General features: G+C 48.6%; 1 protein-coding gene across 1 annotated transcript; it reads right to left on the bottom strand.

Annotated features, from left to right (window-relative positions):
• Positions 1-56,751: 56,751 nt before the first annotated feature.
• On the bottom strand, positions 56,752-57,195 carry LOC141021969 (uncharacterized). The gene has a single exon (XM_073497838.1). It carries the CDS (start codon positions 57,193-57,195, stop codon positions 56,752-56,754), a length of 444 nt encoding a protein of 147 aa, XP_073353939.1.
• Between the last annotated feature and the right edge of the window lie 14,894 nt (positions 57,196-72,089).

The following is a 72,089-nucleotide window of genomic DNA, read 5'->3' as shown; positions in this document are numbered from 1 at the left end:
TCAGCCAGAGAGAGGCGTGAAGGCGGCCCGGCTTTTCCTAGTCGGCGAGGGGTATAGCCGGCCTCCAGAAGCCGGCTACTCCCTTCCTCGAAGCAGGAGCCCCATTAAGGAGACAAGACGAGGTGAGGCTACAGTGATAGCCCCCAAGGCGGCCCACTGTAGCCACGCTCACCTCGACAAAGCCCTCATCATGAGAGGCGCGGCTATAGTAAGCAGCCGCCGACAAGACCCTAGGCGGTGGGACCGGCCTGTCGACCAAGTAGCCGGCAGCCGGCGGGACCCAGCAGCCGGCGGGGAAGCCGGCGAGCGTAGACACTGACGGCTGGGACCAGTTCCCAGTCGGATTACCATTGTACCCCCCGGGGGTAGGCCTATATAAACCCCCCGGAGCACCCATGCAAAGGGTTCGCTTCTGGTTTCGGCCTTGGAGCATAGTTCGCTTCTGGTTTCGGCCTTGGAGCATAGTTGGCTTCTGGATTGACCTTGGAGCATAGTTGGCTTCTAGGTTAACACCCACGCATAGCACACACACCATAGATAGAGAGAAGCAAGAGCTAGCCTTGTTCTTCTTCTCCCTTGATCCCAACAGCTCTAGGAGCGATTGTAGCTACCCCTTATCGACCTAGTGATCATGCGGAGACCCCGCAGAGCAGGACTAGGGGTGTTATCTCCTCGGAGAGCCCCGAACCTGGGTAAGATTCGCCGGCGTGCATGTCTTCGCCTCATCCCGTTTCCAGGCACCGGCGACGTTTTATTGGCTCCCACAATGATAAGCCATCCCTTGGCATATGTCGCACCAACCACCCGACATTTGGCGCCCACCGTGGGGCCAGGTGCACCGTCGTCCGGAGACCTGTTCTGGACGGGAACCCTCTTGCTTCCCCGCGAGCGCAGCCAGCCTGCTGCGCCCGATGGCGCTTGCCTCGACGCGCTGCAAGGCGTCGACGACGCCTGCGCAGCGAGCCGCCTCGCCGATCTGCTCGGCGAAACTCGCATCTCCGACGAGCCTGCGTCCGACGCAGGCACCGACTACCCCGAGAGCCGCCTCGTCAGCCTCCTCGACCAACTTCACGTCTCCAGCGAGCCCGCTGCGGACATGGAGTCGGTCGGCTCCACCGACCCGATGAAGCCAAGCCAATTAAGAAGCTGAACGGGCCGACTGCCGTGACATTCATCAACGACATCACTACTCGGTACGGCGTGCCACACAGCATCATCACCGACAACGGCACGAACTTCACCAAAGGCGCACTGGCACGTTTCTGCGCGACACAGGGCATCCAACTGGACTTAGCGTCCGTTGCCCACCCGCAGTCAAACGGCCAGGTCGAGCGAGCAAATGGACTTATCCTCTCCGGCATCAAGCCCCGACTGGTTGTACCACTGGAGCGATCGGCCGGCTGCTGGCTCGAAGAGCTGCCGGCTGTCCTCTGGAGTCTGCGCACTACACCCAACAAGTCAACCGGCTTCACTCCATTCTTCCTTGTGTACGGTGCCGAGGCTGTCATCCCAACAGACATCGAGTTCGACTCGCCTCGGATCACCATGTACACGGAGGAGGAAGCCAAAGAAGCAAGAGAAGACGGCGTCGACCTACTGGAAGAAGGCCGGCTGTTAGCCCTCAGCCGGTCCGCCATCTACCAGCAAGGCCTGCGCCGCTACTACAACCGCAAGGTCAAGCCAAGATCCTTCCAAGAGGGCGACCTTGTGCTCCGGCTGATCCAGCGAACAGCCGGCCAGCACAAGCTCTCGGCCCCTTGGGAAGGCCCCTTCGTCGTCAGCAAGGCAACGACTCCTACTACTTGATCGACGCGCAAAAGCCAAGAGCACGCAAGAGAGACGACTCCGGCAAGGAGTCGGAGCGACCATGGAACGCAAACCTCCTAAGACGATTTTACAGCTGAAAAGTAGTATGTATCACGCTACCCCTTTTGTATTAAGTTACAAACCAACAGGCCCCCCGAACAGTACTCGGGGACTGCCTTTTATTTATCTATGAATGACGAGTGTCATATCCATGAATGTATTACTACATTTTGAATTCTTGTCCGGCACTGGGTCCGACTAGTCGGCCCGGGGACTGGCCGCCTTGAGCTATATTCTAAGTTCTTCCCGAAGTCAGCAAAGTAGTGCGCCGGCTCCCAAGTCCTCTCTTGTTGAAAGTCGCAGCTCAAAGAACTGACTGTCCGACTAGCAAGAGAGAAGACAGAAAGGACGCCCACACGAAAAACGGCTAAGGAACAACTAACCTATATGGCAAAAAGACGGCCTCCATATATGCCTGCCGGCTGTCACAGCAGCCGGCTGGCCGGCTTCCTAAAAAACTTAGCTTAAGTCCGGCAGAGCTAAAAGTACTTCCCCCTCCCCAATCGGCCAGGCACCCCCCGGCTACAGATTGCAGAGCAACTGTTTGACTGGGGAGGCGGCAACCAAGGGAGGGCGGCAAAGGAAAAAAGCAGAAGGACAAAAAGCGAAAGTGCAAGGAAAGACCGATTGCATAACTTATATACATAAAGCCGCCCACAGGCCGGCAACAGACTTAAGTTTGAATACACCCAGTGGGTGGAATTGTGCAGACTTAACCAAACATTGTTCAAAAGTAACAAGACAGGAAAATAAAAGAAAGAAGACTAAGGCGCGACTTGGAGGTCGAGCTGGTCGGTGAAGGCAGCTCGCCGGCTGAAGGAGTGGCCGCCTAGCTGGTCCCGGCTTGACCACCTCCCGCGGCTGGAGACGCACTCGCACGCGACGTAGTGCTGGAGGCGCGGTCAGGCTGGCCGGCTACTCCACCAGCCGGCTCGGCGTCTTCACCCTCCTCCTCCTCCTCTTCGCCCTCGTCGCTGGAGTCGATCTCCTCCGTCGAGTCCTCGCCGTACGCCGGGTCCAGCCCGAACCAATCTTCCGGCTGGGCGACTCCATTGTCGTCCACCTCGGGGGCGAAGACGTTGGTGTCGGTGTAGTCGGCGATCGCTAAAGCCCGCCGAATGATGGCCGGCCGCGCCGGCTCCAGCTCCGTGTCGGCTTGCTGCCACCAGGTCGCCAGCTGGTCCAGGTTCAGGCCGGGATACCAGGCCTTGACGAACTCCAGCGCCCGCCTGGCGCCGGAGCGAGCCGCTGACGCCTTCCAAGCCTCGAAGCGGCCGACTGCCACCTCCAGCCAGTCGGCGGTCCGACTGGGGGTGCGAGGGACCACTTGGCCGGGCCAGAGGGCGGCCAAGACCTGCGATCCCGCGCGCTGAAGCCGGCGGAGCAGCCTGTGAGCCGGCTGGATGCGAGCCTGGATCGCCAGGAGCTGTTCCTCCAGCGAGCGGCTGGCGGTTGGCGGGATCTCGAAGCCGGCTTGCCTCTTCGCCTGGCGACGGGCTTCGATGGCCTGGTTGGCGGCAGTAGAATAGCCGGGGAAGTACTCTGCGCGAAGAAGAAAAGAAAAGAAGAACACCAAAATCAGAAAAACAAGCCAAAGTGGCAGATGGCAAGAAAGGATGAAGGGATAGACGATTTACCGTCAACCAGATCCTCGATCTGGCCATAGCCGGAGACCAGAGTCTGCTTGGCCTCTGCCCAGCCGGCCGCCTCCGTCTCAAACTCGGCCTGGAGGGTGGCTTCGCGATCCTGCGCAGCCTTCAGCGCCGCCTGGTGGCCTTCCTCCTGGTCGGCCAACTTCTTGACCAGGCGGTCGCGCTCCTGCACCAAGGCGGCGAGCTCCGCGTCCTTGGCACGAAGAGCAGTCTGGGACTCCCCCAGCTGTGCCCTCAGACTGGCGTTGGCCGCTGCAGAGATAGAAGAAGAAGAGGAACAATGAGAAATCATCAAGGAAGATCCGAGTCGACTGCTCAGCAGTCGGCCCGAATCTCGGGGACTACACCCAGTGGGTGCGCTGACGCGCCCCCACATGAGATAAAGATCAAGTCACATACCTCGGCTTTCAGTGAGATCGGCGGTCTTCTGAGTCAGCTCCCGAGCCTGGGAGTTGAAGGCGGCCGCTCGGAGGTTGTGGTAGTCCTGCAAGACAGACAGAAGACCGACGTGAGAACAAAAGCAGCAAAAACAAAATCTCCAAGAAGTTCCAAGCCGCCTGCTCAGCAGCCGACTCGGAACTCGGGGACTACACCCAGTGGGTGCGCTGACGCGCCCCCACGAGAGAAATCAAGATCAAGAAAGAGCAAGATGAGAATACTAATCTGGATGGCTGCCCGCGTGGCGAGGAATTCGTCGGTGAACTGCCTCAGCACCGCAGCTTGGCCTTGCAGCCGGGTCCGGACGTCCTGTGCAGCGATGTTCACCACGGCTGACCCTCCGCCCGGCGTCCACCCCGAGGTAGCGCTGGCCGCCTCCGCGTCTTGGGCCGACGAGCTGGAGCCCACGGCCGGCTGTGGCTCCGACGCAGCCTTCTACGGCTCAGACGCGGCCCTCCCTGCACGCCGGCTTGGCGGAACCCGGACCGCCACCTCAGCCCCCGCGGCCGGCTCGCCCTCCGCCGACTGTGCGGGCGCAGGCTCAGGCTGGCGGCCTTGGGTCGCCCTAGTCGGAGGAGTCGGCCCCGGCGCCTCCCCCAAGATGACGACGTCGTTGCCGCTTCCTCCCAGCCCCGGCTGGGAACCGCTGGCTCCCCCTGGCGAGGGATCCACGTCCACGGGCGCCATGGTGCGCAGGGGGGTGACCATCAAAGCCTCCCCTGCCGCCGCTTCGGCCTCGGCCTCTGCCTGGGCCTTGGCTGCGGCCTCGGCGAGCGCCTTCGTCGCCTCCTCCTCCCGAGCTGCCTGGGTGGCGGCTGCCCTCCGTGCCTCCGCCTCCCGCGCTTCCTGCTCCTCCCGCGCCTCCCGCGCATTCCTTTCCGTCGCCTCCAGGAGGGCGGCGCGGGGATCTACGCGGCGGGTGGTGCTCCTAGAGCCCCCTGGCGACTCGACGACGGAGCCAGCGGCCGCCCGCTCAAGTGACAGCGGAGCTCTGACCATTGAAAAAGAAGACGAAGATTCAAGAACCACCAAAGGAAAGAAAGGAGGACAGTACTTAGAAAGAGAGAACTTACGCCGACACAGTCTGCGGCTGCTTCACCACTTTGCGGAAGCGAGCCGCCTTCACGGCCGCCTCTTCCTGCCTGGTGGCTGCCGCCCCACCCCTGGGCTTCTTCGTCCGGCTACCGAACATGCCCTGGGTGGCGCGACGTTTCTGGCCTCTACCCCGAGCAGGCTGCGCGCCGGAGGAGCCCACGCCGCGTCCGGAGGCCGGCTGGCGGGGCGGGACGGCTTCGGCTTCGTCCTCGTCCGGCCAGTCGTCGAAGGTCGCGGTGAACCCGGAGCCGCCTGCTTCGCCGCCGGCTTGGCCGTCGGCCGGCTCGACGGCGTCCTCCATATGGACCGCCCCCAGGTCAGGGTCCTCCTGGTCGTGTTCGGTCCGGTCGGGGACGAAGCGGCGCTCCACGTCTGCCCCACCGGCCGGCCGAAGCAGAGGACTCTGTCAAAAGAACAAGCCGATTGAGTTAGAGTCGGCCCAGAGGAACTCGGCGACAAAGCTGAGAGAGAGAAAGAAAAAGAGACGAGGGGAGCGTACCATAGGCGGAGGATTGGCGCGGCTGTATGGCTCCTTGCCGAATTGCCAGTCTTCGGAAAGTTGGCAGTTGGCGAGGTAATTCACCATGTCGGCGGCGTCGGGCTGCGGCATCTCCTTGGTGCACATCCGGCTCGGATCGAGCTGGCCGCTCATCTGACAGATCAGATGGGGCCGGCTCTGGAGTGGAAGGACCCGACGCGTGACAAACGCGGCCAGGAGGTCGGGCCCCGTCAGGCCCTCCGACTGGACCATCACCCGCAGGCGGGCGATGGCGGCGTTTCCTCCCTGCGACAGCGTCACCGCCCGGAAGGACCACTGGGGCAGCCTCCCTGCCGGGGGGCCGGCTACGTAAGCCGGCAGGTTGATGTAGTCGCCCCGTGGAGCGATGTTCCACACGTAGAAGTACGACTTCTGCCACTTCTTCACCGATTGGATCAGCGTGATGACGGGGAAGGGGTTGTCGGCGCCCGATCTCCGCGACGCGATGAAGGCGCTAGTATGAGCCGGCACGCCTTTACTGCGCGTGCCCAGCTTCGACTGGAAGAACTCCCCCCAGAGCTCAAGGGTGGGGAGGACGCCGAGATAGCCCTCGCACAGGGTGACGAAGGCCGACAGCAGCATCACCGCGTTGGGGGTGAGGTGGTGCGGCTGGAGCTGATAGAATTCCAGCCAGGAGCGGAAGAAGGCGCTCACTGGCAGGCCGAAGCCGCGCAGGAAGTGCGAGCGGAAGACCACCCGCTCGCCATCCCGCGGCGCCGGCCTGATTTCTTCTCCGGTGCGAGGCGGACCTCCACTTTGTCCGCGCTGGGCAGACGCCGGGTGTCGCGGAGGAAGTCGATGTAGTCGTTATGGACGATGGAGCCGTCCCAATCCCCGCCAAGCTGCTCCACGTGGGGACGCAGGGCGGAAGCTAGCACGGCGGCGGAGGAGCGTGCGGAGGAAGAGCGTGGCGGCGAGGCGCTGTCGCGAGAACGAGCAAGGAAAGAAGACGGAGGAAGTAGGAGGAGCGTGCGAGGGCCTGCCGCCCTCCACCTCCCCCTACTTATAGCATCACGCGACCGAAGAGGCCGGACGTGGGGGGAGACGTGGGATTAACTGCGCCCACTCCCCCCACGTCTCGCGTTTATTACGCATAAGTGCGAGCCGAAACTGCCGCACGGAACGTGCGTGCGGTTTCGGGATACAAAGGATCCGCGCCTGGGCCGGGGCGCGGACGTGGCGGGCCCCCTCCCCGCGGCGACGTCCCGTCACGCGCGTGGGCTGGCAGGCTTTCCGGCCACGTGGCACGCCAACGGCCCGAGGCCGGCCCGCGGCCCGGTGCACGTACCTGCGGGTTCCCGCCCCCCGACTCCAGAAGAATTCGACTAAGGCGGCGCGCCTGACCAAGGCCGGCTCCCAGCTGCCGGCTCGTCACGATAGGAAGCTGATCGAGCTTCTCGAACCCTACTCCACCTCGAAGCCCAATCAGCTTCAGGGACTACTGTCGGAGGTAATGGCCATGGGTAGCCTAACCGACTATCCCTGGCTCTTCAGAAAATTTATCAGGCCTTTGGGCCTTCAAGCACTCCAGGCATTTGGGCCGCCTTCCCCGGCCGGCTACCACTAAAGCCGACTCCCGGAAGGCGACCCAGCCTCACCGACTCCTCCCTAGGATGACTGGGGGGTGGCCGACTCCAAGCAGCCGGCCAAGACCACAACCACTCCTACATAACGGCGACGTGACGGGGTGTGGCCACAGTGCGGCCCACGACCCCCGAAGCTCGAGGCGGGCATGGCTACAGGAGGCCGTACGGGAGGGACGTCTCCCGTGCGGCTCGGAACTGTAGCCACGCTAGCCTCGACGTCATCCACGACTCACTCCTGTATGGCCCAAGGGTTGCGGGCCCCTTCAGCCAGAGAGAGGCGTGAAGGCGGCCCAGCTTTTCCTAGTCGGCCAGGGGTATAGCCGGCCTCCAGAAGCCGGCTACTCCCTTCCTCGAAGCAGGAGCCCCATTAAGGAGACAAGACGAGGTGAGGCTATAGTGATAGCCCCCAAGGCGGCCCACTGTAGCCACGCTCACCTCGACAAAGCCCTCATCATCAGAGGCGCGACTACAGTAAGCAGCCGCCGACAAGACCCTAGGCGGTGGGACCGGCCTGTCGACCAAGTAGCCGGCAGCCGGCGGGACCCAGCAGTCGGCGGAGAAGCCGGCGAGCGTAGACACTGACGGCTGGGACCAGTTCCCAGTCGGATTACCATTGTACCCCCGGGGGGTAGGCCTATATAAACCCCCCGGAGCACCCATGCAAAGGGTTCGCTTCTGGTTTCGGCCTTGGAGCATAGTTCGCTTCTGGTTTCGACCTTGGAGCATAGTTGGCTTCTGGATTGACCTTGGAGCATAGTTGGCTTCTAGGTTAACACCCACGCATAGCACACACACCATAGATAGAGAGAAGAAAGAGCTAGCCTTGTTCTTCTTCTCCCTTGATCCCAACAGCTCTAGGAGCGATTGTAGCTACCCCTTATCGACCTAGTGATCATGCGGAGACCCCGCAGAGCAGGACTAGGGGTGTTATCTCCTCGGAGAGCCCCGAACCTGGGTAAGATTCGCCGACGTGCATGTCTTCGCCTCATCCCGTTTCCAGGCACCGGCGACGTTTTATTGGCTCCCACAATGATAAGCCATCCCTTGGCATATGTCGCACCAACCACCCGACACAAATCCCAGTCTCGATTCGTGCCAACCCAACAGACACTTTCGGAGATACCTGTAGTGCACCTTTATAGCCACCCAGTTACGTTGTGACGTTTGGTACACCCAAAGCATTCCTACGGTATCCGGGAGTTGCACAATCTCATGGTCTAAGGAAATGATACTTGACATTAGAAAAGCTCTAAGCAAACGAACTACACGATCTTGTGCTAGGCTTAGGATTGGGTCTTGTCCATCACATCATTCTCCTAATGATGTGATCCCGTTATCAACGACATCCAATGTCCATGGTCAGGAAACCGTAACCATCTATTGATCAACTAGCTAGTCAACTAGAGGCTTACTAGGGACATGGTGTTGTCTATGTATCCACACATGTATCTGAGTTTCCTATCAATACAATTCTAGCATGGATAATAAACGATTATCATGAACAAGGAAATATAATAATAACCTATTTATTATTGCCTCTAGGGCATATTTCCAACAGTCTCCCACTTGCACTAGAGTCAATAATTGAGTCCACATCACCATGTGATTAACACTCATAGGTCACATCACCATGTGACCAACATCCAAAGAGTTTACTAGAGTCAACAATCTAGTTCACATCTCTATGTGATTAACACTCAATGAGTTCTGGTTTGATCATGTTATGCTTGTGAGAGAGGTTATTTAGTCAACGGGTCTGAACCTTTCAGATCCGTGTGTGCTTTACGAATATCTATGTCATCTTGTGGATGCTACCACGCGCTATTTGGAGCCATTTCAAATAATTGCTCTACTATACGAATCCGGTTTACTACTCAGAGTCATCCGGATTAGTGTCAAAGTTCGCATCGACGTAACCCTTTACGACGAACTCCTTTTCACCTCCATAACCGAGAAAATTCCTTAGTCCACTAGATACTAAGGACAAGTTCGACCGCTGTCATGTGATCCTTTCCCGGATCACTATTGTACCCCTTGACCAACTCATGGCAAGGCACACTTCATGTGCGGTACACAGCATAGCATACCGTAGAGCCTACGTCTAAAGCATAGGGGACGACCTTCGTCCTTTCTCTCTCTTCTGCTGTGGTCAGGTCTTGAGTCTTACTCAATACTCACATCTTGTAACACAGCCAAGAACTCCTTCTTTGCTGATCTATTTTCAACTCTTTCAAAATCATGTCAAGGTGTGCGTTCTTTGAAAGTATCATCAGGCGTCTATAGATCTTGAAGCCCAATATGTAAGCAGCTTTATCCAGGTCTTCCTTTGAAAAAACTCCTTTCAAACAACCCTTTATGCTTTTCAGAAATTTTACATCATTTCGGATCAACAATATGTCATTCACATATACTTATCAGAAATGTTGTAGCGCTCCCACTCACTTTATTGTAAATACAAGTTTCTAACAAACTTTGTATAAACCCAAAAACTTTGATCACTCTATCAAAGCGTATATTCTGACTCCGAGATGCTTGCTCTAATCCATGGAAGGAACGCTGGAGGTAGCTTACCTTTTAGCATCCTTAGGATCGACAAAACCTTTCTGATTGTATCACATACAACCTTTCCTTACGAAAACTGGTAAGGAAACTTGTTTTGACATCCATCTGCCAGATTTCATAAATGCAGCTAATGCTAACATGATTCCGACGGACTTAAGCATCGCTACAGATGGGAAAATCTCATCGTAGTCAACTCCTTGAACTTGTGGAAATACTCTTTGCCACAAGTCGAGCTTCATGGACGGTAACATTACCGTCCACGTCCGTCTTCTTCTCAAAGTTCCATTTATCTAGGATTTCATGGCTTCTAACCATTTGTCGGAATATGGGCCCACCATCGCTTCTCCATAGCTCGTAGGTTCAGTATTGTCCAACAACATGATATCTCAGACAGGATCACATACCACTCTGAAGTAGCACGCATCCTCGTCGTCCTACGAGGTTTGGTAGTGACTTGATCCGAAGTTTCATGATCACTATCATAAGCTTCCACTTCAATTGGTGTAGGTGCCACAGGAACAACTTCCTGTGCCCTGCTACACACCAGTTGAAGTGACGGTTCAATGACCTTATCAAGTCTCCACCATCCTCCCACTTAATTCTTTCGAGAGAAACTTTTCCTCGAGAAAGGACCTGTTTCTAGAAGCAATTACTTTTGCTTCCAGATAGGAGGTATACCCAACTGTTTTTGGGTATTCTATGAAGACGCATTTATCCGCTTTGGGTTCGAGCTTATCAGCCTGAAACTTTTTCACATAAGCATCGCAGCCCCAAACTTTTAAGAAACGACAACTCAGGTTTCTCTAAACGGTGTCGTCTCAACGGAATTGCGTGGTGCCCCTTTTAAAGTGAATGCGGTTGTCTCTAATGCCTAACCCATAAACGATAGTGGTAATTCGATAAGAGACATCATGGCATGCACCATATCCAATAGGGTGCAGTTATGATGTTCGGACACACCATCACACTATGGTGTTCCAGGCGGTATTAATTGTGAAACACTTTCCACAATGTCTTAATTGTGTGCCAAACTCGTAACCCAGATACTCATCTCTATGATCATATCACAGACATTTTATCCTCTTGTCACGACGATCTTCAACTTCACTCTGAAATTACTTGAACCTTTCAATAATTCAGACTTGTGTTTCATCAAGTAAATACACTCAGCATCTACTCAAATCATCTGTGAAGTAAGAACATAACGATATCCACTGCATGCCTCAGCACTCATTGGACTGGATACATCAAAATGTATTACTTCCAATAAGTTGCTCTTCTTGTTCCATCTTACTGAAAACGAGGCCTTTCAGTCATCTTGCCCATGTGGTATGATTTGCATGTCTCAAGTGATTCAAAATCAAGTGAGTCCAAACGATCCATCTGCATGGAGTTTCTTCATGCATATATACCAATAGACATGGTACGCATGTCTCAATCTTTTCAAAAACGACTGAGTCCAAAGATCCATCTACATGGAGCTTCTTCATGCGTTCTATACAAATATGACTCAAATGGCAGTGCCACAAGTATGTGGAACTATCATTACTATTTTATATCTTTTGGCACGAACATGTGTATCACTACGATCGAGATTCATTTTAGGTGCAAGACCATTGAAGGTATTATTCAAATAAACAGAGTAACCATTATTCTCTTCAAATGAATAACTGTATTGCGATAGACATAATCCAATCATGCTCAACGCAAACACCAAATCTCGATGGTAGAGGGAGCATGCGATGCTTGATCACATCAACCTTGGAAACACTTCCAACGCACATCGTCATCTCACCTTTATCCAGTCTCCATTTATTCCGCAGCTTTTATTTCGTGTTACTAACACTTAGCAACCGAACTGGTATCTAATACCCTGGTGCTGCTAGGAGTACTAGTAAAGTACACATTCATATAATGTATATCCAATATACTTCTGTCGACCTTGCCTGCCTTCTCATCTACCAAATATCTAGGGTAGTACTGCTTCAGTGACCGTTCCTCTCATTACAGAAGCACTTAGTCTCGGGTTTGGGTTCAACCTTGGGATTCTCCACTAGAGCAGCAAATGACTTGCTGTTTCATGAAGTATCCCTTTTGCCCTTGCCCTTCTTAAACTAGTGGTTTTACTAACCATCAACAATTGATGCTCCTTCTTGATTTCTACTTTCGCGGTGTCAAACATCGCGAATAGCTCAAGGATCATCATATCTATCCCTGATATGTTATAGTTCATCACGAAGCTCTAATACCTTGGTGGTAGTGACTATGGAGAACCATCACTATCTCATCTGGAAGATTAACTCCCACTCGATTCAAGCGATTGTGGCACTCAGACAATTTGAGCACATGCTCAACGATTGAGCTTTTCTCCCTTAGTCTGCAGGCTTAAGAAACTTGTCAGAGGTCTCATACCTCTTGATGTGGGAACTAGTCTGAAATCCCAATTTCAGTCTTCGGAACATCTCATATGTTCTGCGACGTTTCAAAACCGTCTTTGGTGCCACAATTCTAAACCGTTAGCATTACGCACTGAACTATCACGTAGTTATCAAAACGTGTATGTCAGATGTTCCACAACATCTACAGACGACGCTGAGGTTCAGCACACCGAGCGGTGCATTAAGGACATAAGCCTTCTGTGCAGCAATGAGGACAATCCTCAGTTTACGGACCCAATCCGCATAATTGCTACTACCAACTTTCAACTAAATTTTCTCTAGGAACATATCTTAAACAGTAGAACTAAAGCGTATGACATAATTTGCAAAGACCTTTTAACTATGTTCATGATAATTAAGTTCATCTGATTAATGAACTCCCACTCAGACAGACATCCCTCTAGTCATCTAAGTGATACATGATCCGAGTCAAACTAGGCCGTGTCCGATCATCACGTGAGACGGACTAGTCATCATCGGTGAACATCTCCATGTTGATCGTATCTACTATACGACTCATGTTCGACCTTTCGGTCTCTTGTGTTCCGAGGCCATGTCTGTACATGCTAGGCTCGTCAAGTCAACCTAAGTGTTTCGCATGTGTTCCGAGGCCATGTCTGTACATGCTAGGCTCGTCAACACCCGTTGTATTCGAACGTTAGAATCTATCACACCCGATCATCACGTGGTGCTTCGAAACAACGAACCTTCACAACGGTGCACAGTTGGGGGGAACACGTCTCTTGAAATTTTAGTGAGGGATCATCTTACTTACTACCATCGTTCTAAGCAAATAAGATGCATAACATGATAAACATCACATGCAATCAAATAGTGACATGATATGGCCAATATCATTTTGCTCCTTTGATCTCCATCTTCGGGGCACCATGATCATCTTTGTCACCGGCATGACACCATGATCTCCATCATCATGATCTCCATCATTGTGTCTTCATGAAGTTGTCACGCCAACGATTACTTCTACTTCTATGGCTAACGCGCTGAGCAATAAAGTAAAGTAATTTACATGGCGTTATTCAATGACACACAGGTCATACAAAAAATAAAGACAACTCCTATGGCTCCTGCCGGTTGTCATACTCATCGACATGCAAGTCGTGATTCCTATTACAAGAATATGATCAATCTCATACATCACATATATCATTCATCACATCTTCTGGCCATATCACATCACATAGCACATGCTGCAAAAACAAGTTAGACGTCCTCTAATTGTTGTTGCAAGTTTTTACGTGGCTTGTATAGGTTTCTAGCAAGAACGTTTCTTACTTACGTAAAACCACAACGTGATATGCCAATTTCTATTTACCCTTCATAAGGACCCTTTTCATCGAATCCGTTCCGACTAAAGTGGGAGAGACAGACACCCGCTAGCCACCTTATGCAACTAGTGCATGTTAGTCGGTGGAACCTGTCTCACGTAAGCGTACGTGTAAGGTTGGTCCAGGCCGCTTCATCCCACAATGCCGCCGAAACAAGATAAGACTAGTAGCAGCAAGAAGAATTGGCAACATCTACGCCCACAACTGCTTTGTGTTCTACTCGTGCATAGAAACTACGCATAGACCTAGCTCATGATGCCACTGTTGGGTAACGTAGCAGAAATTCAAAATTTTGCTACGCATCACCAAGATCAATCTATGGAGTAATCTAGCAACGAGGGGAAGGGGAGTGCATCTACATACCCTTGTAGATCGCGATGCGGAAGCGTTGCAAGAACGCGGATGAGGGAGTCGTACTCGTAGCGATTCAGATCGCGGTTGATTCCGATCTAAGCACCGAAGAACGGTGCCTCCGCGTTCAACACACGTGCAGCCCGGTGACGTCTCCCACGCCTTGATCCAGCAAGGAGAGAGGGAGAGGTTGGGGAAGACTCCATCCAGCAGCAGCACGACGGCGTGGTGGTGATGGAGGAGTGTGGCAATCCCGCAGGGCTTCGCCAAGCACCGCGGAAGAGGAGGAGGAGGGAGAGGGGTAGGGCTGCGCCGAAAGAGAGACGTTCTCATGTCTTGGGCAGCCCCAAACCTCAACTATATATAGGGGGAGGGAGGGGGCTGCGCCCCCTCTAGGGTATCCACCCCAAGGGCTGGCGGCCAGCCCTAGATCCCATCTAGGGGGGGCGGCCAAGGGGAGGAGAGGGGGGGGGCGCCACTAGGGTGGGCCTTAAGGCCCATCTGGACCTAGGGTTTGCCCCCTCCCACTCTCCCATGCGCCTTGGGCCTTGGTGGGGGGGCACACCAGCCCACCTGGGGCTGGTCCCCTCCCACACTTGGCCCACGCAGCCTTCTGGGGCTGGTGGCCCCACTTGGTGGACCCCCAGGACCCTCCCGGTGGTCCCGGTACATTACCGATATCACCCGAAACTTTTCCGGTGACCAAAACAGGACTTCCCATATATAAATCTTTACCTCCGGACCATTTCGGAACTCCTCGTGACGTCCGGGATCTCATCCGGGACTCCGAACAACATTCGGTAACCACGTACATACTTTCCCTATAACCCTAGCGTCATCGAACCTTAAGCGTGTAGACCCTACGGGTTCGGGAACCATGCAGACATGACCGAGACGTTCTCCGGTCAATAACCAACAGCAGGATCTGGACACCCATGTTGGCTCCCACATGTTCCACGATGATCTCATCGGATGAACCACGATGTCGGGGATTCAATCAATCCCGTATACAATTCCCTTTGTCTATCCGTATGTTACTTGCCCGAGATTCGATCGTCGGTATCCCGATACCTTGTTCAATCTCGTTACCGGCAAGTCTCTTTACTCGTTCCGTAACTCACATCATCCCGTGATCAACTCCTTGGTCACATTGTGCACATTATGATGATGTCCTACCGAGTGGGCCCAGAGATACCTCTCCGTTTACACGGAGTGACAAATCCCAGTCTCGATTCGTGCCAACCCAACAGACACTTTCGGAGATACCTGTAGTGCACCTTTATAGCCACCCAGTTACGTTGTGACGTTTGGTACACCCAAAGCATTCCTACGGTATCCGGGAGTTGCACAATCTCATGGTCTAAGGAAATGATACTTGACATTAGAAAAGCTCTGAGCAAACGAACTACACGATCTTGTGCTAGGCTTAGGATTGGGTCTTGTCCATCACATCATTCTCCTAATGATGTGATCCCGTTATCAACGACATCCAATGTCCATGGTCAGGAAACCGTAACCATCTATTGATCAACGAGCTAGTCAACTAGAGGCTTACTAGGGACATGGTGTTGTCTATGTATCCACACATGTATCTGAGTTTCCTATCAATACAATTCTAGCATGGATAATAAACGATTATCATGAACAAGGAAATATAATAATAACCTATTTATTATTGCCTCTAGGGCATATTTCCAACAAAACCACCGTCTCGCCTCTCCCTCTTCTCCATTGCAAAACTACCTACTCTCTCCTCGGACGAGGATCCCCTGACGTAGCCCATCCTACCATTGAGACACTGACACATGGGTCCCACCAAGCACGGGGCCCACCTGTTAGTGATCGAAAGGTAGGGGAACCTCTCCTCTCCATCATCTCCATTTCCAAAACCACAATCTCGCATCTTCCTCTTCTCTATTGCAAAGACCACCATCTCTCCTCCCATCTTCCAAAGCTAGCACCGGACCACTCAGAAGGACATCTATGGAGGGGATGCAGCAGTGAATCAGGCAGACCGCAGGCGGCGACCAGGCAAAGTTAGCCAGGTTGAACGAGATCCTTACTTGGTTTGGCAATGAGTGGGAGATTTCGAGGACGGTGAGGGCCATGTGGCAATGTATGCGAAAGAGCGAGACGACGGCGATGAGGGCGGTGATGTACTCCTCGGCGGAAGTCACGCCAAAGTCCTTCGAGTTCATCGAGTATCCCCTCTGGATGTTGGAGCAGACAGATTCGCCCGAGGCGAAAGTCAGGCGGAGGTGGTGGGCGTACAGGTCGAAGGTCGAGCACCCAGAGGATAACGAATCGATCGAGTACGGTGTGCCGTTCGTGAGGGTGCAGAGCCAGCCGGAGTCACAGGAGTATTCATTCTCCCACCGCAAGAGGAGGCCGGATGGCGCGACGTCGCTTCCCCGCCGTTCTCCACGGTTCCCTCGACGCTCGCCTCGTTTCAACGACGCCGGTGGGGTTTAAGGTAAGGTTCGCACTAATCTAATCTTCCATCTGCTCATGCTTACAATCAGTGTGACAACTAATAAAAATCATGCTTACAATTAGTCTCCGAGTACTACGCCAATCACCCTAAAATAGCTCTGGACCTTTGGGTCAAAGTTGTGACACTGTGTACAAATAAAGAAAAATAGATTGGTGCTTCTTTCAGAAAAGAGTACACCCCTAGAAAACTGCCAATATAAGCTATTAGTATTTTTTTAAGTCTAAGCTACTAGCTAGTATTTGGTTAGAGGATTTGCTGCCAAGAAAGATCCGTCCACAGTGAGCGCCACACATCCCACTGATGGTGGTGGATGCCAATGCTGAGATGGAGCAGGGTTGGTGTCGGTAATTTTTACTTGGCACCTCGCACTCTGCATATATGCCGGTTCCATCCATACATTTATGCAGTTCCACCAAAATGCAGCTGAATAACCCTGTTTGCACAGATAATGAAAAGGCATGATTAGATTATAGTGGCACTAGTTGATGAAACATACACTAATAAACAGAAGAAAATATTACATCATACTGGAAATCGACCCAAGTCTCCCCGATACACCTTCTGCCAGTGATGAACATCAGTGTACAACGGTAGTATGATACGTCTCCAACGTATCTATAAATTTTGATTGCTTCATGCTATATTATATTCTGTTTTGGATGATTAATTGGCTTTACTAAGCACTTTTATATTATTTTTGGGACTAACTTATTGACCTAGAGCCCAGTGTCAGTTCCTGTTTTTTCCCTTGTTTCAGTGTTTCAAAGAAAAGGAATATCAAATGGAGTCCAAACGGAATGAAACCTTCGGAAAAGTTATTTTTGGAAAGAAAGCAATACGGGAGACTTGGAGTGCACGTCAGGGGATCAACGAGGAGAGCACGAGGCAGGGGGCGCGCCCACCCCCTGGGCTTGTATATTCCAACAATGGGCTTCCTCAAATGCCCTAGGTCTTCGTGAGCAAGCAAGTTGGATGCACACCCACTTAGTTTCTTTTGTTGAGCTTTCATACATTTATAGCTCTAGTGCATCCTTTGCATGGCAATCCCTACACCTTGCATTAACATCAATCGATGGGCATCTCCATAGCTCATTGATTAGCCTCGTTGATGTGAGACTTTCTTCCTTTTTTGTCTTCTCCACATAACCCCCATCATCATATTCTATTCCACCCATAGTGCTATATCCGTGGCTCACGCTCATGTATTGCGTGAAGGTTGAGAAAGTTTGAGATTACTAAAGTATGAAACAATTGCTTGGCTTGCCATCGGGGTTGGGCATGATGAGAGCATTCTTGCGTGACGAAAATGGAGCATGACTAAACTATATGATTCTGTAGGGATGAACTTTCTTCGGCCATGTTATTTTGAGAAGACATAATTGCTTAGTTAGTATGCTTGAAGTATTATTACTTTTATGTAAATATTGAACTTTTATCTTGAATCTTTCGGATCTGAATATTCATACCACAATTAAGAGGGTTACATTAAAAAATTATGCCAATTAGCATTCCGCATCAAAAATTCTGTTTTTTATCATTTACCTACTCGAGGACGAGCAGGAATTAAGCTTGGCGATGCTTGATACTGAAGGAAATATGCCCTAGAGGCAATAATAAAGTATTATGTATTTCCTTATATCATGATAAATGTTTATTATTCACGCTAGAATTGTATTAACCAGAAACATAATACATGTGTGAATACATAGACAAACAAAGTGTCACTAGTATGCCTCTACTTGACTAGCTCGTTAATCAAAGATGGTTATGTTTCATAGCCATAGACATGAGTTGTCATTTGATTAACGAGATCACCTCATTAGGAGAATGACGTGATTGACTTGACCCATTCCGTTAGCTTAGCACCCGATCGTTTAGTATGTTGCTATTGCTTTCTTCATGACTTATACATGTTCCTCTGACTATGAGATTATGCAACTCCCGTTTACCGGAGGAACACTTTGTGTGCTACCAAACGCCACAACGTAAATGAGTGATTATAAAGGTGCTCTACAGGTGTCTCCAAAGGTACTTGTTGGGTTGGCGTATTTCGAGATTAGGATTTGTCACTCCGATTGTCGGAGAGGTATCTCTGGGCCCACTCAGTAATGCACATCACTGTAAGCCTTGCAAGCATTGTGACTAATGAGTTAGTTGCGAGATGATGTATTACGGAACGAGTAAAGAGACTTGCCAGTAACGAGATTGAACTAGGTATCGAGATACCGACGATCGAATCTCGGGCAAGTAACATACCGATGACAAAGGGAACAACGTATGTTGTTATGCGGTCTGACCGATAAAGATCTTCATAGAATATGTGGGAGCCAATATGGGCATCCAGGTCCCGCTATTGGTTATTGACCGGAGAGGTGTCTCGGTCATGTCTACATAGTTCTCGAACCCGAAGGGTCCACACGCTTAACGTTACGATGACAGTTTTATTGAGTTTTGATGTACCGAAGGAGTTCGGAGTCCCGGATGAGATCGGGGACATGACGAGGAGTCTCGAAATGGCCGAGACGTAAAGATCGATATATTGGACGACTATATTCGGACTTCGGAAAGGTTCCGAGTGATTCGGGTATTTTTCGGAGTACCGGAGAGTTACGGGAATTCGTATTGTGCCTTAATGGGCCATACTGGAAAGGAGGGAAAGACCTCAAAGGGTGGCCGCACCCCTCCCCATGGGCTAGTCCGAATTGGACTAGGGAGGGGGGGGGGGGCGCCCCCTTCCTTCTTTCTCCTTCCCCCTTCCCTTCTCCTACTCCCACAAGGAAAGGAGGAGTCCTACTCCCGGTGGGAGTAGGACTCCCCCCTTGGGCGCGCCACCTCCCCTTGGCCGGCCCTCTTCCCCTTGCTCCTTTATATACGGGGGCAGGGGGGCACCCCAGAGACACAACTTGATATACGATATTTTAGCCGTGTGCGGTGCCCCCCTCCACCATATTACACCTCAATAATACCGTTGCGGAGCTTAGGCGAAGCCCCGTCGGTGGAACATCATCATCGTCACCACGCCGTAGTGCTGACGAAACTCTCCCTCAACACTCGACTGGATCGGAGTTCGAGGGACGTCATCGAGCTGAACGTGTGTAGAACTCGGAGGTGCCGTGCGTTCGGTACTTGATCGGTCGGATCGTGAAAACGTACGACTACATCAACCGCGTTGTGATAACGCTTCCGCTGTCGGTCTACGAGGGTACGTGGACAACACTCTCCCCTCTCATTGCTATGCATCACCATGATCTTGCGTGTGCGTAGGATTTTTTTTTCGAAATTACTACGTTCCCCAACAGTGGCATCCGAGCCTAGTTTTATGCGTTGATGCTATGCACGAGTAGAACACAAGTGAGTTGTGGGCGATATAAGTCATACTGCTTACCAGCATGTCATACTTTGGTTCAGCGGTATTGTGAGATGAAGCGGCCCGGACCGACATTACGCGTACGCTTACGCGAGATTGGTTTCACCGTTGCGAGCACTCGTTGCTTAAAGGTGACCGGCGGGTGTCTGTCTCTCTCACTTTAGTTGAACCGAGTGTGGCTACGCCCGGTCCTTGCGAAGGTTAAAACAGCACCAACTTGACAAACTATCGTTGTGGTTTTGATGCGTAGGTAAGAACGGTTTTTGCTAAGCCCGTAGCAGCCACGTAAAACATGCAACAAGAAAGTAGAGGACGTCTAACTTGTTTTTGCAGGGCATGTTGTGATGTGATATGGTCAAGACATGATGTGATATAATTTGTTGTATGAGATGATCATGTTTTGTAACCGAGTTATCGGCAACTGGCAGGAGCCATATGGTTGTCGCTTTATTGTATGAGATGGAATCACCATGTAATAGTTTTACTTTATCACTAAGCGGTAGCGATAGTCGTAAAAGCAATTAGTTGGCGAGACGACAACGATACTACGATGGAGATCAAGGATTCGCGCCGGTAACGATGGTGATCATGACGGTGCTTCGGAGATGGAGATCACGAACACGGTACTTAGGAGATGGAGATCACGAACACGGTGCTTCGGAGATGGAGATCACAAGCACAAGATGATGATGGCCATATCATATCACTTATATTGATTGCATGTGATGTTAATCCTTTATGCATCTTATCTTGCTTTGATTGACGGTAGCATTATAAGATTATCTCTCACTAAAATTTCAAGATAAAAGTGTTCTCCCTGAGTATGCACCGTTGCGAAAGTTCTTCGTGCTGAGACACCACGTGATGATCGAGTGTGATAGGCTCTACGTTCAAATACAACGGGTGCAAAACAGTTGCACACGCGGAATACTCAGGTTAAACTTGACGAGCCTAGCATATGCAGATATGGCCTCTGAACACGGAGACTGAAAGGTCGAGCGTGAATCATATAGTAGATATGATCAACATGGTGATGTTCACCATTGAAACTACTCCATCTCACGTGATGATCGGACATGGTTTAGTTGATATGGATCACGTGATCACTTAGAGGATTAGAGGGATGTCTATCTAAGTGGGAGTTCTTAAGTAATATGATTAATTGAACTTAAATTTATCATGAACTTAGTCCTGATAGTATTTTGCAAATTATGTTATAGATCAATAGCTCGCGTTGTTGCTTCCCTGTGTTTATTTTTTATATGTTCCTAGAGAAAAAAATTATGTTGAAAGATGTTAGTAGCAAAGATGCGGATTGGATCCGTGATCTGAGGATTATCCTCATTGCTGCACAGAAAAATTATGTCCTTGATGCACCGCTAGGTGACAGACCTATTGCAGGAGCAGATGCAGACGTAATGAACGTTTGGCTAGCTCAATATGATGACTACTTGATAGTTTAGTGCACCATGCTTAACGGCTTAGAATCGGGACTTCAAAGACGTTTTGAACGTCATGGACCATATGAGATGTTCCAGGAGTTGAAGTTAATATTTCAAGCAAATACCCGAGTTGAGAGATATGAAGTCTCCAACAAGTTCTATAGCTAAAAGATGGAGGAGAATCGCTCAACTAGTGAGCATGTGCTCAGATTGTCTGGGTACTACAATCGCTTGAATCAAGTGGGAGTTAATCTTCCAGATAAAATAGTGATTGACAGAATTCTCTAGTCACCATCACTAAGTTAGTAGAACTTCGTGATGAACTATAGTATGTAAGGGATGACGAAAGTAATTCCTGAGCTCTTCGCGATGCTGAAATCGACGAAGGTAGAAATCAAGAAAGAGCATCAAGTGTTGATGGTTAACAAGACCACTAGTTTCAAGAAAATGGCAAAGGGATAGAAGGGGAACTTCAAGAAGAACGGCAAGCAAGTTGCTGCTCAAGTGAAGAAGCCTAAAGTCTGGTCCTAAGCCTGAGACTAAGTGCTTCTACTGCAAAGGGACTAGTCACTGGAAGCGGAACTACCCCAACTATTTGGTGGATAAGAAGGATGGCAAAGTGAACAAAGGTATATTGGATATACATGTTATTGATGTGTACTTTACTAGTGTTTATAGCAACCCCTCGGTATTTGATACTGGTTCAGTTGCTAAGAGTAGTAACTCGAAATGGGAGTTGCAGAATAAACAGAGACTAGTAAAAGGAGAGGTGACGATGTGTGTTGGAAGTAGTTCCAAGATTGATATGATCATCATCGCACACTCCGTATACTTTCGGGATTAGTGTTGAAACTAAATAAGTGTTATTTGGTGTTTGCGTTGAGCATGAATATGATTTGATCACGTTTATTGCAATACGGTTATTCATTTAAGTTAGAGAACAATTGTTGTTATGTTTACATGAATAAAAACCTTCTATGGTCATACACACCAACGAAAATGGTTTGTTGGATCTCGATCGTAGTGATACACATATTCATAATATTGAAGCCAAAAGATGCAAAGTTAATAATGATAGTGCAACTTATTTGTGGCACTGCCGTTTAGGTCATATTGGTGTAAAGCGCATGAAGAAACTCCATACTGATGGGATTTTGGAATCACTTGATTATGAATCACTTGATGCTTGCGAACCGTGCCTCATGGGCAAGATGACTAAAACACCGTTCTCCGGAACTATGGAGAGAGCAACAGATTTGTTGGAAATCATATATACTGATGTATGCGATCCGATGAGTGTTGAGGCTCGTAGCGGGTATCATTAATTTCTGACCTTCACAGATGATTTGAGCAGATATGGGTATATCTACTTAATGAAACAGAAGTCTGAAACATTTGAAAAGTTCATATAATTTCAGAGAGAAGTGGAAAATCATCGTAACAAGAAAATAAAGTTTCTACGATCTGATCGTGGAGAAGAGTATTTGAGTTACGAGTTTGGCCTTCAGTAAAAACAATGTGAAATAGTTTCACTACTCACGCCACTTGGAACACCACAGTGTAATGGTGTGTCCGAACATCGTAACCGTACTTTATTAGATATGGTGCGATATATGATGTGTCTTAACGATCTACCACTATCGTTTTGGGGTTATGCATTAGAGACAGCTGCATTCACGTTAAATAGGGTACCATCTAAATCCGTTGAGACGACATCTTATGAACTGTGGTTTGGCAAGAAACCAAAGTTGTCGTTTCTTAAAGTTTGGGGTTGCGATGCTTATGTGAAAAAGTTTCATCCTGATAAGCTCAAACCCAAATCGGAGAAATGTGTCTTCATAGGATACCCAAAGGAAACAGTTGGGTATACCTTCTATCACAGATCCAAAGGCAAGACATTCGTTGCTTAGTATGGATCCTTTCTAGAGAAGGAGTTTCTCTCGAAAGAAGTGAGTGGGAGGAAAGTAGAACTTGATGAGGTAACTGTACCTGCTCCCTTATTGGAAAGTAATTCATCACAGAAATCTGTTCCTGTGACTCCTACACCAATTAGTGAGGAAGTTAATGATGATGATCATGTAACTTCAGATCAAGTTACTACCAAACCTCGTAGGTAAACCAGAGTAAGATCCGCACCAGAGTGGTACGGTAATCCTGTTCTGGAGGTTATGTTACTAGACCATGACGAACCTACGAACTATGAGGAAGCGATGATGAGCCCAGATTCCACGAAATGGCTTGAGGCCATGAAATCTGAGATAAGATCCATATATGAGAACAAAGTATGGACTTTGATTGACTTGCCCAATGATCGGCGAGCCATTGAGATTAAATGGATCTTCAAGAGGAAGACGGACGCTGATAGTAGTGTCACTATCTACAAAGCTAGAATTGTCGCAAAAAGGTTTTCGACAAGTTCAAGATGTTGACTACGATGAGAGTTTCTCACTCGTATCTATGCTTAAGTCTGTCCGAAATCATGTTAGCAATTGCCGCATTTTATGAAATCTGGCAAAGGGATAAAAAAACTGCATTCCTTAATGGATTTATTAAAGAACAGTTGTATATGATGCAACCAGAAGGTTTTGTCAATCCTAAAGGTGCTAACAAAATATGCAAGCTCCAGCGATCCATCAATGGACTGGTGCAAGCATCTCGGAGTTGGAATATACGCTTTGATAAGTTGATCAAAGCATATAGTTGTATACAGGCTTGCGGTGAAGCCTGTATTTACAAGAAAGTGAGTGGGAGCACTACAACATTTCTGATAAGTATATGTGAATGACATATTGTTGATCGGAAATAATGTAGAATTATTCTGCAAAGCATAAAGGAGTGTTTGAAAGGAGTTTTTCAAAGAAAGACCTCGGTGAAGCTGCTTACATATTGAGCATCAAGATCTATAGAGATAGATCAAGACACTTGATAAGTTTTTTCAATGAGTACATACCTTAACAAGATTTTGAAGTAGTTAAAAATGGAACAGTCAAAGAAAGAGTTCTTGCCTGTGTTACAAGGTATGAAATTGAGTAAGACTCAAAGCCCGACCACGGCAGAAGATAGAAAGAGAATGAAAGTCATTCCCTATGCCTCAGCCATAGGTTCTATAAAGTATGCCATGCTGTGTACCATATCTATTGTATACCCTACACTGATTTTGGCAAGGGAGTACAATAGTGATCTAGGAGTAGATCACTGGACAGCGGTCAAAATTATCCTTAGTGGAATAAGGATAAGTTTCTCGATTATGGAAGTGGCAAAAGGTTCGTCGTAAAGGGTTACGTCGATGCAAGTTTTGACACTAAATCTAGATGACTCTAAGTCTCGGTCTAGATACATATTGAAAGTGGGAGCAATTAGCTAGAGTAGCTCCGTGCAGAGCATTGTAGACATAGATATTTGCAAAATACTTACGGATCTGAATGTGACAGACCCGTTGACTAAAATTATCTCACAATCAAAACATGATGACACCTTAGTACTCTTTGGGTGTTAATCACATAGCGATGTGAACTAGATTATTGACTCCAGTAAACCCTTTGAGTGTTGGTCACATAGAGATGTGAACTATGGGTGTTAATCACATAGCGATGTGAACTAGATTATTGACTCTAGTAAACCCTTTGAGTGTTGGTCACATAGAGATGTGAACTATGGGTGTTAATCACATGGTGATGTGAATTATTGATGTTAAATCACATGGCGATGTGAACTAGATTATTGACTCTAGTGCAAGTGGGAGACTGAAGGAAATATGCCCTAGAGGCAATAATAAAGTATTATATATTTCCTTATATCATGATAAATGTTTATTATTCATGCTAGAATTGTATTAACCGGAAACATAATACATGTGTGAATACATAGACAAACAGAGTGTCACTAGTATGCCTCTACTTGACTAGCTCGTTAATCAAAGATGGTTATGTTTCCTAGCCATAGACATGAGTTGTCATTTGATTAACGAGATCACCTCATTAGGAGAATGACGTGATTGACTTGACCCATTCCGTTAGCTTAGCACCCGATCGTTTAGTATGTTGCTATTGCTTTCTTCATGACTTATACATGTTCCTCTGACTATGAGATTATGCAACTCCCGTTTACCGGAGGAACACTTTGTGTGCTACCAAATGTCACAACGTAAATGGGTGATTATAAAGGTGCTCTACAGGTCTCTCCAAAGGTACTTGTTGGGTTGGCGTATTTCGAGATTAGGATTTGTCACTCCGATTGTCGGAGAGGTATCTCTGGGCCCACTCGGTAATGCACATCACTATAAGCCTTGCAAGCATTGTGACTAATGAGTTAGTTGCGGGATGATGTATTACGGAACGAGTAAAGAGACTTGCCAATAACGAGATTGAACTAGGTATCGAGATACCGACGATCGAATCTCGGGCAAGTAACATACCGATGACAAAGGGAACAACGTATGTTGTTATGCGGTCTGACCGATAAAGATCTTCGTAGAATATGTGGGAGCCAATATGGGCATCCAGGTCCCGCTATTGGTTATTGACCGGAGATGTGTCTCGGTCATGTCTACATAGTTCTCGATCCGAAGGGTCCGCACGCTTAACGTTACGATGACAGTTTTATTGAGTTTTGATGTACCGAAGGAGTTCGGAGTCCCGGATGAGATCGGGGACATGACGAGGAGTCTCGAAATGGCCGAGACGTAAAGATCGATATATTGGACGACTATATTCGGACTTCGGAAAGGTTCCGAGTGATTCGGATATTTTTCGGAGTACCGGAGAGTTACGGGAATTCGTATTGGGCCTTAATGGGCCATACGGGAAAGGAGGGAAAGACCTCAAAGGGTGGCCGCACCCCTCCCCATGGGCTAGTCCGAATTAGACTAGGGAGGGGGGCGCCCCCTTCCTTCTTTCTCCTTCCCCCTTCCCTTCTCCTACTCCCACAAGGAAAGGAGGAGTCCTACTCCCGGTGGGAGTAGGACTCCCCCCTTGGACGCGCCACCTCCCCTTGGCCGGCCCTCTTCCCCTTGCTCCTTTATATACGGGGGCAGGGGGGCACCCCAGAGACACAACTTGATATACGATATTTTAGCCGTGTGCGGTGCCCCCCTCCACCATATTACACCTCGATAATACCGTTGCGGAGCTTAGGCGAAGCCCTGCGTCGGTGGAACATCATCATCGTCACCACGCCGTCGTGCTGACGAAACTCTCCCTCAACACTCGGCTGGATCGGAGTTCGAGGGACGTCATCGAGCTGAACGTGTGTAGAACTCGGAGGTGCCGTGCGTTCGGTACTTGATCGTTCGGATCGTGAAGACGTACGACTACATCAACCGCGTTGTCATAACGCTTCCGCTGTCGGTATACGAGGGTACGTGGACAACACTCTCCCCTCTCGTTGCTATGCATCACCATGATCTTGCGTGTGCGTAGGATTTTTTTTTGAAATTACTACGTTCCCCAACAGATACGTCTCCAACGTATCTATATTTTTTGATTGCTTCATGCTATATTATATTCTGTTTTGGATGATTAATGGGCTTTACTAAGCACTTTTATATGATTTTTGGGACTAACCTATTGACCTAGAGCCCAGTGCCAGTTCCTGTTTTTTTCCCTTGTTTCATTGTTTCGAAGAAAAGGAATATCAAACGGAGTCCAAACGGAATGAAACCTTCGGAAAAGTTATTTTTGGAAAGAAAGCAATACGGGAGACTTGGAGTGCACGTCAGGGGATCAACGAGGAGCTCATGAGGCAGGGGCGCGCCCTCCACCCTCGTGGCCCCCTCGTGGCTCCCCTTACCAACTTCTTTTGCCTATATATCTCCATATACCCTAAAACCATCAGAGAACAGAATAGATCGGGAGTTCCGCCGCCGCAAGCCTCTGTAGCCACCAAAAACCAATCGGGACCCTGTTCTGGCACACTGCCAGAGGGGGTAACCCTCACCGGTGGTCATTTTCATCATCCCGGCGCTCTCCATGATGAGGAGGGAGTAGTTCACCCTCGGGGCTCAGGGTATGTACCAGTAGCTATGTGTTTGATCTCTCTCTCTCCCTCTCTCTCTCTCGTGTTCTTGAGGTGGTACGATCTTGATGTATCGCGAGCTTTGCTATTATAGTTGGATCTTATGGTGTTTCTCCCCCCTCTACTCTCTTGTAATGGATTGAGTTTTCCCTTTGAAGTTATCTTATCGGATTGAGTCTTTAAGGATTTGAGAACACTTGATGTATGTCTTGCCGTGCGTATCTGTGGTGACAATGGGATATCACGTGATTCACTTGATGTATGTTTTGGTGATCAACTTGCGGGTTCCGCCCATGAACCTATGCATAGGGGTTGGCACACGTTTTCGTCTTGACTCTCCGGTAGAAACTTTGGGGCACCCTTTGAAGTACTTTTGTATTGGTTGAATAGATGAATCCGAGATTGTGTGATGCATATCGTATAATCATACCCACAGATACTTGAGGTGACAATGGAGTATCTAGGTGACATTAGGGTTTTGGTTCATTTGCGTCTTAAGGTGTTATTCTAGTACGAACTCTATGATAGATTGAACGGAAAGAATAGCTTCGTGTTATTTTACTACGGACTCTTGAATAGATAGATCAGAAAGGATAACTTTGAGGTGGTTTCGTACCCTACAATAATCTCTTCGTTTGTTCTCCGCTATTAGTGACTTTGGAGTGACTCTTTGTTGCATGTTGAGGGATAGTTATATGATCCAATTATGTTATTATTGTTGAGAGAACTTGCACTAGTGAAAGTATGAACCCTAGGCCTTGTTTCAACGCATTGCAATACCGTTTTCGCTCACTTTTATCAATAGTTACCTTTCTGTTTTTATATTTTCAGATTACAAAAACCTTTATCTACCATCCATATTGCACTTGTATCACCATCTCTTCGCCTAACTAGTGCACCTATACAATTTACCATTGTATTGGGTGTGTTGGGGACACAAGAGACTCTTTGTTATTTGGTTGCAGGGTTGCTTGAGAGAGACCATCTTCATCCTACGCCTCCCACGGATTGATAAACCTTAGGTCATCCACTTGAGGGAAATTTGCTACTATCCTACAAACCTCTGCACTTGGAGGCCCAACAACGTCTACAAGAAGAAGGTTGCGTAGTAGATTGCAAGCTCTTTTCTGGCGCCGTTGCCGGGCAGGCTAGGTAAGCGGCACTCACACCCCGTCAACTAAGCTCTTTTCTGGCGCCGTTGCCTTGGAGGTGAGTGCTTGAAGGTATATCTTTAGATCTTGCAATCGAATCTTTTAGTTTCTTGTTTTATCACTAGTTTAGTTTATAAAAGAAAACTACAAAAAAATGAAATTAAGGGTACCTCATATGCTTCATCTTTTTAATGTCTTTCATGAAAATAAGGATTCCGATAATTGTGCTCAATTGCTAGAGGAAGAATGCATTAGAATGCTTGGCATAAAATATGTGAATGATGAGCATGATTGCAATGTTGTTAGTATGAATTCTTTGAATATCCATGATGCTAATGAAATGCAAAGCCACAAGCTTGGGGTGCTATGTTTGATGAATATGATATTTTTAGTCCCCCAAGTTTTGATGTGCAAATTTATTATGATGAAAGCATGCCTCCTATATATGATGATTATTGTATGACACGTATGCTATAAAGAATAATGATAACCATGAAACTTATCATCTTGATCTTAATTTTCAATCACATGATAGTTATTTTGTTGAGTTTGCTCCCACTATTATTCATGAGAAGAAAATTGCTTATGTGGAGAGTAATAAAATTTCTATGCAAGTAGATCATGAAAAGAATGCTTTATGTGCTGGTTATATGGTTGAATTCATTCATGATGCTACTGACAATTATTATGAGAGAGGATCATATGCTTCTACATATTGCAATAATATCAAGTTTCCTCTCCATGTGTTGAAAATCTTGAAGATTTGCTTGTTTTGCCTTCCTATGCTAGTTGATTATTGTTCCCATAAGTTGTTTGCTCACAAAATCCCTATGCATAGGAAGTGGGTTAGACTTAAATGTGCTAGTCATATTCTTCATGATGCTCTCTTTATGTTTCAATTCTTATCTTTTATGTGAGCATCATTGAAATCATCATGCCTAGCTAGGGGCGTTAAACGTTAGCGCTTGTTGGGAGGCAACCCAATTTTTATTTTTGTTCTTTCTTTTTGGTTCTGTTTAGTAATAAATATTTCATCTAGCCTCTGGTTAGATGTGGTTTTATGTTTTAATTAGTGTTTGTGCCAAGTAAGACCTATAGGATCTTCTTGGATGATAGTTATTTGATCTTGCTGAAAATTCCAGAAACTTTCTGCTCATGAAAACAATTGTTAAAAATCACCAGAAAGTGATAAAATACTGATTCCAATTGCAGAAGATCAATAATCAAATTATCTAGGTCTTCCTATTTTGGTAGAATTTTTTGAGTTCCAGAAGTTCGCGTTAGTTACAGATTACTACAGACTGTTCTGTTTTTGACAGATTCTGTTTTTTGTGTGCTGTTTGCTTATTTTGATGAATATATGGCTAGTATCGGAGGGTATGAACCATAGATAAGTTGGAATACAGTAGATTTAACACCAATAAAAATAAAGAATGAGTTCATTACAGTACCATGAAGTGGTGTTTTGTTTTCTTTCGCTAACGGAGCTTATGAGTTTTCTATTGAGTTTTGTGTTGTGAAGTTTTCAAGTTTTGGGTAAAGATTCGATGGACTCTGGAATAAGGAGTGGCAAGAGCCTAATCTTGGGGATGCCCAAGGCACCCCAAGGTAATATTCAAGGACAACCAAGAGCCTAAGCTTGGGGATGCCTCGGAAGGCATCCCCTCTTTCATCTACTTCCATCGGTAACTTTACTTGGAGCTATATTTTTATTCACCACATGATATGTGTTTTCCTTGGAGCGTCTTGTATGATTTGAGTCTTTGCTTTTTAGTTTACCACAATCATCTTTTCTGTACACACCTTTTGACAGAGACACACATGATTCGGAAATTATTAGAATACTCTATGTGCTTCACTTATATCTTTTGAGTTATATAGTTTTTGCTCTAGCACTTCACTTATATCTTTTAGAGCACGGTGGTAACTTTTATTTTATAGAAACTATTATTCTCTCATACTTCACTTATATTATTTTGAGAGTCTTAAAACAGCATGGTAATTTGCTTAAATAATCCTAATATGCTAGGTATTCAAGACTAGTAAAAACTTTCTTATGAGTGTGTTGAATACTAAGAGAAGTTTGATGCTTGATGATTGTTTTGAGATATGGAGGTAGTGATATCAAAGTTGTGCTAGTTGAGTAGTTGTGAATTTTAGAAATACTTGTGTGGAAGTTTGCAAGTCCCGTAGCATGCACGTATGGTAAATGTTATGTAACAAATTTGAAACATGAGGTGTTCTTTGATTGTCTTCCTTATGAGTGGCGGTCGGGGACGAGCGATGGTCTTTTCCTACCAATCTATCCCCCTAGGAGCATGCACGTAGTGCTTGGTTTTTGATGACTTATAGATTTTTGCAATAAGTATGTGAGTTCTTTATGACTAATGTTGATTCCATGGATTATACGCACTCTTACCCTTCCATCATTGCTAGCCTCTTTGGTACCGTGCATTGCCCTTTCTCACATTGAGAGTTGGTGCAAACTTCGCCGGTGCATCCAAACCTCGTGATATGATACGCTCTGTCACACATAAACCTCCTTATATCTTCCTCAAAACAGCCACTATACCTACCTATTATGGCATTTCCATAGCCATTCCAAGATATATTGCCATGCAACTTTCCACCTTTCCGTTTATCATGACACGTTCATCATTGTCATATTGTTTTGCATGATCATGTAGTTGACATAGTATTTGTGGCAAAGCCACCATTCATAATTCTTTCAGACATGTCACTCTTGATTCATTGCATATCCCTATACACCGCCGGAGGCATTCATATAGAGTCATACTTTGTTCTAGTATCGAGTTGAAATCATTGAGTTGTAAATAAATAGAAGTGTGATGATCACCATTTTCTAGAGCATTGTCCCAAGTGAGGAAAAAAAGAGAAAGGCCATAAAAAAGGGGAAGAAGGCCAAAAAAATGAGAGAAAAAGAGAGAAGGGACAATGTTACTATCCTTATACCACACTTGTGCTTCAAAGTAGCATCATAATCTCCATGATAGAGAGTCTCTTGTTTTGTCACTTTCATATACTAGTGGGAATTTTTCATTATAGAACTTGGCTTGTATATTTCAACAATGGGCTTCCTCAAATGCCCTAGGTCTTCATGAGAAAGCAAGTTGGATGCACACCCACTTAGTTTCTTTTGTTGAGCTTTCATACATTTATAGCTCTAGTGCATCCTTTGCATGGCAATCCCTACTCCTTGCATTAACATCAATCGATGGGCATCTCCATAGCTCATTGATTAGCCTCGTTGATGTGAGACTTTCTTCCTTTTTTTGTCTTCTCCACATAACCCCCATCATTATATTCTACTCCACCCATAGTGCTATATCCATGGCTCACGCTCATGTATTGCGTGAAGGTTGAAAAAGTTTGGGATTACTAAAGTATGAAACAATTGCTTGGCTTGTCATCGGGGTTGTGCATGATGAGAGCATTCTTGTGTGATGAAAATGGAGCATGACTAAACTATATGATTCTGTTGGGATGAACTTTCTTCGGCCATGTTATTTTGAGAAGACATAATTGCTTAGTTAGTGTACTTGAAGTATTATTACTTTTATGTAAATATTAAACTTTTATCTTGAATCTTTCGGATCTGAATATTCATACCACAATTAAGAGGGTTACATTAAAAAATTATGCCAAGTAGCATTCCACATCAAAAATTCTGTTTTTATCATTTACCTACTCGAGGACGAGCAGGAATTAAGCTTGGCGATGCTTGATACGTCTCCAATGTATCTATAATTTCTTATTGTTTCATGCTATATTATATTCTGTTTCGGATGATTAATGGGCTTTACTAAGCACTTTTATATGATTTTTGGGACTAACCTATTGACCTAGAGCCCAGTGCCAGTTCCTGTTTTTCCCTTGTTTCAGTGTTTCGAAGAAAAGGAATATCAAACGGAGTCCAAACGGAATGAAACCTTCGGAAAAGTTATTTTTGGAAAGAAAGCAATACGGGAGACTTGGAGTGCATGTTAGGGGATCAACGAGAAGAGCACGAGGCAGGGGGCGCGCCCTCCACCCTCGTGGGCCCCTCGTGGCTCCCCTTACCAACTTCTTTCGCCTATATATCTCCATATACCCTAAAACCATTAGAGAACAGAATAGATCGGGAGTTCCGCCGCCGCAAGCCTCTGTAGCCACCAAAAACCAATCGGGACCCTGTTCTGGCACCCTGCCGGAGGGGGGAACCCTCACCGGTGGCCATTTTCATCATCCCGGCGCTCTCCATGACGAGGAGGGAGTAGTTCACCCTCGGGGCTGAGGGTATGTACCAGTAGCTATGTGTTTGATCTCTCTCTCTCTCTCTCTCTCTCTCTCTCTCGTGTTCTTGAGGTGGTACGATCTTGATGTATCGCGAGCTTTGCTATTATAGTTGGATCTTATGGTGTTTCTCCCCCCTCTACTCTCTTGTAATGGATTGAGTTTTCCCTTTGAAGTTATCTTATCGGATTGAGTCTTTAAGGATTTGAGAACACTTGATGTATGTCTTGCCGTGCGTATCTGTGGTGACAATGGGATATCACGTGATTCACTTGATGTATGTTTTGGTGATCAACTTGCGGGTTCCGCCCATGAACCTATGCATAGGGGTTGGCACACGTTTTCGTCTTGACTCTTCGGTAGAAACTTTGGGGCACTCTTTGAAGTACTTTTGTATTGGTTGAATAGATGAATCCGAGATTGTGTGATGCATATCGTATAATCATACCCACAGATACTTGAGGTGACAATGGAGTATCTAGGTGACATTAGGGTTTTGGTTCATTTGCGTCTTAAGGTGTTATTCTAGTACGAACTCTATGATAGATTGAACGGAAAGAATAGCTTCGTGTTATTTTACTACGGAGTCTTGAATAGATCGATCAGAAAGGATAACTTTGAGGTGGTTTCGTAACCTACAATAATCTCTTCATTTATTCTCCGCTATTAGTGACTTTGGAGTGACTCTTTGTTGCATGTTGAGGGATAGTTATATGATCCAATTATGTTATTATTGTTGAGAGAACTTGCACTAGTGAAAGTATGAACCCTAGGCCTTGTTTCAACGCATTGCAATACCGTTTTCGCTCACTTTTATCAATAGTTACCTTTCTGTTTTTATATTTTCAGATTACAAAAACCTTTATCTATCATCCATATTGCACTTGTATCACCATCTCTTCGCCTAACTAGTGCACCTATACAATTTACCATTGTATTGGGTGTGTTGGGGACACAAGAGACTCTTTGTTATTTGGTTGCAGGGTTGCTTGAGAGAGACCATCTTCATCCTACGCCTCCCACGGATTGATAAACCTTAGGTCATCCACTTGAGGGAAATTTGCTACTGTCCTACAAACCTCTGCACTTGGAGGCCCAACAACGTCTACAAGAAGAAGGTTGCGTAGTAGACATCATATTACAAGGACGGGCCTTGAGACATTCAAATCTCTATTTTTGTGCAGATCAACTAAAATTAAGCACCCCAGTTTACAGAAACGCTTAAACATTAACAATGGGACTAGTTGATGAAACATACATTAACAGAGAAGCACTTTCTTTATCTACATTGGAAATGAAATGATAGAGAGGACACTCGGTCTATTTTAACTGTATTACTACTTCATTTTATCTGTGACACTAGGGTCGAGCAGGTGGCAAACGAGGTGTACCGTGCGTCGCAAGGATGAAGGCCGGGGGTGCTTAGACTGGGATGCTGAAGCTGGCTCTTTCAGTCCCTATCTTCCCCCTGATGTTTCTGTGGTAGCATTTGGGTTGTAATCCAAACTTGGTCGAGCTGGTGCTGCGTCCCCCTACCTGCCTAGCTTATGTGGCGAACTTGTCTCCTGCTAGTACTCAGTCCGTTCTAGTAGTAGTTGCATAACTGCCCGTTTACACTGAGATTTTCTCGGATAATGGTTATCTATGGTTGGGTTTCTTTAATGAAATTGGAGGGAACCCCCTCTTACGATATATAAAAAAAACAGTGGCACTAGTGGTGCCAAAACATTGCCTCAAATTAATAGTGCCACTAGATTAAGGTGCAAAATAATAACATTACTGCTTTATCATGGCAGTGCCAAAACAGTAGCACAAGAGCAGGATCAACATGCAGGATCTTTGGCAAACGGTCAGACCAAAAAGGAACATACCTCGTGATTGGAACCATATCTGCAGTCAACGCCATCGTAGAAGGGATGACACCCGTCACCAACATGGATGATTCAATTCATGGGACCTTTTGGTGCAGTTCACCTAAAATGAAGCAATGTCCCATGAGCTAGCAGCTTCTTCTTCTTCTTCTTTTTTTAAGAAAAGGGCTCCAGCCCCGGCTCCATTTCCATCAGAAAACGAAACCCACAGAGCTTCTTCATTAGTTGCAATAAAATTGAGCAACATCAAGGTTGGTCGTGAAGCTCCTGGAGAGTAGGCGGACCAGGACAGTTGCATCTCTAACAAAAAGAAGCAACTTATCTTAATGGGAAATTTAGCAGGACATGAAAAAAAGTGCCATTGATTCATATTACTGGAGGCATTACATTGAAAACAACATTGGTTTAACGTGTCCTTACTTTTAACAGTGCGACTGCTACATTTTGCCAGTGGCATTACACGGCTTGGGGCAACAAACATCAGAAGAGGATATCTGGGTTGGTCCCATTTTTGTTCGGTATATAGCCACCTTATACTGTGTGAGGCTAGCAAATCTAGTGCTGGACTTACTCTGTTGACTTGTCCCCCAGTCCCCACTTTCTTTCCTTTTTCAACCAATAGATCGGGTTTATATTGAGTTTGTACTGTGTTCCCTTTATTTCCCTATTAGACCTAGAGATCAGTTGGATAGCCAGTCTCTGCTACTTTTCACCCCCATTATTTCCTCTTTCGACCAAGTCCTAGATTCAGGTAACAAATCTTCCCCCACCCCACCCCCTTTATTCCTTGTTTGAACCAAGTACTACTAGATTCGAGTGCATGAACTAGTTTTACCTCTTAACAGTAAAAAATTAGGTGGTTTTCGAACAGCCGATCGATCCTATTTACACGAGGGCCCCTGAGAAATAGTAAAAGATACAAATGCAGCGACGTCAGGAGCTCGGGAAGTAGAGCAAGTCCGGTTTCGAAGGAAGTTATACCTGAGGGTCGCCGGGATGTCGCTAGGTGGGCGGCGGGAGGCCGGATCTGCCCACACAACGGCAGCGAGGAAGAAGGGGTGGGAGGCCCTCCCTCTCCAGCGATGCTTGGGAGAGAACGGCAAGGCACGCTGATCGGGACGCGCCGGCAGTGGGTAAGAGCCGTCGCCGAGGACGACCGCGTGAACGTTGCACCTTCTCACCTTCCTCGACGGAGAGGATCCGGCTGGATCTGTGACCAGCGGTGAGTAGAGAGAGAGTGTGGCCACCGCTGTCGTGTTTAGATCTGGAGAGGACGAGACAGTGTGAAGAGAGCAACACTAGCAAGCAAGCGTGGAGGCTCCTGCCTATATAGTGGAGTACTAGTTTTCTTTTGTCTACCGGCCGCACCCGGCTTGACCTCGGCAATGACTGTCGTGAAGTCTTCATCCACGTGCCCCGGAGGCGCAGTTGTCGTCATTTTTTGATCTGAAGCACCGGATTATAACATATCACACGAAAAAATGCCACATGACAAGAAATCATAACCTCACTGCCCAAAGGAGACAAGATGAATCCCGACGGACAAACTAGACGAGGATCAAAGCTCAAATTAAAGATAAACTCGTAGAAAAGGGGTCCGTCGATAGATGTCCTAATTAACATAGCCGGCTTGACCTAGATGGCGGCCGAGTAGTCTTCGTGCATGTGCCCCCAATGACTAGCACAACTCAGTTGTCGCTGTTTAACCCTAGCAGTGATCCGAAGCACATGACACCTAATTTTGCGAGATGACAAGAAACCTTTTTTTAGATTTCTCACCAGAACTACAGCCCTGTACAACACAGCCTGCACGATATGTAGACGATAGCCAATCCAGGCGTGTCTGCTGGAGTCTGGTCACATGCATGGACGAACTGATCTTTCGTGTCTTGCAGGGATCGTCCAGGTACCAAGGTGGAGTATGTACTTCTATTAACTCACCCGACTTGCGGGTCCGGGGAGTGTGCCTATGGTCGGTTCTCAATTGCGGTCCCACATGCGTGTGCAAACGCAATATGATGCGCGTTCCATTCGAAGAGCGGCGTGCCAGACCGACCGACCGTCTGGGGTGCGACGCGAACGCGACGGGCGTGCTGTATACTCTGTACATGTGTACTGCCGTTTTCTTGAGGCTTTGCTCCATGGCGCAATCCATGGATACAAAATTAGTATATTTTACTATTTAAAAGTCGAGGGCGGGGCTTTTCCCGTGCGGTAGGCGAGGTAGTTCCGCCTAGTCGGTTCGACAGAGACGCGAGAAGATGAGGGAGTAGGCTGCTGCAAACATAGGGCTGTGTGATTTGACAGTGAGTTACTGCTAGACAGGTGGGGCCCGGTGATTTGACTTGCCATTATCATTTTAACTACGGCGCTATGACCGGCTTGAGTCTCCCGATTCCTGACCACCTCCATACAGGTGCCTCTCCCGATGCTCCACCATGTAGAGGCTGGCTCTTGCTTGAGAGCCCACTCCTCCACTTTTTCCTTGCCTCTTTCCCCCACATATGCAAAAATGCCATGTAAAGCGGGCTTATAGCCCACTATTGTACTTGATCCTACAGGTGCTAAGCCTGCCACATAGGCATAAAGTCTGATGTGGCAAGTTAATTAAGAAGAGAGAGACTAGTTTGGTGACCCCAGGAAGAAACGGTGCTAAGCGCATGTACCTAGATGAAGCAAACTTAGCAACAAAAAACTAAGCACCTATGCATTGGGGACTTGAGTTGCTAAGCCATTCAATGCCCATAACACCTCATCTAAGCACCATTTCATTGGAAGAGGTCACTCCTTGGCAAATGCAATAAATACTACGAAGAAAGAGATAGAGAGAAGTAAACAAAAAAAATACTCTTATAGCCAACCTTATAGCTAACCTTGTTGTATGAGTGACTAAGTGATGACAATGCTTGACATGCCAACATCAGATAGCCTAACGCACCATGTTAAATCTCCAAGGGCGCGACCACGCGAGCGAGGCGACGGTCGTGGTAGGCGCGACCATGATACGGGCTGCTGGCAGCCCTTGGATCTGAGATCGAACGGTCGCATGCTAAGTTGCTGAAAATTTGCAGAATAACCCTCCAGGATAGGATATTCACCCATAGGTCTAGAACCACGCCATGCAGTCGTTCGATCTCAGATCCAAGGGCTCTCAGAAGCCCGTATCATGGGAGAATGGAAAGCTTTGTATCACCTGTAATTTTCCCGGCACTTGACATGACATCGAAAGCCATTTAATTAGGCGTCGAGTAGACATGACATCTAATTGGGCCCCCCATAGTACTGTGCATGAATCCATTTATCCACCAGGCAAGCCACTACCCTGCCATTCGCACGCGCCCCCCACTCGACATTTTACAATCGATAAACCGCTCCTACTCGTCCCGTCCTTTCACATTACGGCAGTTCCACTAATCCTAACCCTCCTCCGAAATCCATGGCGTCCCAAATCTCCATGATCGGCAGTGAGTACAAGGTTAGAACCATCACCGGCGATGAGTTCGACGTCATCTACACCCGTTCTTCCGCAACGGTGAAATAATGCCTTGCTCACTTCAAACGCATGTTCGAAAACTCAAATGATGAGTGGGTCGCTGGTCTAGATGTTGAGTACACCACAGTCCTGGGAAGCGAGAAGAAACTAAAGGAGGCAGAGTAGAGAAGCCCGCCGTAATCCAGGTTTGCGTGCATGACTTATGCTTGGTCTACCACATATGCCATGCCGACGTTGAGTGCGAGGAATTTAAGAACTTCCTCAAGGGCGGCCGAGTCAAATTCGTTACTGTCGACTTTAGGAACGACAAGGAAATCCTGGGTCGGATAGACCTCGTTGTAGGCGACCCCTTCGACCTCCAGAAGGAAGGGCCGGTGCCCTCCCTTGATCAGCCTTCAATGCTGAGCCTGGCAGGAGCCATGGTTCATCCTTCATACGGTAAACTAGAGAAACCTCCATACATGTTTCATCGTCATGCATGGCAGTGGAATGTACTAGATATAGACCACATCCACTACGCTGCAATGGATGGCTACCTTTGTTTCAATATCTACAAGGGTTGGATGAAGAGCAAGAGGCAAGTGTGCGGTTCAAGCAAAGAAGTATCGCCCAAGAGGAAGAGGGACAAGGACGAAGTCGAGGACGTCGACGAGGACTCCGAGTAAGGTGGCAGTGTCGTTGCTCATGGTGGTTCTAATGCAGTGTCTACCGGATTAGTTTCTTAGTTTAATTTCTGGTGTGCTTAGTTTTATTTGAGGGGTGTGTTGTGCTGAGCCCCCAGTAGAACTATGTTATGTTTCTTCTCATTATATTTCGTACATTTCATCTTTTAGTTGGTATAGTACTACCACTCGTTTCTTGACATTATATACATACAATATATATGGCCAACATCATATAGCCAGCAGTTTAGTTGTCAAAAATTTTCAGGGTGCTTAGTTTTGTCAAAGAATTCCTGGGTGCTTAGTTTTATTTGAGGGGTGTGTTGTGCTGGACAACATTAACTTATCATTGTGAGAATCGGCTTATTTTTGTCATGTAACATGGTCAACGGGGTTTGACGTGAAAATAACAATGTCTAATGGCATTTCTGAGCAAACATCTAACTTAACAATGGCATTTTTAGATATGTAATTGCATTTTTGAGCAAGCATCTCACGGATCGATGGCATTTTTTGAGTAGTTGTAACTTCTAATGGCAAAACTGAGTAGTGATACACAACTAGTGGCATAAATAATAAGAACCCAAGAATTAAATAGGGCTAATTTCTTTATTTCTTTATTTCTTTATACCTTTGGGTGCGAAACAATATACGCTGCCTCCCGCCAGATTTTCTTTATAGAGGAAACATAGAACTATATGAGTGCCCTGTTAAATTATGGAATTATTCCGGGTTCGTTTGGCCTTTTTTATACATTAATTGAGTTTCTGGTCATTTAATTTGCATAATTCAAATTTGAACTACAAGCACATGCTCCCGTGCACCAAAGTTGACTGAAAAATCACATGTGTGTCCTCGGGTGAATTTCTAGGTCCCATGCAAGAAATGGGAATGAAATTCAAACATCTGGGCATCGTGGTTCGGCCGAGAACATTGAGAAGCTTGGTTTTAAAATTCTTGTAAATCCAAAACACGCCTGAAAATCATGAAACTTGGCATGGTGTCATGTCATGGTACTACCATGCCGTGGTAAAAAAATTGCAGAATAGGAACAGTTTTGGTATAAGTTTCTTGCAAACCGGAGCTTCTCTCAAGAAGGCTCGTGGTTCTGAGAGGGAACGTGTCACCTTTGTGTTCATAATTCAAATTTTAAATACAAGCACATGCTCCAGTGCACCAAAGCTGGTTGAAAAATCACATGTGTGTCCTCGGGTAAATTTCTAGGTCCCATGCCAGAAATGGGAATGAAATTCAAACATCTGGGCGTCATGGCTCGGCTGGAAACATTGAGAAACTTGGTTTTTTAATTCCTGTAAATCCGAAACACGCATGAAAATTGGCTTGGTGCCATGACATGGCACCAACATGCTGTGGTAATTTTGCTGTCCGATTTGCGAAGGCGCACACATTAACAATCAACAAAGTCATTTTGGAACAAGTGCTGTCACGTTACAATCGGAAACACAAGTATTATTGAAACCGTGGGCGTTCTATTTACGATTTACGTGCTGCCACGCGTCCCTTTATTTATTAGCTAGGAGGCGCCGTGCAGGGTAGCTATTTGAGTACGGGAGGCGTGCGATCAGACCCCTGCGCGTGCTTATCGGGAGGAGAGCCCTTTGACCTCCATCTGCCGTCCACCTCTCTCCCAAGGTCTCCATTAATGGCGCCTGAGCCTCAGTTTAATGGCATGGCAATGTCTCACTCGACTGAGATTTAAGAGAGAAAAAAGAAAACCTGAAAAGAAAATTTTGCACGGATCTTGATGCAAGATCCGACGGACCTATATAGCATCTACTACGACTTATAGCAAGACTGATGAATATATATAAGGACGACGAGAGTGGATAATAATTGTCTTACATAATTAGGAAGATAATTAAAAAAGCCACATGCGGCTACGCCCGAAATACACAAGGGCAAAAGAAGAAGGAAGACGCCAACAATCTGGCTCGCTGATCTCTACTTTCTTTATGCGCTGCAGGTCGCGGAGACTAGTTCTCGTGGCGGGCAATGATCTCTTTCACACTAGTAGAAAAACGACTTTTAGTACCGGTTTGTAAGGACCTTTAGTACCGGTTCTGGAACTGGTACTAAAGAGTGGGGACTAAAGGTCCCCCCCTTTAGTCCCAGTTAAACACGAACCGGGACCAAAGGCCCACCATGTGGCACGAGGCGCGCCGTGGTCTGGGGGACCTTTAGTCCCGGTTGGTAAGGATTTTTTTATTTTTATTTTTGAAATAAAGCAAAAACAGCCAGCCTACTGGGCCGGCACGGCCTGCATACGACTAGAAACCCAATCTCTAGTTGGGCCAGGATGCAGGCCCGTACGGCCCAGTAGGCCCCACAGGACAGAAGACTTGCAATGGGCCCACAAAGGACTGCTTAGAGAGGAGCTCGACACGGTAGCCGCGCCGGGGCTTATAAACCGGTGCGAGCTCCTCTCAACTAGCGAGGTGGGACTAAACATTGTGCACTGCGGGTGGCAGCGCACCACCTTTAGTACCGGTTGGTGGCTCCAACCGGTACTAAGGGGGGGGGGGGTCTTTAGTACCGGTTGGAGCCACCAACCCGTAATAAAGGCCACCACCTTTAGTACCGGTTGGTGGCTCCAACCCGTACTAAAGACCCCCCCTTTAGTAGCGGTTGGAGCCACCAACCCATACTAAAGGCCACCACCTCTTTAGTACCGGTTCGTGGCACGAACCGGTACTAAATATTCGCCACGAACCGGTACTAATGAGCGCCGCCCGCCTGGCCGTTGGAACCGGCATTAATGGTCACATTAGTGCCGGTTCAATACCAAACCGGGACTAATGAGTTTCACATTAGACCCTTTTTCTACTAGTGTTATTAGTTTCATGTCCTTAATACACTGCTTGGCAGCATCCATGGATTCCTCCACCAGCCTGTTGCGCTCGATGCGGAGCATGACATTCTCATCCATAAGTTTCTTGATGATGACGCCCGTCCTCTGCAACACGACAGCGGTCTCCTCCTCCTGCTTCGCCCTTCTGGCGATCTTCCCCCTCAGCAGGTTGCGCTCGCCCCGGAGCTTCGCATTGCCCTCCCCCAGTTGCCGGATGACGCCGGTAGCCTCGTCCTACATCCTCGCCCAGCGAGAGATCTGATCCATCTGGCTATGGACTATCGCATGCATGCGCCTGTAAGAGTCCTCGCCTGCCCGCGAGAAATTTTCCCAGGCCACCGCCGCGCAGCGGGACCTCCCTGCTGCTTCGGCGGCGCGGCGGGACATCTCTACTGCTTCCGCGGCGTGGCCGGACCGATCTGCTACATCGACGGCGCGGCGGGACCTCCGTGCTGCTTCGGCGGCACGGCGGGACCTCTGTGCTCCTACTGCTGCGCGGCTGGACATGTCGGCTGCTTTCGCGGCGAGGCGGGACATCTCTCGTGCTTCCTCTTCCATGCTCACCTCTCCCTGGTGGAAATCTCCCGACCCAGAACTCACGCTGGCTATGGCTTGATTGTTTTTTGTGGATGAGGAGTTGAGGAGGAATGTGCAGTCATCTTAGCTTAGTAGTATTTATAACCGAGTACTACTAATACGCTCCTAAGTGGGAAACCGTTTAGGTTGTGATCGATGTGAACAGGTTTGCAATTAAATATAGCGTGGTAGTAGTAGTAATTTGGAATGTGACGAGACGCGCTCAAAATTTATTGACGGTTCTAGTTTCGAAGTGCGACACTATTCTCGGATGGCGTAACGTCAGCACGTTTGCTCGGCCGTGGTGTAGCATATGCCATGGTACGAGTTCTTTTTCTACTGCTGTGTACGTGCAAAAACTGGCACCGTCGAATACATATCTTACGCTTTGCGTTCGACAGGAATAGCCTCGTGGCGAGCTATGGACTAGTCTTTTTTTCAGACGCATTAAACCTATTTCTCGGGACTTCTCGCACGCACCATCACTGCTCCCTAGGTCGATGCCACCCACATACAGTTGTACTCTGAGAAGAGGTGCACACACGCACTCGTCCTCTCTCACACACGCATCTATAGCTACGAATTGTAGTGTTCTCAACCATCCGATTGGCTCTATCATAGGTTTCACATTGCTCCTTGGCCTTGAGATTGAGATGTTTTAAACGCGGAGGCTAAGATGGAGGCGCGAGGTTTTGGTTAATGTGCGGGCCGCACATGGCACCAACACGACGCGAGCTTCGTCTGCCTGGTGCGCATGCAGTCGGGTAAGTTGTCCAAGTATAGACACAACCAGGCCCTCGTTGGTATCCGCGCCTCGACTTTGGCTGGTCATAGTGGAGAGTAACATAGACCAGTTACTAGTCTATGTTACTAGTACCTTCATAGTGGGTAGTGTCATATAGTATATGCATAGTTTTGCTCCATGGCGCAATCCATCGATACTAATACTGTACAAATGTATACATTTTTTAAAAGGCTAGAGGGCGGGGCAGTCTAGCTTGGTCCTTTTCATGAGAGGCGAGGGCCTTTGTGATTTGACGGCTCATTACTGCTGGAAGGCGGGGCCTTGTGATTTGACTGCTCGTATAAATGTGCCGACGACCTGAGGAGGAGCAAAGAACCATGCGGTATACTCAAGTTTTCCACTGGAGTACAACGGAGGAGCACGAAACACGGCAGCCCAGTGCCATATCCTCTACTCTCTACTCTTATTATCTATTACTAGCAAGAGGTTCTATTGGCGATAAAGAATGATCTAATTTGCTAGTCATCTCATTTTTAGCATTGTTCTATTCATGCCTCGCAGAGAAGGTGACACGTGCGGCGAAACACCCGAAGCAAAATAGGAAACACAGGAGCAAAAGAAGAAGGAGGATTATCACCCCCAAAAAAGAAGGAAGATGCACACACAAGTCTGGGGTGCTGCTCTCACTACATGAAGGGTTGCTGGCCGCGGAGTCGTAACTGCTTCTTCATCGCCTCCACGACCTCCATCTCCTTGCGCGTCTCCTCCGCCATCTTCATCATTGTGTCCATGACGCGGGATTTCTCGACGCGAGCCTTCATCATCTGTTCCACGGCCGCATTACGTACCTTGACAGCAGCCGGGTGCTCGATGCGGAGCTTCGCCAACTCCTCCTTCTGTTCCATGACGAGGGCCTGCAACATCTTCATCGAGGAATTACTATTCTCATGCAGCTTCTTCCAGCCGGCGTTCTCCTCCTTCAGCAGGTCGAGCTCGTGGCAGAGCTTCGCCTTGTCATCCTGAAGTTGCAGGATTTCGCCGGTCGCCTTCTTCTCCGAGGCAATGCTCTTCTTCAGCAGCATCACCAAGCCGGCGGTCAACTCCCCCTGCTCATTGAGCTCAGCGGGCATGTCGTCGAGGCTCTCCTTCAGCAGCTCCCCCAAGCCGTGGATGAACTCCTTCTGCTTATTGAGGTGCTTATTGAGCTGACCGGGCATGCCGTCGAGGGATAACGACTCCAGCGCCGCCAGCTCGGCATGTTCGCCTCCGCGTCTAGGGCGCTCCTGGGAGCCATCGCCTGCCCGTGAGAGATCTTTCGAGGTCTATGCGTGGCGGCGAGCCCTCTTTTTTTCCGCAGCCTTGGTTGCCGCTCCCTTGTTACGAGTAGTTCTCGACCTAGAGCTCTGCACACCGGCCATAGCAAGGACGGACGAAGAAGGAGGACTTATGAGGAGGAAGGTAGAGTAATTTTCGGTTAGGTAGTTCCCCTTTTTATAACCTAAGTACTAGCACTAGTACTAAAACCTGCATAGTGGGAACACGTTCAGGTTTGGTACGTACTGGTAGGTGTGAGCAGGCTTGCACTTAATTGTAGCACTAGTACTTTCGAATGTGATGGGAACAAGGTAAAGATTAATTGATGGTTTTTGGTCTCGAGGCCCGAAATGGCTCCCGATGAGTTTAGTGGAACATAAATTTCAAGTAGACTACACTGCTCAGATGCGTAAATATTATGTTACTGTCAAAAATTGGCACAAAATATGAAGGAGACCAATGGAAGTACTACTAGCAACCCATGATTTAACTACTCGCATGCGCTCAGTGGAGTAGTAAGGTCTTTCTTCCGCCCTCACGTCCACTCAATTTGCATGCGCTGTATTAATTGACCATCAATGAAGTGAAAGACTTTACACGCGTCAAATTATCACATGGGGTGGATCTTGGTACAAAATTGCGTCCGCCCGTGTACCCACGTGTGCGTGTGAGGGAATGAGTGCGTGCGTGGCGTGCGTGCACATCTTCGCTTCGTGCATGTAGCGCCAGTGCGGCTCAGGAAGGACGAGTACATTCTTCTGGAACCAGCAGCACGTCACTATGATCAATCCACAGAAGGATGTCGCGACAACGCCTCCAAATGTGCCACGTGGCTTCATGAACTATAAGAGAGACACTGTGTAGCGTGCCATTGTGTTTTGCACATACTCGAAGTACTAGTAAGGTACACGTGCATTGCACGCGTCAGATTTTGCAACCAAATTACGAATAAATACCACACTGTAGCATGTAAGCTCTGAGTCATATATGCCTGATGTAGACCTTCGTTTAATTCTTATAGTTCATATCATTCAAAATCAATTAGTTTCTATAAAAAACCTAGGGCCTCTTTGATTCGTAGGATTTCCAAAACGCGGGAATAGGAAGAACATGGGATTAGAGTGGAATGTCGTCTTGAATCCTACATGATGGTACGAGTGTTTGATTGTGCATAGAAAAACGCAGAATTCTTTCAAAGAGGTTTGAGTGGATGGGATGTTTCCTATGAAATCTAGTGCAAATGAATCATATGGAAAAATTCCTATGGTTTACAATCCTACGAATCAAACAACCAAGATAGGAAAAATTCCTAAGGATTAGAATCCTCCATGATTCCTTCGAGAATATTTTGAATCAAAGAAGCCCTTAATCTATTTTATGATTCTTGGAATTGTGCGTTATAAAGCATAAAGTAAAAACAAATAATGGCAATTCAACTAGAAAAAAAGTTTGGGCAGTTATGATACGGAAGATTCTAGAACAAAGGAGAACCACTGTTGTTTTGAGATTTGTGCATTATGCTTAAGTTCAACCATGGAGTCTGCTAGATTGTACATGTGGCAAAGTCCGGTGGGGGGCTAGAAGATGGTGCGAGGGGCCGAGTGGAGGGAGACTATGAAGGAGTGCACAACTGCGAGATCGATATTTAGAGAGAGGGGGCGAGAACGTGCGCTGTTGCGCGCAGTGGCGGAGCCATGAAAAATGTCCCATGAGCTAGGGGGCCAAGCATTGCTAAACCTTTACGAGGAGGGCCAATTCATCAACTTAAACCATCTTTACCAGCAATTGTCTAATGATCACATTCATATTAGCCTCGATATATAGTGATGTTAGGGGGGGGGGGCAGGGCCCTTGCTGCCCCTATTTTTGCCATTGTGCACGCGTCTGAGAGATGAAGCGGAAGGCATGGATGATGAGAGGGGGCGTTGGATATATAATTAATGTGGGTGTACTAGCTATATATGTAATCCTATACATAGAGGTATAGATTGATCGATGTGGACATGGGAAAGAGGGTGAGACCTCACTAGATATATAGATTGATCGGTTTATGTGGAAAACTATGAAAGACCTAGCTACACACACACACACATAGAGGAACATCGATCGTTGCACATGCATGTGAGAGATAAAGAATGCCCGATATGATGGAGAGGGGGATGTGTGTGTGTGTGTGCCTTCATGCGAGACCGACCTGAAGAAAAAGATTGCATGTGTGCGATGGATAATGCCGACTGGTAGTGTGTGTGCATGCATGCACGAGAGAAAGTTAGTGGTACAATTATAAAGAGAAGACCAATGTGTGGGTGTAAAAGACTAGGTGAGGTCATAATCAATGTAAAGTTGAATTAAAATATTTGAATAAGAGATCATGATGTTTGAAACCCATGCATGCATGAATATAACGGAGATCTGCGCGGTGTGGTTTGGAAATGCGCATGTTGCAATGTATACAAATTGAACAAGGTCAGATTGGTTTGAATTTAAGATACCGATGGCAGACATCGTTTGGCCACATTGCATCCGTGCATGGACACACTATTCTAATTGGAGATGATGGGTGGCTTTCGCATCACATATCTATATCTATACCCCTATATATATATATTATATTTTTTATTTTTTATATAGTGTGCGGATAACTTTAACTTTGAAAGATGGTCGTTGGATGAGGCTAATCCGATGGTGCAGAGCTGGCAAATTTGAGCACTACTGGCCGTTGGATATCATCTAGATTCCACCAGATTTTGCCACATGTACAATCTAGAAGACTCTATGGTTGAACTTAAGCATAATGCACAAACCTCAAAACACAAGCACTTCTTCTTTGTTCTAGAATCTTCCGTATCAGAATTGCACAAATGTTTTTCTACATGATTTGTTTTTACTTTATGCCTTACAACGCACAATTCCATGAATCTTAAAATAGATTAGCTTTCTTATAAAAACTAGATGATTTTGAATGAAATGAACTATAAGAATTAAACGAACATCTACATCATGCATATATGACTCAAAGCTTACATGCTATAATGTGGTATTTATTCATAATTTGGTTGCCCATGCGTGCAATGCACGTGTACCTTACTAGTCTAAATGGTGTCTGTGTGTGTGTTGTGCGTGTTAAACACATTGTACGTAGTATATCATACTAGTCTAAATTGTCTTTTTTGGTACACGTTAAGCTTGTTCTCCCGAAATTTCAAGCCGCGCCTTGTTATGCTAAAATTTCAAGCTAGCGTCTCTGTCTACCGTGCTGTGAAACTCCCGCCTCTTCAACCCGCGCCTTGTTAGCCGGGAATATTTAAGATATATCTTTGTTTCGTTGTGCTCCGACAACTCCCTCCATATCAACCCGCGCCTTGCTATTCCAAAATTACAACGTGCGCGAAAACTCCCACCTCCTGTGAAATCCCGACACGTGAAATGCCCGTGATACCCCTGAACCGAAAGAACCGCCTCAAATCGGTGGGGGTACTTTCATAACTTACCCCACATTTCGTACAAGCGCGTACCTAAGCCATGGTTCCCCACTCCCATCCCATCCGCCCACCCATTCGTACACCGAGGCCGGCAAAACCCGCGAAGCCCCACACCCTCCTCCGTCCGCCACCCAGCCAGGGCCTCTTCCCCGACGATGTCGTCCACAGCAACACCTCGACGTCCCTCATCCACCGTACCGGATGAGGATCCGTCGTCGATCTAGTGGTCCCGCCGGTTCAGCCACCCCGTCCTCCACCTTCAAGGAGCTGCCCCGACGTTCCCCTCGTCTTTCGCGCCAGCTCCATTCCCACACCATCGTTTTCACCTGCACCACCAGAAGAGCATCAGCATCACCGTTTCCTCGGATGAAGCTGCGGCCTAATCGGCGCCACCAAAGAGGATGTACATTAATCGCCGCATTTTCTTCTTGATTCGATCTCACGGTGTTGCCGGCGCTCGGTCCCGAGACGACATGGCGCGGCTCCATCCACGGCGGCGTCGCCGGCCACTTCCTCCACGGCGTCGCTCCCTCGGCGGCGACGTCCAGATCAGTAGGAGCTGCTGCTGCTTTAGCTCTCGCTCGCGCTGCTGCTCTGCTCTTGCTCTCGGTCCCCTGCCTGGTCTGCTCTTGCTCTTGCTCTTGCTGGCGCTGCTGCTCTCCCTCTTGCTCTTGCTTGCGATGCTGCTCCGATTTAGCTACACTTCAGTCGACTGAATCGACTTTTGGGTCAGTCGATTTTCAGGGCGTGGGGGGGGGGCTCGCCGGAGTTAAGGAACAACCAGCCACAGCGGGGAGGGGGCTCGCCGGAGAGGTACCCCACTATCTATCTTAGGGTTCAGGGTGGGGGCGGTGGTCGCCGGCGGTGGTGGGGCTGTGGCGTGGGGATCGCTGAAGAAAAAGCTCGGCATGGGGGGGGGGCTACAGGGATGGCCGGAGCGGCAGCGGACCGTCGGTGGGGAGTGTATACGGGGCGGGCGGGGCGGTGCACCGCCGGCCGCGGGCGGCGAGGGGCGGTGCACCGCCGGCCGCGGGCGGCGAGGGGCGGCTGTTTGGCCGGTGGTGGCTGGTGGCTCAGGGGGGTGGAGGTTGAAGATGAACTGCAGGCCCTTGATTTCGTATCCAGCGGTTGCAAAATCGACTGACCAGAGATGAAAAGTCAGTCGACTGACTTGTAGCCTCACCTCTAGTGCATTCAGTTTCGACAGTAAAATTCAGCTTCGATAGCAAAATTTAGTTTCGACAGTTAAGTTCAGTTTCGACAGTTAAATTCAGTTTCGACAGTAAAGTTCAGAGATGAGCGGCTGATGTATACATCTAGCACTTTGTGGTTATGTATTTTACGTCATCTATTGGAGATGCTATTAGAATTCCACTTAGGCTAACGTTGTCTCTCTTGTCCTACTTCAACCTGGGCGTCGTACAACTCACCGGAGCTGCTCCAACGACGAAACCCTCCATCACACTGGAGCAGTACCTCAGGCTCCATCTCCAGACGCCTAAGATCTTCTTCCCCTCCTCCGACAGCCAAGTCAGCCGGAGCATCCTCACCGGCCAACCCAATCACGCTGAGATCGACATGGCTTTGCCAAAGAGGTTGTACACTTCTTGTGGTTTGACTTAATCTCACCATGCTTCTTTGGATCCTGTGATCTTCCAATTCTTGTGAACCAAACACCCAGATTGGCAGAAATCCTGTGTTTTTAAATTCTCTGTTTTGCACGTGCATTCCTATCCTATTCCTGTCTATTTCCTATCCCTGCATTGTTAGAATCCTCAAATTCAAACAAGCCCTTACATAATTACTTCTGTTACAGATATGTGTCAAAGAAAACCTTGTGTGGTTTGTCCTGCTCCTGCGGTGCTGTGTTCCACACCAGCTCAGCCGCTCCAACGACGGAAGGGTTCACTACAGCAGGGATCCACTCTCCAGACTGTCTTTCGCTGCCTCAGATCTTCTTCCCCGCCGCTGGCAGCCACGACAACTGCATTACCATCATCAACTGAGCAGATGACCTTGAGGACTACACGGGTCCGCAAGAGAGGTCACACTCTTTCGTGTCTCCTTACGTTATGCATCGCTTAATATAATGACATGCTACTTTATTGTCGTGTTCACCTATTAGACTCCGACTCAGGTCCAAACTTATGCTGAAACTTGAGTTTTTAAATGGTTGTGGGGTACATATTTGGGCAGCAATCAGTACTATCTGTCTACTATCTGGTTAATCTCGGGTGTCTACTATGAGTTTCATGTTGGGTGCAAACAAACATTAAAGGAGCCATTATCTGTATTTTTTAACTAAAGCTATTATTTGCCTGCTATCATTTGTTTTGGGTCTATCCACAGTTTGCTACCATCACTCTGGATTTGTGCATGCACTCCTTACATAATCTCACTATGTTTTATTCCTATGCATGTCAGTTATTATACACAATGGAACTGAACATGTAGAGAAAAAGAGACAAGCCTTGCGTGGCAATAAAATTTCATGCAGACGTTGCTCCATGGTGGGCGCAAAGGCAGCCCCCTCCACCCATTTCGGATCGTAATCAAGAGGAAGATAACTGTTCTGAGGGGGATTCAGAAGCAGAAGACCACTCCTGTTTATCCCATGAGGTCTTCGCTCTAACTTGGCATGCTGATGTTGGTAATATCATGCATATGGTGCCTTGCATTGCTTACTGTATACATCAAAGATGTCATCTGCTTAGTTTAGACATGCTTTGTGTCAATGCCATATGTTTAGTTTCTTTATCGTATATGTGAATCATGCAATGCCATCTTGTTTAGCCAGGCATCATATATGTGAATTTTTCAATGCCACCCTGGTTAGCCAGTCATCTTATATGTGAATTATATCATGACATCATTTTTTATTACGTGTTAAATTTGTCAACAATTTTAGTACATTAAATTACTCTTCCTGTGCATCAGCCATTCGGCACGGTCATGGAAAAATCTGGAGTGGAAACAAGGTCTTCAGAGCAGACAATGCTATCTGACGAAGCGCATGTCTTGCTGGTTACAGATAGCTCCTCAGAGGAGGATTGAGAGATAGATGACCAGTCCTATCCCCCCCCCCCCCCCGCCGAGGTGCATGCTCTAACTTGGCAGGGTTATGATGCTCATATCGTGCATATGGTATCTTGCATTGCTATGTCATTTGCTTAGTTTAGACATGATTTGTGTGAATGCCACCTATTTAGTGTCTAATTACCATATATGTGAATTGTGCAATGCCATCTTGTTGCAAGACATTATATATGTGAATTATGCAATGCTATCTTGTTGCAAGGCATTATATATGTGAATTATGCAATGCCATGCTGTTTAGCCAAGCGTCATATATGTGAATTATATCATGTCGTCCTTTTTTTGTATTTCTCGTTGCTTTTGTCGACAATGTTTGTATATTCAACTGCTCTTCCTGTGCATCAGCCATTTGAATTGGTGATGGAGAAATCTGGAGTGAAAACAAGGTCTTCAGAGCAGACAATGCTACCTGGTGAAGCAGATATCTTGCTGGTTACAGATAGCTCTTCAGAGGAGGATTCAGAGGCAGATGACCAGTCCTATTATCCCCCTGAGGTGTATGCTCAAACTTGGCAGGGTTATATTACTCATATCATGCATATGTTGTATTGCAATGCTTAGTTTTTACATCATATACACGATATTGAATGCCATCTCCTTAGTTGACACATCATATATGCGATTGCCCTCTGCTCACTTCCTTAGTACATAAATCATATATTTGAATTATATCATGCCATGATGTTTACATAGACAGCATGTATCTGAATTATGGCATGCCAACCCATTTTCTGAAGATATAATATAGTTATATCATCTCATCCTGTTCACATAGTCATCATATTTTGAATTATGTCATTCTATTCGGGAATTATATCATGCTATCATGTTTTCATAGGTGGCATGTATCTGAATTATGGCATGCCAACCTATTTAATAAACACATCATATAGTTATATCATGTCATCCTGTTTACATAGTCATCATATTTTGAACTGTGTCTTTCCATCTTTTTTAGTTAGCCATCATAATGTGAAATTGGGTCATGCTATCCTGTTTAGTTAGCCATCATATATGTGAAATTGTGTCATGCTATCCTGTTTGGTTAGAAAACATAAATGTGAACTATTTCATGCCCTCTTTTATTCCCCACTATCCATTGCACCTGTCTATCATACAATGTCTGTACATTCAATTACTTTTCTTGTTTATCAGCCCTTTGAATTGGAGAGGGTGATGGCAGTATCTAAGGGAGTAACAACACAGTCTTCAGAAAAGATAGTGCTACCAGTTGATGCAGATAGAACCACGGTTGTACTTGCCCAAGAACCAACCCCACCACACATAACCCAGACTCTCGCAGATTGTACCCCTACCCAGTTGGACAGAGAACCAGCTACACCCCTTCTAACCCCAACCCCAGCAGATAGTAACCCAGTTCCAGTTGACACAGCATCGTCACCACCACAGAGCACCCAAACACGATCAGTTAGTAAGGCAACTGCAGTGCCCAAAGCACGAGAACCACCACTCCGAACCCCAAGTCAACGCTTAAAGCAGAAGAAGAATTGTTCTCAGGTCAGGTTCCGTAGCTATGGTTCATACTACTTTGCTCTTGCATCACTGTATTTACTCATACCAACTAATTTCAAATTTGAAGGATGCAATTGAAACTCCAATGGCACAACAGGTATGTTTTAAACCTGTTTCTTTAACGTGTTTGCTGTTGTAAATTGCTCTATGTTGATTTCAGTTTCAATTGAATAAACAGTTATGTTCTCATGCCATGCACCTTACAAGTGTTGTTATTGCTGTGTAGTTTTCCACACTTATATTCTGTCTATGCTGCTTTGTCTTAAATAGTTATGATTCGAACTGTATCTATCTTGATTTGGCAACATAAACTAGAATGATATAGACCATACAGTGACCATACTACATAGATATATGTTTGTTTCATGCTGTTATCCTGTCCACCTTACTACTGAACTGGTTTACCAAAATGAGTTTCATATACTACATTGTAAACCTGTGATGTGTTTGTTTGTTTCTCTTTTAGAACGCGGATAAAATATTGGAGAAGAGTACCCCGTTATGCAATGGTAAAGGAAGTAATGCAGATAAGGTTCAAGATAGTGAGACATCCCTGTTGTTCTCCAAGGAAACTGATAAAAACTATATTGAAGACACTGAGACAACCCCAAAGTCCTGTCTTGATGTAGTGTTCGAGTTACTGGCTACTACTGCTGGCACCAGCTCTTCGAACTCGCTGCCTGAATCAGTTCGGCTTCTTGAGTCTCAACTTCAAGTTGAAAGACATCGATCAGATGTTACGCGACAGGAAGTCGAAGGACTGAGGAAGTCCCTGCAGAATTCAGATGCATACTTTTTGGTGCAACATCAAGTGCTGGAGGATTTAAGCGCCAAACAAGAGAAAATTAATAAGCTTGCTAAGTATCTTGCCAGCATTATGGGTACCCAGGATATTGTTTCTTGAGCTCTTCTGAAGTGGTTTCAGTTCTGGACTTGTTTTGTTGCGGCGTTTATATGCTGCTTTGTTCCCTATATTTGCACTTGTGGCGAACTTTGATGCCCAGTGGATGTAATATGTGTAATAGCCGTGATAGCCTGGCGTAAGTTGCTTGCTTATTTATTTCCTTATTGTCGTGTTTATTTGTTTTCTTGTAGTCAGTGCAGTTCTTTTTCAGTGGTTTGCTAGTGGTCGTAATAACCTATTTTTTTAAAACTATGCCACATTAACAATGGGCTACATATTTACTGTAGTTAACATGGGCCTCCTACGGGCCGTAGAAACAATGGGCCTTCTAAGTGCCGTAGAAACAATGGGCCTTCTACGGGGCGTAGACACAATGGGCCTTCTACGGGCCGTATCATAAATGGGCCTTCTACGTGCCGTATGATCGGTTGGCCAAACATGAGCCAATAACAAACCACATTATGGTCGTAAATGGGCTAGAGTTGAAATCGTCCATTCATGGGCCAACCATAACGGGCCGTCGTTAATCGACCGTATTTGACGACGCTATGAAAACGGCCCAACGTTTTAACGGGCCATAAACGGGCCGACTGTAACCACAGGCTGAATTTGGCCCACAAGCAGAAAATGACAGTAACGGGCCGAAAGTAAACGAATGCTGGAAATGAGCCCAGTAATAAATGGGCCCTGAGAAGGCCGAAAGATAACATGGGCTGGAAACGGCCCAACGGAATAATGGGCCGTTAATGGGTATAAAGTGATACACTGTTCATTACGAGCCAGTTTTACCACGGGCCGTTAATGGGCCGAGGGTTACTAAGGTCCTCATATGGGCTGAAAGACATCATGGGCCATACATGGGCCGGAAGTTAAAACGGGCTGGAATTATATTGGACGGCCCAGATGACGCTACTGGGCCTAATTCGGATAGGCCGTAAACGGGCATTGGGTTAGCAGGCTGTAAATGGGCTATATGCGAACATGCCGTTAACAGGCTTGCCGTGGGCCGGCCCGCCACGTTTTGACCAAGTCAAACAGGCCGGCCTTTTCACAGGAATGGGCCTCTGTTGGGCCGTGCCACGTGTCGACGTATCATAGGCGCTTTGGGTCCAATGAGTGGATGACATCTGTCTCAACGGCGAGCCGACACGTGTTCCCTACAACCAATGATGATTTTACACATGGAAAATCCCCATTGGTCGGGGCTGTTAACGGGTTATCGGATCCAAAACCGGACCCGATAGCTTAACGGCGTTCCGTTACGGTGGATGCCACGTGTCGGTCACCCTTGACGAAATCACTTCTGTGACGCGCGATTGGAAGTGGACACTTCCGTGATGATAATTTTGGTAATGTCATGGAACACTTCTACGACAGCACAGGTATGACTATCTTGATTCTGTTATAAATTTGCCATGGATGTACATGCATGACAGAAAACGTGACCTACTGTGACAAACACGTATCATCACGGAAGTGTATTTTTTTTGTAGTGACCCATAGCCAACGATAATCGATTGGGGGACATTCTAAAACTTCTAGACGTGACACAATACTGACACTAAGATAACTTAATATAGAGAACATTTAGTGCAATGTATGATAAATGTAGAAGAACCACGGGAATACCTAAACAAAAAAAAAAAATCATGTCATAGGAGGTTACCAGCATGGGAACGATGGTCACACAACACTCCCCCAATTCTGAGATCTGCAACCTGTGTTGAGTGTACAACATCAGATTCTTAACTAATTATGAGAACATAACAGTATAACTGAATAAGATATTGTAGGCTGACATTTTGTCGACCACTTAGTGTGCAATGACATGTTGAGCATGCACACACATGATGAATTGCATATGCCGTCTGCTGAGCGTGGTGCCATGAGGAGAGCAAGGGAGGCGTCACGTCGAGTGTATATTTGGGTCAGTGATCTCCTAGCCCTCGGGGTGATCTCGACTGATACCTGCGTCGTTGGCCATTGGTGCGCAAATCTTGGGAAGAGAGCGGTGTGGTTGTGCATAGACGAGGATGAGATAGACGTTGTGGCGGAAGGGCTTGGATGCCCTGTGGTCATCGAGTCGTGGCCGGCGGATCCATCGGGAAAAGGCGACCATGATGGCGAGAAGGCAGATGCGGAGCAACCTATACGGTTTGGACGCCCTGGAGTCTTCGGGTTGCTTCGGGCGGCTTCGATCTCGAGGGGGGTGGAGATCATGGTGGCGGACGAAGATAATGCGGAGCTCCTAGCGCGGCAGGCTTGGCCACTAGGCAGACCGGCAGAGGCTGGTCATCGGTTGAGATGCAAGGTGGCAGCGGGGGGAAACGGAGGCGCGCGGTATGAACCCTAGGTGCCGATCTCTTATCGTGAGGGATGGAAGAAGGCGACCAAAGGCAGATCGCGGCTGGGTTAGGGAAACCCGGGTCACGGTAAAGAAAAACCAGTGGAAGGAGGTGTGACGAAAATAAACCTACCAAAAATTAACCGGACGAAAATAAACCTGAAATAGAGACTACCAACTGCTTCATTAGAAGTTGAGATATTTGGTATGGTGCTAATTGCATGGATTAGAGCGGATATTATTTGGCATGGTGCTAATTGCATGCATTACGGCGGATATTATTTATGCATTAATTATGTGATTGTCACCGACGTCGATATTTTGTATGATTTTAATTAAATGTTAGGGCATCTCCAAGGCGGACCCGTAAACCTCGGGTAACCATTCGGACCGCGCTTTCCGGACCGCGGAAGACGTCCGACGCAGTCCTTTATCGGCCCACGGAACGGTACGGGCGCGATTCTCCAGCAAAACGAAGACAAAAGTGGGGGAGGTTTAAGAGAGTCCGGACACACGAAACGTACGAATCCAACACCCCAGGCCCACCCAAAACCCTTTCCTGACCCGGCGACTCCATCCTCCCTATTTTCTCTCCTTCCTTCTTTCTCTTTTGCCATCGCCGCCGCTCCACCACCCCGAACACCACGCCACACCCCTCTCGAAAATCTGCGTCTGCATCAACACATTTGGCGCCTAATTATATTTCTTTACGGAGTATTAGAAATCATACATGCTGCCCCGCTTATTCAAATATCTTACAAAATGTTCTACTTAGACAATTTTTTTTGCACAATGACATTACAATGCTTATTTATATGTCAGTGTCACATGTGTTGATTTTGCAACGTATACCTAATATTACCCATTAAGATTGAGCTACTATCTTTACTGTAAGCCCTACGATATTTGACAATCCATCGGACACCATTGGATAGTTTTTTTTTCCAAACGGCATCCGATGCTATGTAGTTCAAAGGTTATTTCTAGTTACTCGCAAGACTCCGACAGAGTATATCATGTGGAATTTCTTGTTCCTATGGTTAGGGGGAACCCGTTGCAATATCTTGCAAGAAATAATTGGGTAAAAAAAAATTCTGATCATCACAATAATATTAGATCTTGAAACCATGACTTATTACACAATCAGTTTATTCACTCTACATAAGGCAACGGACTCACAGAGACGCATGCATGTTGGATACATTATATGAAAGGCATGCATGCATCCCTAATCGATCAGAGCCTTAGCTGCACCTGGGGCTCTGCACGAAGTTGCTAACCGGAAAGGACTGGTCGAACGTGGCCGCATGCTCACTACCAGTAAATCTGAGCTTGTCACCGACTGAACCGTGTGGAATGCAAGAAAATCCCACTCCACCTGTATCCTCACGCCGCCCAGTTGGGTAATGGATCCGGGCCGGATAACCCCACTGACTATACTGTCAAACCGAATCTTGTGTGATCCACCGGCAACCGTAACGTTGAAGTCGCAGGAGGCGGGGAGGGTCACCTCAACGGCGCCCCCATCATGGTTCACGTACGACTTCACGCCCAGAGGCAAGAGAGCCCGCGGGAAGTTGTTTTTCGCCAAAAGGTCGTACGCTGTGTCGGAGGTGGCCGCTTGGAGGATGTAAACCATGAAGACGATGAGGAGCAGATGCTGGATGGCCATGGCTAACCGTTGCTGCTTACAAATTGTATCAATATAGGAAGAAGAGGAATGGGGAAGTACGTCTAGACTGAGGCACTGGCCGGGTATTATATATGCTGCCCAACGAAATCAAAGACAATCGTATTTTAATTGCATTTATTTTGTTTCCAATTAGCATTCCATCAATCAGCTCACCAAATATGCTAAATATATCGTCCAATTAAACTGTACTTAATTTTGGCCTAGTCAAACATTCCATAGTTTGCCATATTTAAACCTTCCTCAAATCTGCATAATCAATACGTACCATAATATGAGATTGAAAACATATTATCCTATCTACGTCAATAGTTCACATCCTCATTATTTTTATTATCTTATAACACATGCACACATGCAACATCATCAAACGTCCACCGCAACATGTATGAGAATTATTTTATTATTATTAATTAATCCTCACTGATTTTTTTATTTGTTTTGAATACAGTACAGACGCAAGCGCTCATATACGCGCGCATACACTCCCTCCTGTGAACGCACACACGCACACCCTACCCCTATGAGCACCTCCGAAAGACTAAGCCGATATATCATCTTGAAATTTACGAAGTCAACATAGGCACCTCGTCGTCGACGGGAACGTCTCCCCTCACTGAATGCACATCGCCGGGAATCCTGAAATAATTCCAGGAATAAATGCGAGCACCAGGACTTGAACTCCGGTGGGCTGGGGATACCACAGTCCCGCTAACCATCCAACTACAGGTTGGTTCGCCTAATTCTTTTTATTTCAACATACACACATAAGCCATGCACATATGCCACCTTATCGAAGGCCCACCCAACATGCATGGGGAAATCCATTATATTATTTTACTACCTATATTCAACAAATATTTTCAACTATACAATATATAATATATATTCTAAGTTTTTTTCATATACTATTAATTCAAATGTTTCTTACAATCAAATCTTATTGAAATATATTGCAACATATTCTCGCAGCAACGCATGGAGTATCATCTAGTTTCACAAGTATACATAATCGAGCGGTTCTTGTACACAGACGACCAACGGCTGTTTTCAGTTCCGCCTCAAAGCCTATGTCGCTAATACTCTCGCTAATACTCTGCACAGAGTCGGCTGTTGTGGAAACTACCTCCAATATCGTCCGACAACACATGCGGTTTTGTCCTGCTTCCAATACCCTTCTTGCCACAGGCAATTTTGTACGAATAACCGCCATCATTTTGTATGTTAGGGATATTAATGTTTTCTTTTAGGTACTCGCCTTTACTAATCATAGTCATATGAAACACTCCTTGATTTTCGTATTACTTAACCTGTCACGTGATGAAATTGAAAGTAATCGCTCAAATAAACATAGTCATACATCATTCATTTCCGCAAAGCTTAGTGTCTCTTCTCTTAATTTTTTCTTGTGCAATGCAACTAAAACCAAAAAGCAACTGCAAGCAAAAATAATAATTTAGATCTTGTTGGGTTATATTTGACATAATTATGTTCAGGGGTCAACACATAGGTATATAATCTAGAAGAGAGACAAAGATTCAGACCTCAGATAACGTAATTCACCTTAATTTTTTACATTAAAGGTGTAACTGCTTTGACAAGCACAAGTTAAAGAATTTTGTTTATGCTTCAACAAAACAAAAAGTCAAAGCTAGCCACGCCTATGATACAAGTAAAGGCTACCAGTTTATCATTGGTCTAAAACAAAAACTTAACTATACTCCCTCCTTTTTGGTTTACTTGGCCAATCTTAGAAATCTCGTCAACTAAAAATCGTCATATAAGCATAAAATCGCTTACCCTAGAAGCAACAACTATGCATAGAAAAATATATAATCTGTGGCGAAAGATTGGGAGCTCACCGTGCCGGAGATTCGAAGGCCTCGGTGGAGGTCGGTGGCGGCGACGATCCAATCCAGTCCTCGTGGTGCCATCGCGCAGCCGCCGATGGGTGGATCTGCAACCGTGACACTGCGGATGGAAAGAGCTTCAGCTGTGGCGCTGCGGACGTCTGGATTTACCACCGCGACACGAACGAGCGGATCACTACGTTGTCGTGGACTAGGGTGGAAGGGTCAAAGGCTTCTAAGGCAGGAAAGGCGATCCTAGTAAATTTGTGGTACAAGTTGTTCTGGCCTACACCGTGAACTGTGTTTCTTTAACTAAGTTCCTCAAGCAGCTTACTTCTGTAATTATGTTATGGAAAAATTCTGGTGGGACTTAGAGCAACTCTAGCAGACCCCGCATTCGCCCCTGACCCGCAAAATAACCGCCAAAATGCGGGTACGGGCCGGAAAACCTGCCCCACCAGACCCCGCATCCCGTCCCGGCCTGTAAAATTTTTTGAGGGGCGCGGCAAAATCCCGACTCTAACGCGGGAAAACGCGGGTTTTCCCCTCGCGGCTGCGGTGCCCTGCATCGGAGAGAAGCAGTTGGCGGGAGGGACATTTCAGCCCCACGCGCTTTCCCCCTCCTTCCGCCGCCGCCCGCCCTTGCTTCCGCCTGCCCGCCGCCGGCGATTCCGGCCATATCTGCGGGCGGAATCACGCCGCGGGGCCGCCCCACACCCTCTCACGCCGAGCCGCTGCACCGACCCCCCCGGATCCGGCGAGAAGAGCCGCCCCTCGTCGTCGGCGCCGCCGGGGATCGGCCACCGTCGAGCGCGCCCCCTCGTCGCCGCCTGGGATCACCCGCCACTAGTTAGTCCTTTTTTTTGTGAATTTTGCAAGCTGTGTAGTTGATTGACGCGCCGGTATGCGTGTAGATGGAGTTGAGCCCGTGCGAGAAGTTCTTGCTCTCCGATTCGTCCGATTCGGACGACTCGGATGTTGAGACCATGCTTGCGACCTTCCGGCAGCAAACATTAGTCATGGCGCTTGCCGTGAAGGAGAATGAAGACGAGCACCGGAAGAGGAGGCGAGGATCAACTGTCGGGCGTCTATGCATTCCTTGGAATCGCCATCTTGGGAACGAGATGTTGATGCAAGACTATTTCGCGGAGAATCCTACATATCCTCCGCACCTCTTCCGGAGAAGGTACCGAATGCGCCGATCCCTCGTTGTGAAACTTGTTCAAGCTTGCGAGGCAAATTGCCGGTATTTTACTCAAAGAAGGAATGCCGCGGGCTTAAAGGGATTTAGTGCGTATCAGAAAATCTCCGCAGCTATGCGAGTGATTGCATATGGCGTTCCGGCTGACTATGCCAATGAGTATCTTCGCATTAGTGAAGATAGCACAATTGAGTATGTGCGTAGATTTGCAAAAGTGATCGTCCGTGTCTTTGGTCCTGAGTATCTTCGGGCACCCAATGAAGATGACACAAAGAAATTGATGGCATCTAATGAGAGGCGAGGTTGGCCTGGCATGCTAGGTAGCATTGATTGTATGCATTGAAATTGGAAAAATTGCCCCAAGGCTTGGCAAGGAATGTATTGTGGCAAGTCTCGTGATGCAACAATTGTGCTAGAGGCCGTAGCATCCGAGGATTTATGGATTTGGCATTGCTTTTTTGGTACGCCGGGCACTCTCAATGATATCAATGTGTTGCAACGGTCTCATTTGTTTGCTAGGCTTGCTAGTGGTGATGCTCCTGCTTGCAACTACACTATCAATGGGCATGAATACACAAAAGGATACTATCTTGCAGATGGTATATACCCTCCTTGGTGCACATTTGTCAAGAGCATCAAAGAACCTAAAACAAAAAAACAATGTGAATTTGCAAGGGTGCAAGAGGCAGCCCGAAAAGACATTGAAAGAGCATTCGGTGTTTTGCAATCTAGGTTTGCCATTGTCCGTGGCCCTGCTCATTTTTGGGATAAGAAAACCTTGAAGAACATCATGACATGTTGTGTTATCCTGCACAATATGATTCTTGAAGATGAGAGAGGAATGAACTTAGAATTCTTTTACGACAATGTGGGTAGCCGTGTCAAACCAGCTAGAGACCCAAACCGCATTAGAGCTTTTCTTCAGACATACAAGAAGATTGAAAATGCAGACACACACTTTCAACTTCAGGAGGATCTCATTGAGCACCATTGGCAAAGGGCTGGACAATGACTAATTTTTGTATTCATTTGTATTTGTATTCATGACAAGTTTTGTAATGCGGATGGTTATTGTATTATGTTTGATTTGAATAATTCAGTTTGTTTTCGATTGTTGAATTATGTTGGATTTGATATTTGTGGGACGATGATATGCGGGATACAGCGGTGCAAAGAGCAGACCCCACAAAGCCGACCCGTAAAAAGGTATATTCCACGAATATACTTTTTTACGGATCCGTTTGGGGGGTCTGCATCTGTGCCAGCCCGCAAAAGCGGTTTTGCGCGAACCGCAAACGAGTTTTACGGGCCAACAGGATGCGGGGTCTGCTAGAGTTGCTCTTATGCAATGGACAATGCAAGGTGCCTTGGGCGAACTAGGAGAAGCTCTCGGTGCCATGGAAAAGTTGAGGTGTTGTCGGGGGTTTGGTGCGACATATGCCAAATGATGGCTTATCATGGTGGGAGCTAGTAAGACGTCGTCGGTGCCTGGAAACGGGATATGGCGTAGACACGAACGTCGGCGCACTTTACCTAGGTTCGGGGCTCTCCTAGGAGATAACACCCCTAGTCCTGCTCTGCGGGGTCTCCGCATGATCACTCAAGCAACAATGGTGGCTACAAGCTTGCTCCTTGAGCTGTTTCTCTAGAGGGGGAAGAAGAACAAGGCTAGCCCTAGCTTCCTCTCTCTATATGGGTGTGTGTGAGAACAAGCGTCTGAACCCTTTGCATGGGTGCCCTGGGCGTTTTATATAGGCCTACCCCTAGGGGTACAAAGGTAATCTGGCCAGGCGTAGGACCCGGTCGTCAGTGTCTATGGTGGCCGGCTTCTCCGCCGACCGCTGGGGCCCGCCGCCTGGTGGGCCTAGCTGGCTGTCTCGTACCTGGCCGACAGGCCGCATCCGCCGCCCGCGGGTCTTGCCGGCTGCTCAGCACTGTAGCCGTGCTACTAATGATGCATGCTTTGTCGGGGGAGGCGTGGCTACAGTACCGCCGCCTGGCGGGCGTTCACTGTAGCCGCTTCTCGTCTCTTCTGGTTAATGGTGCACAAATCCCCAGGAGGGGGAGGGCCACTTGGTCATCAGCCGGCCTCCCTTGAACTGACTGGCCAGGGATGGCCGCTCTCTAGCTTCTCGCCGTCAGGTGGGGCCCGCAGCCTGCGAGCCGTACCGACAGCCCGTCGTGGGAGCATGGCCCCCTGTGATAGGGGTGATGTCATGGGCAGCATGGCAACAGTGCCGCGCCGGACGGGAGATCTCTGTCTGGTACGATGCACTGTGGCCACGCTTGGCCCTAGATTGGGGAGGGGGGGCGAGGCGTGATGTAGCCATGCCTTGTCTCATTGCATTTATGTGGAGGCAGACTCTAAGGACGCTTGGGGCCGCTTGCTAGGAGCCGGCCTCTCTAGAGGCCGCCTGCTAGGAGTCGGTCCACTTTGAGGCCGTCTTCTGGGCCTTGCCGTCTTCTAGCAGCCGGCTGCTTGGACCAGCCGGCGGCGAGAAGGCGGCGCTTTGGTCTTTGATACCTGAGGGGCGCAGCCAGCCCTGATGTCTTGAAAAGCCATGGGGAGCTGATGAGGCTACCCGTGGCTAATTACTACGACAGTAGTCCCCGAAGCTGGTGGGGCGCCGCGGCTGAAAAAGGCGAGGGGTCTCAGCGGCTTCCTACTCTGAGGTCTTCATTGGTCTTGCTTCGTCCGTCCTCCGGAGCGCCGGCTGCCAGAAGCCGGACACGATCAGGCGGGCCGCTTGGTGATTTTTGAAACATCTCGGCGGGAACCAGGTGGCGCGGTAGCCTAGCGCTAGGCTTGCCGCCAGCTATTCGTGCGCCAGGTGGTGCCAGCCGGCCAGGCCGCCTGCCAGCCCACGCGCACGATGGGATGCCACCGCAGGCCGGGGCCCTCCATTGCCGGGTGATACGTCTCAAACGTATCTATAATTTTTGATTCTTCCATGCTATTATATTATCTGTTTTTGATGTTTATGGGCTTTATTAAACACTTCTATATTATTTTTGGGACTAACCTATTAACCTAGAGCCCAGTGCCAGTTTATGTTTTTTCCTATTTTAGTGTTTCGCAGAAAGGAATATCAAACGGAGTCCAAACGGAATGAAACCTTCGGGAGAGTTATTTTTGGAACGGAAGCAATCCAGGGGACTTGGAGTACACGTCAGGGAATCAACGAGGAGAGCACGAGGCAGGGGGCGCGCCTACCCCCCAAGCGCGCCCTCCACCCTCATGGGCCCCTCGTGGCTCCCCTGACCGACTTCTTTCGCCTATATATATATATATATATATATATATATATATATATACCCTAAAACCATCGGGGAACAGAATAGATCGGGAGTTCCGCCGCCGCAAGCCTCTGTAGCCACCAAAAACCAATCGGGACCCTGTTCCGGAGGGGGGAACCCTCACCGGTGGCCATCTTCATCATCCCGGCGCTCTCCATGACGAGGAGGGAGTAGTTCACCGTCGGGGCTGAGCATATGTACCAGTAGCTATGTGTTTGATCTCTCTCTCTCTCGTGTTCTTGAGGTGATACGATCTTGATGTATCGCGAGCTTTGCTATTATAGTTGGATCTTATGATGTTTCTCCCCCTCTACTCTCTTGTAATGGATTGAGTTTTCCCTTTGAAGTTATCTTATCGGATTGAGTCTTTAAGGATTTGAGAACACTTGATGTATGTATTGCCGTGCTTATCTGTGGTGACAATGGGATATTCACGTGATCCACTTGATGTATGCTTTGGTGATCAACTTGCAGGTTCCTCCCATGAACCTATGCATAGGGGTTGGCACACGTTTTCGTCTTGACTCTCCGGTAGAAACTTTGGGGCACTCTTTGAAGTACTTTGTGTTGGTTTGAATAGATGAATCTGAGATTGTCTGATGCATATCGTATAATCATACCCACAGATACTTGAGGTGATATTGGAGTATCTAGGTGACATTAGGGTTTTGGTTGATTTGTGTCTTAAGGTGTTATTCTAGTACGAACTCTATGATAGATCGAACGGAAATAATAGCTTCGTGTTATTTTACTACGGACTCTTGAATAGATGGATCAGAAAGAATAACTTTGAGGTGGTTTCGTACCCTACCATAATCTCTTTGTTTGTTCTCCGCTATTAGTGACTTTGGAGTGACTCTTTGTTGCATGTTGAGGGATAGTTATATGATCCAATTATGTTATTATTGTTGAGAGAACTTGCACTAGTGAAAGTAGGAACCCTAGGCCTTGTTTCCTAGCATTGCAATACCGTTTGTGATCACTTTTATTATTAGTTACCTTGCTGTTTTTATATTTTAGATTACAAAAACCTAGATCTACCATCCATATTGCACTTGTATCAACATCTCTTTGCCGAACTAGTGCACCTATACAATTTACCATTGGATTGGGTGTGTTGGGGACACAAGAGACTCTTTGTTATTTGGTTGCAGGGTTGTTTGAGAGAGACCATCTTCATCCTACGCCTCCCATGGATTGATAAACCTTAGGTCATCCACTTGAGGGAAATTTGCTACTGTCCTACAAACCTCTGCACTTGGAGGCCCAACAACGTCTACAAGAAGAAGGTTGCGTAGTAGACATCACCGGGCCTCGGCACGCGCGCGGATCTGCTGCGGTCGAGGCAAACGGTTGGGATTCCGTGGCGTGATTATTCCACGCCGTTACTGCGCGGTTAATGTGGGGTCGTGGGCACAGTTAATCCCACGATCCCCACGCCCCGTCCCCTCGGCTTCGCAGCCCAGGGCTATAAGTAGGGGGAGGAGGGGGGTGGCACTAGCACGCGCGCCCTCCTCTCCCTTTGCCCCGCTCTCCCTCTTCTCTTCTCTGCCGCCACCGCACTTCCGCACCACGCTGAAGTGCTGTCGCGGCCCGTCGTCACCAAGCCTAGTCTCTTCGCAGCGCCATCGCTTCGTCGAGCCCATGCTTCCATGGCGCGAGAGCGAGCCGGCGACTAGGATGGCTCGAATGTCATCGAGGACCACATCACCTACCTCCGCAACACGCAGCGGCTGCCCGGCGAGGGCTACGTCCAAGCACGCGTCCCGCCTGCGAAGGAGATCTCGCCGGCGCCGGAGGAAGGTGAGTGCGTCATCTTCTGCTCACATTTCCTTCGGGGCTTCGGCCTGCCGGCGAGTGGTTTTCTCCGCTCCTTTCTTCAGTTTTACCACCTCCAGCCGCACCACCTGACACCGAACACGGTGGGGCTGCTGTCGGCCTTCGTCACGTTGTGCGAGGGCTACCTCGGCATTCTCCCCACTCTCGAGCTGTGGGGAGAATTCTTCTACACCAAACTTGGCACCTCTGCCAAGGACACGCCGGCTCAGTGCGGAGCCTTCGTGGCGGTGCGACGACCAGGAGCCGGGAACTGCTTCCCGTCCATTAGCTTGACACAGTCGGTCAAGCTATGGCAAAAGTCATATTTCTACGTCAAGAACGTCAACCCAGCGCCGAACTTCATCAACCTGCCGGCTTACGAAGCCGGCCCACCGGCCGAGCCGCGCACCAACTGGACCTTCAAGCCGAAGCATCTGTCGGCCGCCTCCATCGCCGTCGTCGCCAGGCTCAAGGTGGTGACGGACTCGGAGGGCCTCAAGGCCTCCGACTTGTTGACCGCCTTCGTGGTACACCGGGTTCTCCCTCTCCAGGGCCATCCTCATCTGATCAGTCAGACGAGTGGGCACCGAGACCCGTGCCGGCTGTCAACTCGGGAGATGCCGGCCATGGAGGTGGCCCGCATGGTGAACGAGATCGCGAACTACAAGCTCTCGAAGTCGGATTGGCAGTTCGGCAAGCGGCCATACTCCCGCGCGCGTCCGCCTCCTGCTGTAAGCTCCCGACTCTTCTTTCTTTTCTTGGTTTTTTCTTCTTCTGCCGAGTTCTTCTTTGCCGACTGATCAGTCGGACATGTCGCAGCTTTTCACGACCCAGCCGGCAGCCGACGCCCTGGCACAAGGCCAGGAGTACTTGCCGGACCGAGTGGTCAGCGACGCGGACGACCCCGACTTGGGAGCGGCCGCTTTGGAGGAAGACGACGCGACAGGCGGCTCCGGTGGAGGAGGGGCTCGAGACGTGGCCGGATGATGACGAGGAAGAGGCCGAGCCGTGCCGCCCCCGGCCGCTAACAAGGCGGGAGCGAGCTCCTCAGCTGCGCCGCCCGCACCAGGCAGCGCACCGAAGCGTCGGGCTGGCACGCAGCTGCACGGCGGCCGGCCGAAGAAGCCTAAGGGCTCGGCTGCGGCGACCAGGTGGGAGGAAGCCGCCGCGAAGGCGGCCCGGTTCTAGAGGGCCCCGAGGCAGCCGCCGACAATATCCGCGTAAGAGCATTTCTTTCTTTGTCCTTTTTATGTCTTTTTCGCAAACCCTTTCTGAATTCTTCTTGTTTTGTGTGAGCAGAGCCCCGCTCTCTCTTGAGCGATCGGCCTCCGCCTCCATCATCAGGGGGACGGATGGTTCCACCAACGCCCACCGCATAGACCCACTCGCTGACTTCCGGGAGGCGACGGAGAAGAACGCGCGGGAGGCGCGCGAGGAGAAGGAGAGGGCGGAGCAGGCGAAAGCGGACGCGGCCAAGGCAGCGCAGGAGGAGGCGGACGCGGCAGCCAAGGCCCAGGCCGATGCTGCAGCCAAAGCCCGGGAGGAGGAGGCGACCAAGGCCCAGGCAGGCGCGGCCACCAAGGCGCAAGCGGAGGCAGCCGCACGCGGCCAGGCTCCACAGCTCCTCATCCCGTTGCGCTCCATGCCGCCGGCGCCAGGGGTCCCGGCACCGACTGGAGCAGCCGACAATGAGCAGCCGGTCGCGGAGGGCAATGAGCAGCCGGTCGCGGAGGGAGAGGGGGGCGGCGCCGGCATGTCGAGGGTGGACGCGATCCCGCCCATGCCGACTGTCAACGTTCAGGCCAGTCGGCCTGAGGCACCGCAGGCGCCGCCAGTCGGCAGCGAGCTGGCGGTGGGGGCGACTCCGGTGGCCCGTACTCCGGTGCGCCGTCGTGTAACGAAGGCGACTTCGGCGCCACGGCCGCAGGAGGTTGGGGCCTCAAACTCATCGGCCCCAGAAGGGGAGGCCACTAGTGCCATCCCGCGAGAATGGACGACTGGGGGCGGGACGGGCCTTCCGAAGAGGGCTACGCACGAGGTCCACTCCCTACTTCAGGCCCAAGGTGATGCCCTCAAGGACTATACGAAGACGTTCTTGGCGTCGTGAGCCGCCGTCCGGGTATGTTCCTTGTGTTTTGCTTTTAATTTTTGTAGTCTTCCGTGGGGCCACGCCAGCGCACCCACTGGGTGTAGGCCCCGAGTTTCGGGCCGGCTGCTGAGCAGGCGGCTCGGAACTTGAAGGTCAGTTCCGAGTGCTAATTCCTTCCTTTCTTATGCTGTCTCTGTTGCAGGATTACCACAACATCCGCGCGGCCGCCTTCAACTCCCATGTCCAGGATCTGGCCAAGCGGACCGCTGATTTGACCGAGAGCCGGAGTAAGCACTCCGCTCCCTTTCTCGTGGGGGCGCGTCAGCGCACCCGCTGGGTGTAGTCCCCGAGCTTCGGGCCGACTGCTGAGCAGTGTGGCCGGATCTTCCCGGTGTCTACTTGTTTTCTTTGTTGACTGTTAACTGTCTTTTCTTTCTTGTCTTTGCAGGAGCCAATGCCGGCTTGCGGCAGGAGCTGGGCGAGGACCAAACCGCACTGCGCTCCAAGGAGGCAGAGCGCCTCAAGGTGGAGCAAGAGCGAGACCACCTGGCCAAGCATCTGGCTGACCAGGCGGACAAGCACAAGGCGGAGCTGCAGAAGCTCAAGGACGCGGAGGAGGCCCTTCAGGCCGAGTTCGAGACTCAACGCTCGAACTGGGTCGAGAAGGAGAAGGCCTTGTCGGACGGCTACGGCGAAATCGAGGACCTCCTCGATGGTTAGTTGTCCTTCTCTTTCTTCCGCCTGCCGACTTGCCATATGAACCGACATCTGGCTTCATATTTCTTTTTTCTTCTTATGCAGAGTATTTCCCTGGTTATTCCGTCGGCGCCAGCCAAGCTGTCGAGGCTCGCCGTGATGAGCGGAGGCTGGCTGGTGCGACGATCGCGCCCAACGCCCCTCGGACCCTTGCCGAGCAGATGCTTGCCATCCAGGCTTGTCTCCATCCAGCGCATCGGGCTCTCTGCCGTCTTCAGCACGCCGGAGCCCAGGTGGTCTCCGCCCTCTGGACGGGTTTTCCTCTTCTGCGCACCATCAATCGGACCTTCGACTGGTTGGAGGTGGCCATCGGTCGCATCGAAGCCTGGAAAGGCTCCTCCACCCGGGCGGGTGCACACCGAGCCTTGGAGTTCGTCAAGGGGTGGTACCCTGGGCTGAACCTGGACCAGCTGGCCACTCTTCATGCCGAGGTCGGCGAGGAGTTGGAGGCCCCAGCTCTATCATCGTGCCGCAGCGATCGCCGAGTACACGGACACCAGCGTCTTCCTCCCTGAATTAGACGAGGCGGGCGTCGAGGTGCCGCCCAACTGGTTCGGGGTGAATCCAGAAGGCGGCGAGGACTCGGTGGAGGAGATCGCCTCGAGCGATGAAGGCGAAGAGGAGGAGGACGAGGATGAGGACGGCGAAGACGATGCGCTGGATGGTGGAGACGACGGCCGGCTCAGCCTGACCAAGTCTCGACCAACGGGCGGAGTGCCGGCGAGCTGACTGCTGCCGATGCTGACCTGGCCGAGACCCACCAGGCGGCCGGTCCACCACCCGGAGCCTCTACCTCCGTCGACCCCTCTGATCCGGCTGCTGCTCCTCTGGCCTAGGCGGCCAAGTTATCTTTCCTTTCCCTGTTTTGTAACCTCTTGAACAAAAACTGTTAAGTTTGCGCAGTTCCACCCGCTGGGGGTGTATTCAAACTCCATTGAATGCTGGCCAAGGGCCTTTTGCGGTAAAAAAATTATCTTTTGCCGATTTCCGGCTTGTTTTGCTTTTCTACTCTTTTGGCTTTTTCTTTGTCGCCTTCCCATGGCTGCCATCTTGCTAGCCGGACAGCCGCTCTGCAGTCTGTGGCTGGGTCAAGTACTTGGCCGTTTGGGAAAGGCAAGTACTTTAGCCGTTCGGTAGAGTGTAGCAAATTAAGTTAGAAACCGGCCGGCCTGCTGCTCAGCAGCCGGTCGGCGAGGTGAAGAGCCAGCTCGGCCTATGCAAATGCTTTAGTCCTTAGCCATTTTTCATGTGGGCACCGTTTCCTGCCTTTATCTCTTGTCGGCCGGACAGTCGCTCTGCGAGATGCAGCTTGTGGCCAGAGAGGGCTCAGGTGCCAGCACACTACTTGTCCGACTGCAGGTGGCATTGACATAGTACAAGGCGGCAAGCCCCCGGGCCGACTGGTCGAACCCGGTGCCAGGCAAAATAAATGAAATAACACATTCATAGGCATAGGACTTATCATATAGATAAAGAGGGTAGCCCTCGAGTGCTCCTCGAGGGCCCCGATATCTTAGTGCTTAATACAAAAGGTAGCGTGGTACATACCGAATCAACTGTAAAATCTTCGAAGAAGATTTGTGTTCCATGGGCGCTCCGACTCCTTGCCTGAATCGTCTCTCTTGCGTGCTCTGGGCTTCTGTGCATCGATGAGGTAGTAGGAGTCGTTGCCCAATGCCTTGCTGATGATGAAGGGGCCTTCCCAAGGGGCCGAGAGCTTGTGCTAGCTGGCTGTTCGCTGGATTAGCCGGAGCACAAGGTCTCCCTCTTGGAAGGATCTTGGCTTGACCTTCCGATTGTGGTAGCGGCGCAGACTCTGCTGGTAGATGGCGGACCGGCTGAGTGCCAACAGCTGGCCCTCTTCCAGCAGATCGATGTCGTCTTCTCATGCTTCCTTCGCCTCCGCCTCCGTGTACATGGTGACGCGAGGTGAGTCAAAGTCAATGTCAGTTGGGATGACGGCCTCGGCAGCGTACATGAGGAAGAATGAGGTGAAGCCGGTTGATTTGTTCGGAGTGGTGCGGAGGCTCCAGAGGACAGCCGGCAGCTTGTCAATCCAGCAGCTGGCAGACCGCTCTAGTGGCTCGACCAGTCGGGGCTTGATGCCAAAGAGGATGAGGCCATTAGCTCGCTTGACTTGGTCGTTTGACTGCGGATGGGCAACGGACGCTAAGTCCAGCCGGATGCCCTGCGTCGCGCAGAAATGGGCCAAAGCTCCCTTGGCGAAGTTTGTGCCATTGTCGGTGATGATGCTGTGTGGTACACCGTACCGGATGGTGATATCTGCAATGAAGGTCACAGCAGTCGGACCATTCAACTTCTTGATTGGCTTTGCTTCAGTCCAATTGGTGAATTTGTCCACAGCGACGAGTAGATGGGTCATGCCACCGCGTGCTGTCTGGAATGGTCCCACCATGTCCAACCCCCAGACAACAAAGGGCCAAGCCAGGGGATGGTCTTGAGTGCAGAAGCCAGTAAATGTTGCTTGGAACTGAACTTCCGGCATCCTTTGCAATGCTTGACCATCTCCTTAGCATCTTCCAAAGTAGTCGGCCAGAAGAAACCATGGCGGAAGGCTTTGGCAACGAGGGATCTGGAAGCCGCGTGGTGGCCGCACTCACCTTGGTGGATATCTTTGAGGTTTGCTTGGCCTTTCTCTGATTCTATGCAGCGCTGGAAGACTCTAGTCACGCTGTGTCTGACAAGCTCTCTGTTTACTATCGTGTAAGGTCCTGCTCGGCGCTGCACTTGCCGGGCCGAGATCTCATCGGTCGGCAACTCTCTGTTTACCAGAAACTTGAGGATGGGCAATGCCCATGAAGGTGCTTGAATTTCCTTTACTTCTACTACGGCCACTTGTACGAGGGCGGTTGGGTTGGGAGGCGGCAGGTTGGAATTGGTTGCCGCTTGCTGCACCGCTGAAGTCCCCGGGCCAACTGCCGCAGCCCCCGTGCCGGGTTGTGAAGTCCCCGGGCCGGGTGCGACCACTGCAGTCCCCGAGCTGCTTGGTGAAGTCCCTGGGCCGACTGCTGCAGCCCCTGGGCCGGGTTGTGAAGTCCCCGGGCCGGGTGCGACTGCCGCAGTCCCCGCGCCGCCTGCTGAAGTCCCCGGGCCGGCTGCTGCAGCCCCCGAGTCGGATCCGACTGCTTCGAGGGGAGCCGGCACGAAGATGGACTCAGATTCTGGAGAAGGCTTGATGGACGGCTTGAGTAGGCATTGAAGGGAGACGCCGGCTGGTATTGCTTGCCGGGTGGAGCCGACTCGTGCCAGGGCATCTGCTTGCTCATTTTCGGCCGTTGGCACGTGAAGGAATTCGCACCCTTCAAAGTATCCGCTGAGTTGCTGGACGAGAAAACGGTAGATCGCCATATTCGCATCCTTGGCGTCCCAGTCGCCACAGGACTATTGGACCACCAAGTCGGAGTCGCTGTAGCACAGGATTCGGCGGATGCCGATATCTTTGGCCAACCGGAGGCCATGTATTAGTGCTTCATACTCGTCCACGTTGGAGGCGGCAAAGTGGATTTGCAATGTATATTTGAGCTTGTCACCTTTGGGAGAGGTGAGGACGATGCCGGCTCCCAAACCGGTGTGCATCTTTGAGCAATCGAAGTGCATCCGCCACTGAGTGGAGTCCAGAGCTGGCGGCAGCTACTGGGTCTCGGCCCAGTCGACGAGGAAGTCGGCCAGTGCTTGGGACTTGATGGCGGTGCGGGGCTGGTAGAAAATGGTGTAGGGGGGCAACTCGATGGCCCATTTGGCCACTCGGCTAGATGCATCTCTGTTGCCAATGATCTTCGCAAGTGGGGCAGTGCAGATAACCATGGTGCTCTTGAAAGTATGGCTTCAGCTTCTTGGCGGCAAA

This window comes from Aegilops tauschii, chromosome 4, assembly GCF_002575655.3.
Source record: "Aegilops tauschii subsp. strangulata cultivar AL8/78 chromosome 4, Aet v6.0, whole genome shotgun sequence".
Taxonomy (NCBI): domain Eukaryota; kingdom Viridiplantae; phylum Streptophyta; class Magnoliopsida; order Poales; family Poaceae; genus Aegilops; species Aegilops tauschii.
This window is presented reverse-complemented; position numbering and strand designations above follow the sequence as displayed.

Excerpts from the sequence above, each read along its gene's own strand:
- LOC141021969 (XM_073497838.1), bottom strand. The coding sequence starts at position 57,195 with ATGGCCATCCAGCATCTGCTCCTCATCGTCTTCATGGTTTACATCCTC.